Source organism: Phodopus roborovskii, unplaced genomic scaffold (assembly GCF_943737965.1).
Source record: "Phodopus roborovskii unplaced genomic scaffold, PHOROB, whole genome shotgun sequence".
NCBI lineage: Eukaryota > Metazoa > Chordata > Mammalia > Rodentia > Cricetidae > Phodopus > Phodopus roborovskii.
The window spans coordinates 31,391,250-31,463,338 of record NW_026126525.1 but is presented as its reverse complement, the minus strand read 5'-3'; the positions used below and the strand labels follow the sequence as shown (position 1 = coordinate 31,463,338).

Below are 72,089 nucleotides of genomic sequence, written 5' to 3'. Positions count from 1 at the left end.
CACTATCCTTGGGGAGTGGGTGAGGGATATGTTTGGGGGGGTCAGTGGGGGCCATGGGATGATGGGAGGGAGAAGGAACAGGGGGACTGGTATATAAAATATGACTGTCAATAAAAATAAAATTTTAACAAAGAAATAAAAATATTAATTGATCTACAAATTAATATTAATGACAATTAATTAGTTGATTATTGAATGGATACTTTTTAATAGGTGGTGGAAATATCATAACTGTTCATCAAAATATATTTGGCTTGCTGTATAAATAGAAATTAAGTAATAGCTATAGTTCTTTTTAGTATTTATATACAGCTTCATATATTGCAGATACTTATTTAGTAAAAATTTTCCTAAGTATACTTAAACATTGCAACTTGTCCTGAGAGCTCACTTCTGGTATCTTGAACACAATAGAATTACATAGAGTTAAAGAATATTTACTTAAGGGGAACTGAGGACAGTGTCATTTGTCAACCTGTCACAGGTGTGCACAGTGAAATTTACAGGAGTACTTAGAAGTGGCTAACATAGGAAATGCTTTAGATAAACATTGAAATGTCTGTTTATAAGATATGATTAAAACTCATCTGTTTTTCTAAAGGAATCACACACTGTGCAATCAGTTTAGTTCATAGGTAAAGAGCATTCCTTCTGATCTTGATTGCAGCAAATGTCTTGTGAGTTATTGACTTGTACTATTTCTGACTTTAACACTGAGAGCTCTGGTTGCCTTCGTTGTCCACAGTATCTTCAGGAAGAGGCTCTCTACCAGTAAGAAAGGGAGTCCAGTCCCAATAGATGCAGCTACAAAGCATTCTCATACATTGGACACTATGTAAACTGTGGAAGAGAGAATGCAAAAAAAAGAGAGAATGGAAAGATTTAAGAGGCAGAGAGTCAGGGAGTTTATGCTCAGACTGTGTCTCCTAGTCATCAGAAGCTATATCAGTAAAGACTCTCCAACATGAACATTTAAATGTGAGTTGAACAAGGATGAAGTGAACAAACATGCCAGGCTGATAACAGGAAAGTCCACAAGGACTAACCCTGCATAAAAGACTATAGGCAACTGAGGAAAGTTGGTTGTGGGAGAAACAATCTGCCACAGAGGAAGAGCACACCAATTAGTTGTTTAATGACAAAGAATAAGCCCTGATAACATATATACATATATAGGCTCAACAGTTTATATTTGTGAATATATATGTATATATAAATGCACATATAGATTGATATATATGTGTATATATATGTATATACATATGTACACAAATGCATATATGCATCTAATAAGAGATGATTAATAAAAGGCCATGAATTTGATGGAGAATGGGGAGGGACATATTGGATGGGTTGGGGGTAAGAAATGGAAGGAAGAAATGTTGTAATTAAAATACAATCTAAATAAGCAATGTCACATGAGCCAGGAGGTTATCAAACTATCTATGAGTAAGCCACAAAGTTCAGCTAATTGTGACAAAAGGTAGAACATCAGGAAGAAGTGGACAAAAATGTGGGAATTATTGTTGTAACATAGGGATCAAAATGACAGAACCAAGTTTAAACACAGAGAAAACATCAGCAATTGAAATCTTTCATTAATTAGCTCATATGCCTGTTCCTCTGTTCTTCACTTTTTGAACTCAGTCTATTCAGTAGACACTATTCAGCCATAGATTTTGGGATTTGCTCCTATTATACTCTATGCTATAAATTGAATGATTTTGATCTATAGTAAAAATGAAGTCAGCATTGACCAACATGGTATGTGTTAGGAATGGTATTTCATTATTATCTTGATGGAAGATTCTTATATTAGTGGTAGTACACCAGGACAGCAGTAGGTACATACTAAAAAAATATTGTACGGGCCCCTTCTTCAAGAAAGTGATTTTCCATGGGATCTTATTTAAAATGTTATTCTGGAAATAGGCCAGTAGTGTTTTATAAAGCAAATACTTTTATACTTGGAGAAATCAATCTTGAAAAGAAAGAAAAATGCACAAAAGAAACATGATTTGATTCAAAGCTGAGTTTTACTGCTGAGTCTCAGGTCAGTGGTTTTATACAGAACATGAAAAACCTTCATCACCTGTGTCCAGTGTAATCACAGAAACCTGACAAGGCTAGAGATGAAAAGACTCAAAGATGGGCTGTAATTCTAATTTGTTCAAACTCCAAGAGGAAAGCATTTTTAAAACATTGTATTCATATATGAAATTGGATTGTGCAATTGAATTCTACATGAATCCATCCTTTCCCTAAATGTTTCTGATCTCAATTGTCACTTCACAGTATAGGCAGACCAACAAGATGCTATTTGCTACTTATCTCTGGGTAGTCTGTCATTTGTATTTAATAGACAATCATTTAAAAAAGCACAAGGTTGTAGGAGGGGGAAAAGGAATATACATTTCTTATATTATGTACATCATTTTGTAGCCAAAGTTAATGAGTTAGTAAATAATAATGGGAAATGAATGAACATTGCAAAAAAATGCTTATGAAAATCTATTTCCCTAATAGTCACACAGAAACTTTTTGTGAGAATTCTTGAAAAGAACATAATTCAAAACATGTTTTGAAGGAATTTAATTGTCTGTGCTAAAATATAAATAATTTTAATGATATTATTATAAATTGCTGGTAGGTACTGAAAGTTATAAAGGTAAGTCTATTTATAACTAAAATATTATCATTAATAATTATTAGTTTTCATAATTTGACAATATTTAATAATTTTGGTTACTTTGAGTTTATTATTTCAAATTCTTACTCCCATTGTTGTTACAAGGGAGAAAGATATAAAGAGGTGATTTTTTTTTCTTATTTTGCATATCGATCCCAGGAAGAATTGCATTCAAAATGGCCATTTCATTTGTGTTTTGCAACTTCAGAGAAAGGACCATTGTTATGGAATTTCTAGCCCAATTTTGCAACCTTCTTGCCCAAAATGAACACACAGGCCCTATATTAGTTATAAAGTTGTTGGCTGGTGGTTAGGGCTTCTTATTAGCTAGTTCTGTCTTATTAACCCATTTTTATTAATCTACATTTTTCTATGTGGTCTATATTGCCGGGGGAATGCCAGGTGCATCCTATCATCCCAGTGGCTACATGCTGATGACTGCCTACATTTCCCAGAATTCTCCTCCTCTGGTAGCCCTGCCTATCCGCCGTGACTGGCCACTAGCCACAGGGTGTTTATATATCAACCAATAAGAGAAATACATACACAAAAGGACAAACCCATCATACTGTATTACCGGTTCTATTTTGGTGGGTCCAAAATATTGTACCTAAACAATGTCTATCATAACTTGCATTACCAACCTAAAAATACCATTTAGGACCTTGAAATATTTTCTTAAACAATGTAAGCTTTTATGTTTATTAATATAATGAACTTAATATTCTTCATGTATTTTTTTTTTCTGTATTTGATAACAAGGAAAAATGTAAAACCCTAATTATCTAGTTTTCAAACTCATCAGAAACTTCAGAAGGATAAAATATTCTCTGAGTAAACAGGAAGTGAAGAAAAAACAACTTTGGATGACTGTCGAAGGAGACAACTGTTTTTGTCATTTCTATAGTTTTGAAAGTTGTTTGTTCCTCTGTAATATTGGCGTACCCATCTTCAGCCTACACACCTAGAATATCTGACAGTTATTTTGTAAAGCAGGAATTTTAAAGAACTGACCTAACTTTTGGTGGCAAATTTCATCAGTCAAATTCTTTATGCCTTGTTTGTCCAATTTGAACAGCATACTGGTGTTAGTTGAGGCAAGGGTAGTTTCTTGGTCAGTAGTAAGTATTGACACATTTAAGCAAACTCAATATAAAGACCTTTGATGTCCATAATATTTTAAGAAGTAGATTGATGATGCCAGGTGCAGACATATCTTACTGTCACAAGCCTTATATTATTAAAATATTTTAAATGCCATATTCTGTAGATCTCTGAAGCATTTGAAGACCACCTATCTAAAATATATTTCTGTATAACCTTTTAAAACTACCTAAACTGCCTAAAGTTTGATTGTCATAGATGACTAACTACAAACCTGAATTCTTAATTATCATAAACAGCATGTAATATCTTTCAAGGACTAGAGCTTTATATTAAAATTTATATTTAAAATTTATATTTATATATAAATATATAAATATAAATTAAATTTATATTTAAAAATGATCTTCATAGGTTCAATAACTTGAACAAGGATTGAAACATGTGTACAGTATGTCATACAAAAATAATCTCAAATTTGTATCACTATAGAAAATTCCATATCAATTTAAAATATTTAGAGTAGTATTTGCTTTTCAGTTTAAAAGTAGATTCAATAATCTAATCTTTTACCCCTATCATTCCTATATCCTCCTCTTTTCATGTATAAACATATGAGAGAAAGAATAGAGGAAAAGAAAAATAGAAAGAAATCCCTTAATCTAATGTTTTTTTCTTTATTTTCTTCCCTGACCATGACCAATAGCAACATGCAATCTACCCCCTTAAACTACACCCATAACCCACAAAATAACCAAGAAATACCCATTCTACCACTTAGGAAATTCTTAAAATTACTTCCTGCTGTCTGGTGTCGATGGCATTTTTAGGGACTCTGAGAATTTTTGGTTAATGGTCAAATCCTGGAAGAGCTAGGTGAATCATTTGTTATTCTGTCTCTCTGTGATAAAAAGTTCAGGATTTTATGAAGTCCTGGCAGGAGTAGTCTGTGACACTGGATCTACTTAGACAAACACTTTGACATTGTTCTGGATATACAATTTTTAGGAAACTGCAAAAGAGAACTTGTCTACATTGATATCTGGTCCTTTTATTCTGAATGCACACTATCTTTTAAAGGTAACATATATATCAGCATTTACACAAGTTTAAATTTTGGTGTGCAAACATATGGTAAAGATGAATCTCTGTTCTATGTTTGAGCAGGTAAAAGGCATCTGTAAACTTTATAAGTCCATTTAGACTGCACTTAAATTTCCATCCATGCCATATGAAGGGTGACATGTACTAATATGTCATGAGTACTTTGCACCCAACAAGACTTACCATGTCTCATCCAGTCTCAAACTGTTCCCATGTAGAGGGATAAGCATATATATTACTTGCTGTTTTTCTTGTTTTTATTTGTTCTTTCATTTCTACAGCTAAGATTTTTCAGAATGTCTCCCCTGGCTAAATTTAATCTTTATTAATTTTGAGGAAATCTATACATTTTAATTACCCTTGGAAACAAAGGCATAATCTCTCCTCAATGTAACACATGTCTTGACTTTCATTCTGAAGTTCAGATATTCTTAAAGTACATTGTATAGTTTAATTCAGCAATTTTCCCATAATTCAATGTCACTCAGTAGCTATTCTTTTTCATTCATTAGCATTACAAGTATTAATGTTAATAAATCGCTATATAGGGTATATATTCCTGTTATAATATTTCCCATCCTTATATGGCTTGTCCTTTTTATATTACTTTATTCTTTCTTTAAAGACTTTATTATTTTAAACTATTTATTTCTTCTATGAATGTCTATACTCAATTTTTTCTTTCTTCATCATTTCAGCACATTTTAAAGCATACTCTACCTGTTCAGAGGTATTCACTGACTTGACCTGGTTTTCTACATACTGTGTCTCTGGGAAAATGTTGAAAAATATTACAAATCTATTCTGTGCATATTCAGGCTCCTTTTATGGCTCTACTTGGCACATGGTGCTGGTGGTTATCTTTGCACCCCTCAGATCAGTGGGAGTATAGCCTCATGACAGTTCCTGCTGAAAGACACTACAGTTGAATATATGTTCCTACATGTCCACCAAATGCAACAGGTCTTTCTTTTAAACTGTTTTATTGTTGTTGGTTGGTTTTTGGCTCTTTGGGGATCCACCCCTCAGCTCCCAAACAAATCACAAGCCACAGTTTGGCTTGTTTCATAACACTCATTCTCAACTTAAATCATCCTGTATATCCTTTATCCCTGGGACTTTTTTACCTTTTTCTCTTTCTATATCTTTATTTATTACTCCATGTCTGCCTGTGAGACTGGGTGGCTTGCCCCAGTGTCCACTTCCTTCATTTATTGCTCCTTCATCCTTTCCCCCCAGATTTTTCCTGCCTGACAGCCCTGCCTATCCGTTCTCCTGCCTGTCCATTGTCTGTTAAGCTCTTTATTAGATCAATCAGGTATTTTAGACAGGCATAGTAACACAGCTTCACAGAGTTATATAACTGCAATATAATGAATGTGACACATCTTTGAATCATTAAATAAATACGCCAACATAAACAAATTTAATGTATCTTTAATATTCTACATTTTATTAATTATAAAACTTGACCTTAGCTTAAGGTTGTTTTCAGCTATTTCTTAAAACATAAGTTAACCAGTTCGTATTAATCTACATTCTGCCACATGGCTCATTACCTCTCCTCTATGTGCATTGTTGGGCTACTTCAGTCTCTCACTGGTGAATCCCCCACCTAAAAGATTCTTCCCATGATTTCCTCTCTCTCTTCTGGTAAGTCCTGCCCATCGTCTTCTGCCTAGTTTTTTTTGTCATTCAGTTCTATATTAAACAAATCAGGAGGTGCCTTAGGTAGGTGAATTAAAACATTGATATCATCACACAGTATAATCAAATATCCTGCAACATTTTTGTAGTATTTATGAATATCTAAGGAATTGAAATAAGAAGATAAATACGTGTCTGAGTTCAGTTTGTGTGCATATGTGATTGTGTGTATATGTGTGCATGCTTGGTGTATATGTGTCAGATGATTTGATATATACACTTACCAACATAAACACATGATATAGAGGCTAGACAATCTCATTATCCCCTTTCTGCAACCTAGAGAACAAAAATCCCAATGCAATTCAGGCTAAAGGTAAAGAGAATAATGAAGAAAGTACTAAATTGAAACCGAAAACTGGAAAACTGAGACAGCAGATGTTGCAGAGGAGAAATAGATGTATTGTGAGCTGCTTGGGGCATTAAATTTCTCCCTACATAGATTTTTCCATTTCTCCCTTGCTGAACTGGGTGATATAAACCAGCATTGATCAGAATGATCTCTTTTTGTCATAATAATTTAACCTAGTCCAATGGGTAAATTAAAGCAATAATTTCATTGTTATATTTTCTAAACTATTGCATAGAATTAGAATTATTGCTTCCTTTACTAATGGAAAAAAATTTTCTAGTAGTACCATGCTAGCTGTAAGTATGTATGTAGTCATCCTCTTCATGTAGATTTTTTCTCCTTACAATGGTTCACTTCTTCAGAGCTCAGTTCTTTTTTTTTTTCCCTTTTGCTTTATTTAAATTTGAAAAAGAAAAACAAACTTGTTTTACATGTCAATCCCAGTTCCCTCCCCCTCTCCTCTTCCTTGGCCACCTACCTATCCCATACTCTTTCTTCTGCCCAGGGAGGGTGAGGCCTTTCGTGGGAGATCTTCAAAGTCTATCATATCACTTGAAGCAGGGCCTAGGCCCTCCGCCATATGTCTAGGCGGAGAGAGTATCCCTCTATGTGGAATGGGCTCCCCAAGTTCATTCATATACTAGGGATAAATAGTGATCCACTACTAGAGGCCCCAGAGTTTGCCCAGGCCTCCTTACTAACACCCATATTCAGAGAGTCTGGGTCCGTCTTATGCTGGTTTTCCAGCTATCAGACTGGGGCACATGAGATCTGCCTTGTTCAGATTAGTTGTTTCTGTGGGTTCCTCCAGCCTCATCTTGACCCATTTGCTCATCACTCCTCCCAGAACTTCAGTTCAGTGTTTAGCTGTGGGTGTCTGCTTTTGCTTCCATCAGCTACTGGATGAGGGCTCTAGGATGGCACAGAAGGTAGTCATCAATCTCATTATCATGGAAGGGCATTTAAGGTAGACTCTCCATTATTGCTTAGTTTGTTAGTTGGGGTCATCCCTGTGGATCTCTAGACATTTCCCTAGTGCCAGATTTCTCTTTAAAACTATAATGACTCCCTCAATTGTTGTATCTCTTTTCTTGTTCTTTATTCTGCACCCAATTCAATCTTCCTCTTCCCTCATGTCCTTCTCTCACCTCCTCTTCTCCCCTTCTCCTTCTCCTAACTCCCTCTCCCCTCCCCCACATTCTCCCAGTTTGCTCAGGAGATCTTTTCCCTTTTCCCTTCTGTAGGGGACCATTTATGTCTCTCTTAGGGTTCTCCTTGTATTCTAGTTTCTCTGGTGGTGTGTATTGTAGGTCAGCAATCCTTTGCTCTATGTCTAAAACCCATACCATGGTTGTCTTTTTGTGACTGGGTTACTCTGGGTTCTCCTTTAATGTGTTCCAAATGAATGCTTATTATATAAATATGTTATTTTTACAAATATACCAAGAAATCTAAAACATTTTGAATTTCTATTAAGTCAAGTTTCTCTAAATTAACAAAATCTTCATATTTATTTCTTATGCTTTCTTGAACTTCCACTAATTGTCCTGAATATTTTGTACTAATATTTTAGCATTATTGTAGAGTACAGAAGGTGAATCTTGAAACTTGTGATCATAGAACAGTTATTTGTAAACAAAAAAAATGAACTGAAAAAATTTTGGTAGGTTGTTCATCTATGCATATTAGTTTTGGATTTCTTAGCATTTTAGACTTTGTGCAGTTTTCATGAAGAGATGTGAATAAAATTAGTTTTCTTTCAACAATGTCTCTTCAAAGAACTGACTTATTTTTACTCTTTGGATGTTCAGGATTCATTTGTTTGAATTTAAGTGTACACAAAGCTTTAAAAATGACTGATTAGTAAACCCACAACAACAAAAAAAGTAATCTTTTCTATCACTTTTGTCACCTCAGTATTAGATGTCATAATAATACAGAATAGAAACTGATTTGAACATTCAAAGTATTAGAAAAGAAAAAATACCTTGTACTGATTTCCCCCTGTGTTTTTGTTTGTATTTTATGTACTTTTCTATAGGACATGGTTAACATTTTAGAATTTTCATGCTTTATACTTCTTTTGAGTACTTATTGTACTAAAAAAATGATACTTTTAGAATTTTCATGCTTTATACTTCTTTTGAGTACTTATTGTACTAAAAAAATGATACTTGTCTACTCTGAAATAATTTTACTAGCACAAGGTTGTGTCTTACTAACAAAACAAAGGATTTAACACTCATATTCTTTTTTTTATAATTATATTTTTAAAATCACATACTTCCATCTTCCTCTGATCTCTTATCCAGAAACATACAGGGCAAAGATGTTGTCTCTTTAAGATGGTTATATACAATAAGCCAATTTTAGATAATAGGAAAGTATATTAAATTTATTCAAAATAATACAAAATGACAAAACAGAAATAGCAATTTATATATACATATTTAATGGCTAGACCTTAGAATTAAATTTGTTTCAGAGTCAAAAGCAGCCGTTGGAGTCAGACTTTGTAGTATAGGCCGGTAAGTATATTTCATGGGAGGGTGAGGCAACAGGATTCAGAGACTAGCCTGAGCTACATTTGTTGTATCAGATGAGCCAGAGCTAAGAAGAAAGACATCATCTAAAAAGAACAATAGAAACTTCAAAACAGCCCTTTATTTTTAAATGTGTAACTGCCTTAGTAGAAAGTTACCACAGAGACAATGAAATAGTTTTTGCAAATGTGATTAGAAAATCATGGATGTCTAATATGTCTTAAAGTTGGATATATCAAGGGGATACTGGAAAGTTGATACCAAAACTTTGTAAAAACAAGGATTTTTTTTTAACATTTTAATGAAATCATAGAAACAAGGGAGACTTAGATGTGGCAAAAGGTACAATAAATATTTAATAGAACTGAAAACTGCCAAGTTTTGGAAGGGGATGACATGTGTAAGATAGATGTGAATTGATATGAAGTCATAGTGAATATAACCTCCAAATGTTTAAGTTTAGCTTTCCCAGGCCCACTGCAGTAACCTGTAATGAGGAGTCCTGTGAAGCCATTTAAGTTTTGTGTTCAATGGATGATTCCTATCTATGCTTTCTCTGGTTTAGTATAATAAAGACTACCATCTATAGTTACCAACTTGCAACAATAGATTTTTTTCTTAATGGAAGATCAATTTTCTGTGAGCATAAAGTGATCATCACCATCACATAACACAGATTTACACTGTGACCTCCAGTACATCCTGGCCCTGAGGTTATGACAAGGAAATAACCAAACACTGGTTATAGCCAGACCTGTGGTAATATGATTAGGGTCATTAACACACCTCATGTAAGGAAAGGCTTTGATCATCAGATTATTATCTGACTTTCCATCACTGCTTCCTCTGACCCCAGAATTTCTTGTATTCATTTTGGATACTAGAGTATTTAAAAATCAGGAGTTCTACTTGGGATTCAGAGATGCAGCTAGAATGAGTGACCACCTGTGGTTACAAGTTTCACTGTTCCTATAGATTATGCCGAACTCATTGTCCCAAGAGATATCTGAACTGAACAATTTCTTTAGACTGTGGTTAGTCTACCAGGTAAATAGACATTTCTCCAAATCTCATGACAAAATGTCATGCAATGATGTGCAAATGAACAATAGCATGTTGTGGCTCCATACCATGGCTTCCATTAATTAAAATATATAGGGTAGATAAAGATAGAAGTGCAGATACTACTCCAGTATAAACATTTATCTGCATTTTAATTTATGTTGTTAATGTTATGTTAACTCTTAAAAGTTACTTTTGTTCATGATTGTTGTCTATACACTCCCAGATGTTTTTCCATTTTTCTTTAATTATTAATGTATATCATTTCTTCCTTCCCTTCTTCCTGTTACTTAATACTATTACTTTCTATAGTTAAATTTGTCTCTTGGTTCTTTATTTATATAACGACATATTTTGTATTTTAGTCATAAACTAACCTTGTCCTTGTTCATTTTTCTTATTTTTTTAAGTCCTGCAGAGTAAGATATAAAGCCTTCTGCCACCTCTCCAGCGCCATGCCTCTCTGTTTCCTGCTATGATGATGACAGTGGACCAACTTTTTGAAACTGCAAGCAAGCCCATCATTAAATGTTTTCTTTTACAAAGGTTGGCTTGGCCATAGTAAAAGAAAATGTCAAAAGCAGGGCTCATGGGTGCTGAGAGGACTGATGACCTGAAGACTGTAGCCAGCAAGTTTACTAGTATCACAGCTCCTTATGCAACCCACAAATGTGGAAGCACAAAAATAATGAGTAAAGTTTATGAGGCAGAAGAATCACAAAGAACTCAGACATCTCTAGATCTCTTTTGGAAGGTACTTGTTGGTAAAATAAGCAAAGCATTAATATCTCAGTGTCTGGAACATGATCAGATTTTAATGGAAATTGTCAGACTCTGGACCTTGCTCCTTCCATTATCCACTTCTTTATTCCTGGCGTCTGTCCATTGCTCATCTTGCTAACTACGACTTTGTGCTTCTTTTTCTGTCAAGCACCTTGAAGGGTTTTGGTACCAGTAGGCCCTGGCAATTTATTATGAAAACATGCTTCATTTATTATGATAATCCACTCGTTTTCCAGGTTATATTAACTCATTTTATTATAATTGTTCATTATAATAACTACTCATGTTAGAGTCATTATGTTTTGATTATTGTTGATATGGAATATTTTTAATATGTAGAAAAGTATGTCTTCATTTATAATGACAGTATAATTTGTAGTTTATCTTACATATGTAATCTGCCAGATAAATTCTGGAACAAAATACATTTAGAATTGAGATGTCAGTAAATCGATTATTTTTTTAAATTAATACAGTTACAATATTACTTACCAAAATATGGCATTCTTCTATAATGTTTCCTTTTTTCCTAGCCATCATCAACATTTATTGTTTTCAACAAGTAGACACTGATTTTCTTACTGGACATTTTAAATATTGCTAATGTCACATTTTAAACCACATAACAGTGTGTTTGAATTGTATTGTCTATTTTTAACAGGAATATTATTTCTGCTCCAGTACCATGACATAAGGAAGCAAACTCTCCCAGTTTCCTTTTTCTAAGTTTTGACATTTCTCTGTAGCTCTTGTCACCTCGACTGTGCCCAGGGCACATCCTTATTGAGGAGGTCAGTCTGGGAGGAAGAACTCTCACCTTTGTTTGGAAACAGGAGGAGAAAAACACTCCACTGACAGAACACTCAGTTTTCAAAGTCAGATGGAGGTCGCTTTGAATTTTAGTTTAACTCAACAGACGGAGTAAGAATAAACTAGGATATGTATGTAGATTTCACTTGTATTTATGGACACAGCTGATGTGACTCCATGTGTTCTGACTTGTGAATATATGTAATAATTGACATATAGGAACAAATGCACCCTTGTTCTGGACGGCCTTCCTTAAAATTTTTGGGGGTTTTCATTAAATTAGTCCTTTCCCAACTCATTTAGTCACTCAATAATTTCTCTTTAAAAAATAAAAAGAATAACGTACTACCATGACTGAACATTTCTATTACAATGTCTTCAAGAATATACATTTGTGAATGGATTTTATAGTTTTCATGAAGAAAATGATTATAAAAAGTTGGGCATTTATTTATTGATCCTGTCCCTGTCTTTCTGTCTCTGTCTCCATATTTTAATTATTCATTAGTTACTTAAATGAATGAAATGCATATTTCATTGTAAAGGAAACTATATATATATATATATATATATGAGAATTTTATAAACACATGTAATGAACTTATAACCAAATTCACCCTCCATTTCCTCTCTTCCAATTACTCTTATACTTCCATCACTACCACTTTTCTGTCCCAAATTCAAGTATTCTGTTTTAAAATCCACCAGTTCCATTCAATACTGCTATATATGCTCACATGGAAGACTATATAGTGGACCACAGTGGCTTCTCAGGGGCCATGCCCCTGAAGAAAACTAATATTTCTACCCCTATAACCATACACATTCACTACACATTTGCTACATTTTTTAAAGATAGTGTCAAAGAGGAAGGAAAGGAAGACAGCTGTAGAGTTCTTACTTGAACCAGAAATTTACTTTGTTGACAGACATTCTAAACTTCAAAGGCCAATGCTATTGGTAGCTTTCATCAGACACTTTTTGGTGTTAAAAAAATACAAAATACAAAGGACACAGTTGACAAGACCAAACAGCAGCCCACAGACTGGGAAACGATTTTCACCAATCCAACATCTGGCAAAGGGCTGATCTCCAAAATATACAAAGAACTCAAACTAGTCAACAAAACACCAAATAAACATATTAAAAATGGGGTACAGAATTGAGGAAAGAATTTTCAATAGAGGAAATCAAAAAAGCTAAAAGACACTTAGGAAAGTGGGCAACATCCTTAGCTATCAGGGAAATGCAAAACCAAACAACTTTGAGATACAATTTTACTCCTGCCATGTTGGCTAAAATTAGAAACACCAATGACAACTTATGCTGGAGAGAATGTGGAAAAAGTGCAAGTGGTGGGAGTGCAAACTTGTACAGCCATTTTGGAGATCAGTATGGCAGTTCCTCAGGAAAATAGGAATCAGTTTACCACAGGACTGGGCAATTCCCCTCTTAGGCATATACCCAAATGATCCACATCCATGCAACAAAGACATATGCTCAACTGTGTTCGTAGCAGCACTATTTGTAATAGCAAGAACCTGGAAGCAACCTAGATGCCCCACAACTGTAGAATGGATAAAGAAGATATGGCACATCTACACAATGGAATACTACTCTGCGGGAAAAAAAAACAATGGAATCTTGAAATCTGTAGGCAAGTGGTTGGAACTCAAAGAAACCATCCTGAATGAGGTAATCCAGTCACAAAAAGAGGAACATGAAATGTACTGGTTCATACATGGATTTTAGACCTAGAGCAAAGGATCACCAGCCTATAATTCACACCGCCAGAGGAACTAGAATACAACATGTATTCTAAGAAATTCATATAAAGCCCCTCACAGAAGGGGAAAGGGACAAGTTCTCCAGAGCACATGGGGGGCAGTGAGTAGAGGGGGAACTAGGAGAAAGAGAAGGGGAGGAGAGGAAAGCACGTGGGAGTAGGAAGATTGAGTCAGGGGTGGAATAGAAGACAGAAAAGAGAGAGATGGAGGGAGGGGTACCATAAAAGAGGGAGACATGATAGGATTGAAGAGAAAACTGAACCTAAAGTAATGTCCAGAGTCCTACAAGACTGACTCCAACTAACAATTTGAGCAACAGTGGAAAGGCTACCATAAATGCCCATCCCTGATAATGAGTTCAACAACTAACTTATCCACCATCATGGAATCCTCATCTAGTACCAATTGGAAACAGAAGCATACACCCATAACTAAACAATGAGTCAAACTAGAATCCAGAAGCAGAGAGAGAGGATAAGGCCATTCTGCAGAAACACATAGAGACAACTGACCTAAACAAGTAGGAGCTAATGGGCCCCCAGACTGATAGCTGTGAATCCAGCATGGGACTGACTCAGACCCCCTGAACATGGGTCTCAGCTAGAAGGACTGAGCAGTCTAAGGGACCTCAGACAGTGGACCCAGGATGTATTCCTGATGCACAAAATGACCTTGCAGGCACATCCCCATGGAGGGATACTCCATTAACTTAGACATAGGATAGCAGTCCTAGTCCCTACTTTAAATAACTTGACAGATTGAGATGACCCCCCGGGATGATATCACCCTACATGTGGAGTGTGGGGGGATGGGAGGGGAGTGTGGTTGGGGTGCATGTGAGGTGGGGGGTGGAGGGAACTAGGATTGATATATAAAATAAAAAAATAGGAAAATAAAAATAATTAAAAATAAATAAATAAAACCTGCCATCAAAATTTTTGCATCCTAACCCCCCCCAAAAAAATACAGAATGGAGCTGGCAAGATAATTCCAGGGGCAAATGCAAGTTCCACTAAATCTGATGACTTGAGGTCAAGCCTAGGCAAACACACACAAACACTCCCATACACACCCACTCACATGCACATACACACATACACACACACACACACACACACACACACACTACTATATTTGTAAACCAGTAACTAGTAGTTACAGAGTGTTTAGAAGGCAAGCCTTACTTTACATAATCAATACGTTTGCTTTCAATGCTTTGGAAATTAACATAATTAGGTAAATACTTTCACTCCTAACCCCTGTGAAACAAAAATACACATGCACAAAGTTGGTTCGGAGTCTTCAGAAAGACTGTTTTTTGTATTAAATTGTGAAAAAAAAAGTCCTTTCTGGTAATTCCAATGCTGTCTTCAATGACACTTCTCTATGCAGTTGTGGATGCATTGGTTCATGCTGTGATAATTAGTATGAGCCTAATTTTAATTTCTAATTCTACTTTTTGTGTATTTGTCATTATTTCCTGTGACACGCCCTGCTGAGAAGTATATTCAGACTGAGTTAATCCTTTTCATTCCTGTCAACATCAAAGAAAGGCAGAAGAGTATATAATTTCATATAAGAGCTGCTAAAGCTTCCTGATTGAAAAACAATTAGCTTCCACTATCGTTTCCTATTGAATATTATGACCTTTTCTAGTATTGAGTCTTTTTTGATGAAATTGTTACCCAGTCTTTGACTTCTGTCTGGGCTCTCTCCTGCTATTAAATTAATATAAACTATTTGAAAATACATCATGGGAATTATAAAAGTGTGTCCATAGAAATCACATGTAATTTTTTTTTTTTACTTGAAACTGTTGTCTTTATTCAATGAGGCTGAACACAGGGGAGGGCAAGCATGAGGAGCACAGTTTTGGGGATCCTCTATCTGGAGTATAAGTTAAGAAAGTCGTTGAAGATGGAAAGATAGCAGGAAATGTCCCAACTCCTCCTGCCCATGGGGTTGTATTCACAGATGAGTCTCTTCCTGGAGGCTGATTATAAGGCTCTCCCATACCCAGACATACTCGTGTACACTCAAGCACGAGTGCACTCTTGTGCACAAGCACAGGCATGCACTCGTGCACCACACACACACACACACATACACACACACACACACACACACACACACACACACACACACACACACACACACACGGCTTCTAGGAGTAGAACCTGCTGTTGCTGACTCTCTTCTCTCTCAACCTCCGGTTGCACTTCTCCTAGTACAGCTGCAGCTGGTTCTCGTTGACATTGAACTCCTTCACTAGGGCATCTCGGTTGGCCCAGCGCAGGTTCTGGTGTGTGTCATATAGGAAGAGCTGATTATTGAGCTCTTCTTGCCGCCTCCTCAGTTGGCGACAGGAGGAGTAGAGTTCCTCTTCACACTCCAGGACAGGCCGCATCTCACAGAAAACCAGGAGGGACACCAACTCGATGTCTTCACTGTATCCATTCTTCAGAGGGACAGACCTAAACCTTGACTTGATCCCTTTAATGGGGTATGTGGCATGAGCCAGGAAGTGGAAATAACATGTAAGTTTAAAACATATGGAATCATTCAAATATTACTCAAATTAAATTAAGGAACACAGTATTCAGGATCATGGAACCTAAGGTGTCTAGAGCAGTATTTGTTTTCTGTCTGTCACACCAGCTGAAAGGTATATTCTCACATAAAATATCCTTAACTGCTAATGTTACCTTAAATAACATAGAAACAACTGTGAGTTTCCTTTACATAATAAAGAATGCCTGGATAAGATGAACTAAATTAAATCATTTTATATTATTTTTATGGTTTTCTGAGATCAAACAAACCAAGACTTGGCACGTTTAGAAACTATGCTTTTATAAACTTTGGTGGTTTTGATATCTACCATCATGATATCTAGATTTTTATTCACTTTTAGAAGTCTACCCTAAAGGGCACTTTATTTTATACAAGAATCCTTTTTCTGAGAAGAACATAGGTTCGGATTTAGATATTTTGTGCTTTAAAATGCTTCTGTAGAGCAATTGGCTGTCTTGTTTGTTTTCCTGGCTTTGTTTCCATAAATGATTTAATTATGTATGTATTGACAATCTGTAATTAAAACAATGTGATTTTATAATGCTAAGTCCCTCATTTAGAATTTTAGGAGCAAATATTTGACTGTGGTATGACACTATTAGATCTCTCAAGGGAACTGCTAATCTTTGGCAAGTGTAGCAGTTTCCAAATGTGCAGAATCGAATATCTGTGAAAATTTACCATTCAAAGTGTTTAAATTAAATATTGTCTTATTTCAGAAGTCATTAATTTTAAGCTCCTTAATGAATACATGTTCTAAATTGTCCTGTTCATTTCAGAAAAAAAAAAAAAAACCACTACCTCACTGTTTTCTTTAGAGGCAGGTAGGATCTTACCATGTAGCCCAGGAATATGTTAAATCTCCTGTCCTACTACCAAACCCAGATCTCTAATTGCTTTGTATTTTCAAAGAAATATTAATTAATATGTAATTGAATCATTTCCCACTTGTCTTTACTCCCTATAGACACTAGCATGTGCCCTCCTTCTAAAGCCTCCCATGCCCACACTCTCAAATTGAGCAAGATTTTTCTTTGATTATTACAAAGTTAAACCCATTTTTGTTATTTTTGTGCTTACACTTTGAATTAGATAACCAAATTGGGTTAGGGGGTGTCAAACCTAGGAGAGGTTAATTCTCTCTTTCTTACAATTCCCTGAAATTCTTTTATGATATGTTTTCATTTAGTTAAAATAGAGTTATATAATAACACACACTTTTATGCAAGTATATGTACATCCATTTGTGTGTGTATTTGTGTGTGTGGGAATCTGTGGCCTTCTGAGTCCATTTTTATTGTTTGTATATGTATGGTTTCAAAAGTGACTACTCAGCATTAGACAGCTAATAAGAGACTCATTCCTAAAATTGTTAGTCAGGGTAGTCCAAATGATCCAAAACAGTAAAGACATCCAGGTAATGTTTGGTTCTCTTTTGGGGGTTGAAGGATAACCCATATTGTATGACACAATGACCTGGATGGGACCTAAAAGTCTCTTTTCTACATTCTAAATTTCATAATTCCAGAAAATACTATGCAAACTTCCAAGAGAGGGAAGTAATTATACAGTGCTACTCAGCTGTAACAACTACAAACCAGGAAATTTTTCAGTATGTATAAAGGTACAATAAGTGGTTAGCACCCATATCAGTGAAAACAAACAGCTAATAGGACTTAAAGCCCACTCAGTGGGATCTCATCTTTAGATAAGAAACAATAGGCAACTGATTCAATGTTCTTGAAAACAAAATTTAATGCAAAACAAATCCATGATAAGAAAAATAGTAAAAACAAACACTAAACACTCCTGGAAACACAATAGGATATGCTACTTAGTCTTTGTCAACTTCAATGAAAACCTAGACTTCTATGGGGTGAGGAGTCTTGGTGGAGGAATTGCCTCCAGGAAGTTGTCTTCTGAGCATGTGTGTTAATTTTTTTTCTTGATCCATGATTGATGTAATAGGGTCCAGCTTACTGTAGGCAGTGAAAGTCATTGGGAACAAGCAAGAGCTGTTTTCTTACATAGTTCATGCTTGAGTTCCTGCAATGACATTGATCACTGATTGGCTATAATCTGGACATGTAAGCCAAATGAACCCTTTGTTCCCCAAGTTGTTTTTGGTCATGGTGTTTATCACAGCAATATGAAGGGCCCTAGGACCCTGACCATTAAGTTGCATGGTTTAATCAAAGTCTGATTTCATTCTCTTATATAAAGATAAATATTTATGCATGGTTTTAAGAAGTAAATAAAATTGATTCTGGAATATTGATTTCTAACCATTAAGTAATAGTGTCATGAAAATAAAATGATCATTTGTGACAGCCCAAAGGATACAGAGACAGGACGAAATGGATATCTCTGATAATTGTGTATAGATACTAAATTGGAGGTAGCTGCAACCACAGCGAGATGTTAATATTTTTTTACCTTATGGTATATACTTAGTATACCACATGGTGATTTAATACAATAATAGGTAACAAAATAGTTAATATCATCAAACAAATTAGCAAATTTAATACCTCCCATAGTCATTATCAATTTCTCTGTGTGCGCACCACAAGTACCTTAAATAAGTCACTAATTTAAAATTATTTAATTTATATTAATTATACAAAATAATGGCTTCATAATGTCAGTTGCACAAATGTATGTGGTTTATTTTGCACAAACACATTCTCTTTCAGATGCTGGGCTGCCTGCTGTTATGTTTGTTCTCTTCCAAATTTACTAATCCTTTCTTCCCAATGAGTCTCCCTGTCTCCCTTCAATTTATATACCTTTATTTATTTAGTTATATATTTGTTTATTTATTTATTTATTCATGAGATCCAGTGATCCATTAGCTATGCTTGCAAAGGCATGGGCACTTACTGGTAGTTCTAATACTCAAGCAAACCTCTTTTCTCAAATGTAATCTTTAGTAAAATTCCAAATTACAGTTTTAACTTCATCATTTTTTAATTAAAAACAGATTTTTATTGAAATTAAAAACAATCTTATTTTACATACCATTCCCAGTTCTTATCACTCCTTTCCTCCCATGCTTGCCCAACAATCTCCCATCCACGCACTATCCACACACTGGGGGAGGATGAGAAATGCCATGAGGGGTCATCAATGTCTGACACATAATTTGGGGCAAGAACTAGGCCCTCCCTCATATATATAGGCTGATTGAGTATGCCTCCATAGGGAATGGGCTCCCAAAGTCCATTTGTGACCTAAGGATAAATAATGGTTCTACTGTAAGAGGACATATAGACTGTCCAGGTCTCACAAATGACACCTATATTCAGGGAGCCTGATTCAGTCCTATGTTGGTTCCCCAACTTTCAGACTGGTATCTCTGTGTTCCTAATTGCTCAGGTTAGCTGTTTCTGTGGGTTTCTCCAGCATGGTCTTGGCCCCTTTGCTTGTCACTCCTCCCTCTCTATAGCTGGATTCCAAGAGTGCTTGATTGTGAATCTCTGCTTCTGTTTCCATCAGCTACTGGATGAAAGCTCTAGGATGGAATTTAAGGTAGTCGTAAATCTCATTATAGGGGATGGGCATTTAAGGTAACCTCTGCACTATTGCTTAGATTCTTAGTTGGAGTCATCCTTGTGGATCTCTGGATATTTCCCTAGTATCAGATTTCTCTTTAACCCACCAGCAGTGGAGGAGTGTTCCCCTTTCTCCACATCCTCTCCAGCATAAGTTGTCATTGGTGTTTCTAATTTTAACCATTCTGGCAGCAGTAAAATGGTATCTCAAAGTTGTTTTGATTTTCATTTTCCTGATACTTAAGGAAGTTGAGCTCTTTCTTAAGTGTCTTTCAGCCTTTTTGATTTCCTCTATTGAGAATTCTCTCTTCATTTCTGTACCCTATTTTTAAATAGGGTTATTAGATGTTTTGTTGACTAGTTTCTTGAGTCCTTTGTATATTTTGGAATTCATCCCTCATTCAGATATGGGGTTGGTGAAGAACTTTCACACTCTGTAGGCTGCCCTTTGGTCTTGTCAACTGTACCCTTTGCCTTACAGAAGATTTTCAGTTAGAGGAGATCCCATTTATTAATTGTCGATCTCAGTGTCTGTGGTACTGGAGTTATGTTCAGGAAGCAGTCTCCTGTACCAATTTGTTCAAGGATATCTCCCACTTTTTCTTCTAAGAGGTTCAGTGTGGCTGGATTGATGTTGAGGCCTTTGATCCATTTGGGCTTGAGTTTTGTGCATGGCAACAGACATGGGTCTATCTGCAGTCTTCTACACACCCTCATCCAGTTGCGCCAGCACCATTTGATGAAGATGCTTTCCTCAGTCCATTTTATAGTTTGAGATTTTTTGGCAAAAATCAGATATTTATAGGTGTGTGGCTTAATGTCAGGATGTTCGATTCAATTCTATTGGTTTACCTCTCTATTATTGTGTTAATCCCAAGCTGTTTTCAGGACTATAGCTCTACAGTAGAGCTTGAAGTCAGAGATGGTGATTCCTCCTGAAGTTCCTTTATTGGACAGGGTTGTTTTGGCTATCCTGAGTATTTTGTTTTTACATATAATGTTGATTATTAACCTTTCAAGGTCAGGGAAGAATTGTGCTGGGATTTTGATGGGGATTGCATTGAATCTGTAGATTGCTTTCAGCAAGATTGCCATTTTTACTGTTTATCCTACCTATCCAAAGCATGGGAGATCTTTCCATTTTCTGCTATATTTTTTACTTTCTTTCTTTAAGGAGACAATGTTCTTGCTATATAGGTCTTTCACTTGTTTGGTAGGTGTTACATCAAGATACTTTGTTGTTTGTTGTTATTGTAAAGGATGATGTTTCTCTCATTTCATTTCCCTTTGTTTTCTGTATGTAGTGTATAGGGGCTACTGATTCTTTTGAGTTTGTTTTGTATCCTGCTAATTTACTGAAGGTGTTTATCAGCTGTAGGAGTTCCCTGGTAGAGGTTTTCTGAGTCGCTTATGTAAATTATCTTATCATCTGCAAATAGTGACCTTTTGACTTCTTCCTTTCCAATTTATATCCTCTTGATATCCTTTTGTTGTCTTACTGCTTTAACTAGAACTTCAAATACAATACTGAAGAGATGGAGAGAGAGGGCAGCCTTGTCTTGTTCCTGATTTTAGAGGAATCACCTTAAGCTTCTCTCCATTCAGTTTGATGTTGGCTGTTGGTTTACTGTATAATGCTTTTATTATGTTTAGGTATGTTTTTGCTATCCCTGATCTCTTGAAGACCTTTATCATGAAAGTATGTTGAATTTTCTCAAAGGCTTTTTCAGCATCTAGGGAGATGATCATGTGTTTTTTTCTTTTTCAGCTTGTTTATATGGTGGATCATGTTGATGGATTTTTATATGTTAAACCATCCCTGCAACCCAGGGATGAAGCCTACTTGGTCATGGTGGATGATTTCTCTGATGTGTTCCTGGAATCGATTTAACAGTATTTTATTGAGTATATTTGTATCGATGTTCATCAGGGATATTGGTCTTTCTTAGTTGTAATTTTGTGTGACTTCTGTAACAAGGTAATTTTGGCCTTGTAAAAAGTGTTTGGTAATGAACTTTCTGCTTCTTCTATATGTGGAAAAATTTGAGGAGTATTGGTATTAGCTCTTTTTTGAATTTCTGGTAGAATTCTGCACCGAAGTCGTCTGCCCCTGCCAATTTTGGTTGAGAGGCTTTTGAGAACTGCTTCTATTTCATTAGGAGTTATAGGTCTATTTAAGTTGCTTATCTGTGCTTGATTTATTTTGGTAAGTGATAGTTGTCCAGAAATTTGTTCATTTCCTTTGTGGTTTTAAATCTTGTGGAGTACAGGTTTTCAAAATATGACCTGAATATTGTCTGAATTTCCCAAGTGTCCATTGTTATATCCCCATTTTCATTTCTAATTTTGTTGATTTCTGTGTTCTCTCTCTGCATTTTGGTGTTTTTGGATAAAGGTTTGGCAGATTGTTGATTTTCTCGAGAAACAAACTTAGTTACATTGATTTTTTTTTTTTTGTATTGTTTTCTTTGTTTCTTCTTTATTGATTTCAGCCCTCAAATTGATTATTTCCTGGTGTCTACTCCTCTGAGGGTGTGTTTGCTTTTTTTTTTTGTTCTAAGGTTTTCTTTTTGTGTTGTTAATTCTCTAATGTGACTATCCTCTGTTTTCTTCATTTGGCACTTAGTGCAATGAATATTCTTTGTAGCACTGACTTCAGAGTGTCCCAGTAGTTCGGGTATGTTGTGTCTTCTTTCTGGTTGAATTCTAGGAAGTCTTTAATTTCTTTCTTTATTTCTTCCTTGACCCAGGAAATTTGCCTGCAATTTTCATTGTTTTTGTTTGTTTGGTTTTTTTTTTTGCTTGTTTGTTTGTTTTTTATGCTGTGTAATACTCCATTGTGTAAATTTTCCACATTTTATCTACCCATATTTTGGTTGAGGAACATCTATGTTGCTTCCAGTTTCTGGCTATTACAAATAGTGTTGCTATGAACATAGTTGAACAGAGGTCCTTGTGGTAGTAATGTGCATCCTTTGGGTATATGCCCAAGAGTGTAATTGTCAGATCTTGAGGTAGACTGATTCCCATTTTCCTGAGAAACAGCCATATTGGTTTCTAAAGTGGCTGTACAAGTTTGAACTACCACCAGCAATGGAGGTATGTTCCCCTTTCTCCACATCCTCTCCAGCATAATCTGTCATTGGTATATTTGATTTTAGCAATTCTGATGAATGTAAGATGGTATCCCAGAGTTTTTTTGAGTTGCATTTCCCTAAAGGCCAAAGATGCTGTGCAATTTTAAAGTGCCTTTCAGCTATTTGAGATCCCTCTATTGAGAATTCTTTATTTAGTTCTGTACCCCACTTTTTAATGCCATCACAATTTGTTGAAGATGCTTTCTTTTGTTCATTGTATAATTTTATTTTCTTTGTCAAAAATTGAGTGTTTATAGGTGTGTGGCACATTCTTGCTTTATTTTTATTATTTTAATATTCATTTAACATTCCAAGCAAAGTTCTTACTCCCACTCTTCTTCAGCCCCCTATTGCCTCACCCTAGCCCACTCCCATCCACTCTTTCCAAAGGGTAAGAGCTCCCATGCAAAGTCAACAAAGTCTGGCCCATTATGTTGAGGCAGGATCCAGGCCCACCCTCACATTAAGCCCACCATAGGGAATGGGCTTCTAAGTGCTAGCTCATGTACCAGGGATAGATCCTGGTCCTACTGACAGTTATCTCTCAGACAGCCCAAGCTTCACAACTGTCTCCCACATGCACAGCACCTAGTTTATTCCCAAGGAGGCTTCACAGCTGTCATTCCAGAGTTCATGAGTTCCAACAAACTTGACTCAGCTGTCTATAGATAATTACCTCCATGATCTTGACCTCCCTTATTTACATATTCCCTCCTCCTTCTCTTAGATTTGATTACCAAAGCTCGGTCTGATGCTTGGTTATAAAACTCTGCATCTGGTTCAATCAATCACTGGATGACAGTTCTATGATGACAGTTGGTGTATTCACCAATATGATTACAGGGCAAGGCAAGTTTGAGCACCCTCTCCTGTAACGAGTACTGTTTTTCCTCCCGCCGACTGGTCTTGTCCTGCTGCCACGCCAGCCCCAAATAACACACAGAAACTCTGTATTTGATATTATCCTGTTGGCCAGTTACTAGTTTCTTATCGGCTAGCTCTATCTTAATTATTAACCCATTTCTGCTGATCTATGTATTTCTCTTACCGGGGAGCCGGCGGCATACTGTTTTTTTCAGACTTTTCATTTTGTTTTTTTCTTACTATTTTTTATTTTTTTTTTTTGTCTCCTAGTCCCTTCTATCTTTTTTTTCTATTGGCCAACAGTGTTTTATTATTAACCAGTATGAGAAACATGTATACATAATGGCATCTCCCATCATCTCCTCTTTTCTGTCTAAATAAAAAGAAGGGTTTTAACATTAACATAGCAAAATATATTATACAACAGTTATTAAGTAAGAATTACAGTTAACAATATTTAGTCCATTAACATTTAGTAAGATATGAAGAAAATATTTCATCATCTATTTTATCTTTGTGTGTCTAAAGTCTAAGTAACTTATCTTTAATCCTAACTAATGAAAACTATAACCATAACTTTTGTCTTTAACTCCTTTAAAGACCACAGAAGGATAATATATAAGCTCTAGAAATGACAGAGACATCTTGCCTTTTCAGTCACCCGAAGTTTTTTTGTAATCTTTCATCTTCAGCCCATAGGCCATAGTGTGTCTGACAGACTCTCCAGTAAAGCAGAAAACTTTAAACTGTCTTCTTGTATTGGCAGTTTGTCAGTCACTTTTCTCTGTGTCCTGCATACTGTCTCGAAGACTCTTCCATGAAGCAGGATCTCTGTAGCAATGTCCATCTTGAATCAGGAGTCACTTTCCTGTGGGTCCTGCATGTCCAGTTTATACATCACAAAGTCAAACAGTCCAGACAAGAACAGTATCTTGTGCAAATGGCTAGTCTTGCCATATTGGAGGCAAACTCCATAATGAATTTCTTTAATGTCCATCTTTCTTTCTGGTGCAGATGGTATTGCCAAGAGCAATTATGACTCACTGTCAAGAAAAACCCTAAGCCATTTTAAATGCCATATTCTGTAGGTCTTTGAAAGGTTTGAAGAATGCCTATCTATCTCAAATACATCTCTGTGTATCTTGAAAAACCTAACTAACTTAACTCTAAGCTTTGACTATCATAGGTAATTATCTATAATCTGTACTAAGTTATACACTACATTTCTAACTGAGCTATATAAACACAATCCCTAAGCAAAAGGAGAAATATAAACATCACAAAATTGACCTTAAATTGTATCAATAAATGAAAATCCATTCCAAAACAAACTATGCATATCTATACCATACTCTCCACTATTTCTAGGAGTCTCATTTGGGGTCATCCTTTGGATTCCTGGGTATTTCCTTAGCATCAGATTTCTACCTAACCACATCGTGGCTGTGTCTTCCAAGATATCTCTTTCTTTGCTCTCCCTCTCTATCCCTTCCCCCTACTCAACCATCCAGTTCCTTCATGTTCTTATACCCCATCCCCTCCCCTTTACCAAACTGATGACACTGACATTAATCCACACATCATTGAACACCTAATTTTTAACAAAGAAACCAAAATGGTAAATGGAAAAGGAAGACATCATTAACAAATGATGCTGACATAACTGGATGTCAACATGTAAAAGTTTGCAAATAGATTCATATCTATCACCATGCACAAGACTCAACTAAGACCTCAACTTAAGACCTCAACTTAAGTTCAGTTACATTGAAACTGATCAAAGAGAAAGTGGGAAGTACCCTTGAATGCATTGGCACAGGAGACCACTTCCTAAATATAAAGCCTGTAGCACAGGCACTGAGAGCAACAACCAATAAATGGGACCTCCTGAAACTGAAAAGCTTCTGAAAGGCAAAGGTCAATAAAACAAAGTGACAGCCTACAAAATAGGAAAAGATCTTCACCATCCCCACATTTGACAAAAGGATGATCTCCAAAATTTATAAAGAACTCAAGAAACTAGACATCAGAATAATAATCCATTTAAAAATGGGATACAGAGCTAAACAGAATTTTCAACAGAAGAATCTCAAATATGGGAAAGGTATTTAATGAATTGCTCAACATCCTTAATAATCAGGAAAATGCAAATCAAAATGACTCTGTGGTACTATCTTACACCTATCAGAATGGCTAAGATTAAAAAAAAAATACTTAAGGCAACTTATATGGAACAAGTGGCAGTTGGTAGCAATACAAACTTGTACAGCCTTTTTTTTTTTTTTTTTTGATTTTCCAGTTGCTTAGAGTACATATTTTTGAAGTATGACCTAATGATTGTAACTCTTGTTTTGTGATTTCCAAACATTATGATATTTTTCCCTTTTTCAAAGATCTTCAACCCACAAGTATCCAAAAATATCTAGTAATATTGTTTAAAAATATGGCCAATGATATTCTTTATAAGGATGGTATAAGTTAAAGGACTGAATATAAAGGAAACTAATTCAGGTACATTTTTGAAAGTGCTCATTTTTTAAAACATTAGCTGGCTTTAGTTTTCAATTAAGTTTTTAACTATTTTTGCATCATTTCATAGTGCTTTGATCTTTGTACAAAATTGTGTTGTTTGAAATCTTAAGTTACTGGGATAAAATTGTAATTTAAATTGTCTGAAATAAGAAACCAACAGATTTAGAAAAAAGAAGCCTCAGGTTGAGCATGTTAATTATGGAAGATTTTTTTAGTGAAAAAAAAAAGTAGTAATGTAGATTCTTTAATGGAAATCAGAGATAGTAGAAACATCTGAACAGAATACAGTCAGTTGGCATAGTAACAAGAATCATTCACACTGGTACTGAAAGGAACAACTTCAGAAATCAAATAGCCCAGGATGAGGGAAATCTTTGGGAATCTTTCTTTTGTTCAACTTTTCATCCTAGTTAGAGATGAAGAGTTTGAAGGTCATGCATCCAAGAAGATTTCACAATTGAGAAAATTCTTCTTGAGATTCACTCTATTAACAGATTGCAATGTGGAAACAATGTAGAATCCATGAAGGGCAGAAGCTTAATCAAACATTTGACGTTGACCCAGGATTGTGAACAGGTTTCTGATTAAGTGGTACCTTTAAACAGTTAATATTCAACACATAACCTGGCAGCAAAATCAGCATATTATGAGTGGTTGAGAAACAAGTCATGGCGAGACCAGATGAACACTGGAGGGCACGCGGGGGTTGGGGGGAGGGAGGCACAGTCCTGGAGAAATCTGCCTTGCTCCAGAAATGTTAGGAGATTTACTTGTCTCCCTAAGAGTGATCGCATGGCCCATATGTGTTCCCTTGCTGCTGTGAGTAAGCCTCGAACGAGATTGCTGTGGCAGGCTATAGTGCTGCTTGATACCCCTCGGCTATGACCAGGGGCTGAGGCAGTAGCTCCCAGGTGTTGCTGCCTGATGGTGCTCTTACCCCACCCCCAGCTTGTCGCTGCTATCTAAGGCAATACTCCGCCACCAATGTCTCTGCTAAAATGGGTCTGTTGTGGTTTCTGTTCTATGAGGAGCCTGGGTGGCTTGTTGAGCCGGTGTCCATGTCAGTTGGTGGACGATGAGAACACAACCTTTTGGGGTCTGTCATCCAGCCCCAAGCCCCTGAGGAATGCACACTGGTGCATTCTTACCAGCCCAACAGAGACCTTGGGAATCAACATGCAGCACATCAGCGACCAGGAGAACATTTCTACGACCAGAATCCTACATACTCAGTGTTCGTTTTATATTTGGGAAAACTCAGCACTGCATTTGACTGTAGCAGCAGCTTTTGGTAGCAGAACTGTGTGTATAAATTCCACACTCGACATGAAAGCTGTCTGGATTGAATGGGTCTGAGAAGACAAAAGAAGCCAAAAATTCATGCAGACTCTGATTCCATCTTCACCAAGAGTTCCCAGGACTACTTCAAACATCAGTTCAACAGTCTCTCTGGGTCTTCAGCTACATGCCTTCAATCCTGCTTCTGATACCTGTATGATTTCTCTCTAAGTGAAGAGAAGCCCCTCTGCTTTCCTGATGTGGTTTACCCTTCTGGTACACACGATGAGAGATCCCTGGTAGCCTAGCAGGAAGCAAGTACTTTTGGATGTCATAATTTACAGGTTTATATGGCTCCCTTCCGGCTGCCATCACAGCTCCTGAGCTCAGTATCACTGCCTGGAGACTAGGAACCTAGAAGAAACCAGAGTCACTGTCCTCACATGAGCAAGTACCATTCTTTCCTGTGGTTTATTCTTAACTTTGAATAGCTTGATTTGACAGCCCCCTAGGCTTGAAAGAAATAATCTCTAAGCATTTTCTTAGATGCCAGTCATATATACAAAAACAATCTAGGCAGGGTGGGGGACTTGTGTAAATATCCAGTGACACTATTCAGCTTACATAGTGGCTAGAAAATGGCAGGCTTATTTTCTGGAATAACTAAAGGATCTTTAAAAGCAACATTGTTTTCCCCACCAGAGTCTACAGTTAAAGCCAAGTGGGTGCCAATCTAGCACCAACTGCTCAAGGGGCTATGAGATAGCAATTCTGGAAGGTGATCTCTTGTGTACTTTCTGTTAGCTACAGACCCTGCAGACCCTGAAGATCCCGCACAGGAATAATAAGAAAATGCTTTATCTAGATAGGAAAGCACTACTCTTTGCCACTCCCTTCCAAGGAATACTATGAAAAGTGATATTCTTTAAAGAAACATTGTAAGTCAGTGTTCAAGGACAACAGAAGAGGAGAAAGCAAAAACCACCCTACACAATGACCCATCAGATTCTGACAAGACAAAAATGACTAGAACACACACATGTGCAGGTACAAATTCACAGGCACATGTGTACATGTATACACACAAGAATACATGAGTGCCTCCCACTCCCCACACATATATACACACTGGAGATGACTGGGAAGCCACCAAAACACTCACTTTTCTTCCATCTGTGGCATACAGTTTGGCTACATGACACTGCATGACCTGTGTCAGGTACTGCAGAAAGGCCTCAAAGGTCGGAGTAACCCTTCAGCTGAGAAGGACCACAAGACTGGTCTTTAGGTCACCATTACAGTAGACCACAAACCTAGCATGTCAGGAGCAATGGTGGGCACAACGGCAGTAGCGGAACGGAGGTACACATATGTGCTTATAGAGCAGCTACTGAACCAGGGCTGCGGGTACTGCGAGCCTTGTTCAGGTCAACTGGCAGCACCTTTCTATTGTGGAAACACAGGTAGGACTCTCCATCCTCCAGCTCCTCCAGCCTGGTGATGCTGTGCCTCCCACGGGGCATGCTGATATTACTTACCCCAAAGGGCAGGGGCAGCTTCCTGGATAAATTGTTCAGTAGAGCATCAAAGGTCTTAAAGGAATGAAGATTAACCACCACCTTCACACTGCCAAACTGGGGGTCTTAGCTCTTGTAGAAGCTGATGTGTTTAGCCACTGCAGGATGAGTGACATTTGCATGTCGAGGGGAAGGAACTTGACATTCAGAAGAAATCAGATGAATCATGGAGAAAATAATAAACTATGTCTCACTCATTTTGGATGAGACCTAAAGATGGAGGGAAGGAAAATGGCTGCTTTCCACAATGTTCTGGACCTGTACCACTGTGACTATTATAATGCTAACACTTGCTTGTTTGCCCACTCCACTTTGTGGTTTTAGATTATAAAAGAATACAAACTGGGGGTTGGAGAGATGGCTCAGCAATTAAGAACATTGACTGATCTTCCAAGAGTCGGTTTTCATTCCCAGAACCCATATGGCAGTTCACAACTGTCTGTAATTCCAACATCTGACAACCTCACACAGATGTGCATGCAGGAAATACACCAATGCACATAAAATTAATAATAAAAGAACACAAACTGGACTGGAGATAAATGCTTGTAACAATCTCAAGCAGGGACCTAAGACCTTGCTGACACAAAAACAGGGGTCCTGCCCATTTGGACATTAGAAGTAGACTTTATTGGCATTCAACCCAGCAGAAGGCATTGATTCTTGGTGGTTATGGTGTGCACAATCCAGGCTGGGTAGAAGTGATACTTATTTGAACAGACAATTAACGTGGAGCTTGCACACATGACACCACCCTTAATCTTCAGGCCAAGCTGAGAAAATGAGTAAAACTTTTAAATGGTACTGGCCAAACATTGCCAAGAAACAGACCTCCTTCACAAGAAATTTTGCTACTTGTTCAGTTTTGGTTGCATTACACATGCTGTAAGTGATCTCCTCAGATCCTGTTTGGTCACCCATTTCCATTGCTTCTCAAGGACTCAAGGACCTCCATGTGTCTGGGATACACACCTACCTCCAGCAGTTCTTGGCACTCCACAGAAAGTTGCTCAAAGTTAAAGGTATTGATCCAGAGATACACCACACCCACACTAAGGATACTATGGATCCCAGCAAGGAACCAACTATGAGAGCCAACAAAGTTTGACCTGAAATTGAATGGCTCAGAATGTTCTCAGAATGGGAATGAAAGCTGATGGTAGGTACCACAGGTTTGATGGGAGATGTCCTTCTGTTATATGAGTGATAAATAAAAAAGTGATTTGCCAATAGCCAAGCAGGAAAGTAGGCGGGGTACCAAACCAGGAGAAGTTTGGAGAGAGGAAGGCAGAGAGAAGCAGCAAAGCTATTTTGCTGAAGGAGTAACATACTGGAATGTTGGTAAGCCATGGCCTCAAGGCAATATATAGAGTAATAGAAATAGGTTAATAACTAAGATAGAACTAGCCAATAAGAAGCATAAGCTATCGGCCCAACAGTTTATAAATTAATATGTATTTGTGTGTTTATTTGGGGCTAATCAGCTGTGGGACCAGGGTGGAAAGAAACTCAAGCAATACAAGATGGTAACCAGTGGTTGAAATTGGTGGTATTGTTTCATTTCCAGTTTGTTTTTCAATATTAGTAATCTAAGCCAGGGCCACTTAGATATTAAACAACTGAACATCATCCTCGGCCCCATTTTTAAATGTTATTAAACTATGTAAATCTTTAAAGTTAAGAAATATTGTAGGATTTCAAAAATTCACAAAAGACACACAAATCAGAGGCCCCCCAAGAAGAAAATTAAGAGTTTAGCAATTCATGCATTTAATCCTTTAAGGCCTGGCAATGGGTTTGGACAGGGGAAAGGAACAGCTTAAAGATAAGACTGACTTTTGGATAGAAGGGAATGAGTAAGTATATTTAGAGGGATATGTGTCATTAAGTAAAGAATGTATCATGGAGAGCTGCAATGGGTATGTTAAAATAGAATCAGATGCTTCCTTGGAAAATTAGGAAATGTAGTAAGTAAACCATCTGTCATGAAGCTTATGTTGAGAACCATTCACTGAGAACTGATTAAATTACTATGAACTGATAAAAATGTTGCCACTGTGTGCACCACCAGTTCTAAGGCAAAAATGTCAGGAGGAATGGAAGAAGATCCACTTTTAGTAAGCCACAGAGCAATTCCTTGACCTCAGAATCTCACTGACAAAATTAGCAGCTTTGGGAGGACTTCAGCTGGCTGTGTCTTCCTTTATAGTATATTATGGGTATTCCTGTTGTTTTAATTAATTTTAATTATTAGTGCCTTTAAAAGCATAAGACAGCCCTCAGGCCTTGAAGACAAATTGAATAAAATAGATTTACTTGGTAGTATAGAGATAGTAAAAAAAGGCATGTTTGCACTATAAATCTAGTCCAAATCATCTACATATTCGGAAGTAATTGTCTAAGACTATTTGTACATCTCCCAAGTGATTTGCAAATCTTATTGTGGAATTCAGTAAAAAAAAAAATTCTGTAATCAATATAGATATTAGTTGCCTCCCCTTTTCAATTCCCTAGGGACTTAAAGTGATTATAATCTTTCAGATAATAAGGGTAACCCTAGCCAGCATGTGTCAGTAGTCTTTTCAATAGTCAGTAAAACTGAAGAAGCCTCTTCTCATCCCCTTACAATAACTGGCCTGACCTTGGGAAGTCTTCTTAATCTCTTTTCCCTTCTCTGGCAGTGGAACCAGTATTTATCCCTAGTGCATGAATGGGCATTGGGGGTCCATTCCCTAAGGAGGGATACTTTCTCAGTCTAGATACACAGATTGAGTTGATCCCATCAGTAGATTGCATATTGCCAGTAGATATTGGGAAAGGATAAAAAGAGATAAGCCAATGCTGAATACTTCTCCTATATTGCATATAATTGTTCAAAATAATCCAACTCAAGAGTATCTGAGTGCATGAAATCAGCTGTGAAAATAATGAATTTTTTTTGTTTGCTTTTTTAAAATCTCATTGTCTTCCATCCCTAAATTCTTCAAACCTAAGTGGAAGGGGGCAAGGAAGCTGTTATTATCTAGGTCACTATTAGATGACTTCTCAGAACATGGTAAGAGGGAAAAGGATGGTAGAAAATTAATGGACGGTAAAAAATATCCCACAAAATTGCTAAATTGTAAGATGTCACACTCAAATATTTTTTTACTTGTGATATCATTTTATATAATACTTCAGTGACAGCTACAATAACATACTCTGAAAATAAACTGCTTCCAAAATCTTCTTTTACTCATTATACTTTCATTTACATAACATACTGAGTTAACTATCATACATTTACTGGCACTGTGAATTGCCACAACAACTCTGCATTTTCAAACACATCTCTGTGTTCTTTTGAAAATTCTACCTATAATACCCACTTCATTCAGATATGTTCATGACATCTTACCTTCCACAGTCCATAACTAACTCTGTTCTCTTGAATGACATTTTGTTTATAGCTTTGATTAATTGTGTCATTTTTGTTACAAATTGTATTTTATCCCTTTGGAGTCACATATAAAGTAAACAGACAAAAACCAACCTAACATATTTCAAGACAGTATTTTTATCAAACTAATTTCTATCAAATGACATAGTTGAAATAAATAACACTAAAACTATCTGAAAAAGCTATATGAAAATCTATTATTTCTATTTCTCTCTCTATATATATGTATATAAATATATACATAAATATATATATATTTAAATTTTGTTTAATTCAAATTACCACACAAAGAGAGATGATGTTTCTCTTAGAGATCATATAATATTAAATAAACAGGCCAATACCAGATGTGTGATAAGTTCCTTAGGGTTATTGGTAAGGGGTTGTCCAAGAAAGTCTTCACACAGAGCAAGCTATTGCCATTTCTCTTGTTTGCTCACCAGAATTTTAGGTAAAACATGATGGGTTAAAATACCTCACACTTTACCATAGGACTTTCAGACACCAAGCAGTCACCAGAAGTTCCCTGATGGCGAGCTTTCTCATTGCTATAAGTTGCTAGGATGGTTGTTTAGAGATGAAAAGTGAAGAGTCTTACCTGGATGAGAAATAGGCAGACTTTAACTATTCTGCCTACTTATGCAAGATGACATAAATGTCTTGGGGAGTAACCATTTAACCATTCTGATTAACAGGAAGGAATCCATACTAGGGCTCTAATCCTGTCCCAAAGTAAAGGCTAGAGATTATACACCCTGGGTGGGAAACTACTTCTACAACTTGGCTAATCAAATACAGTGTCCAAATACCTTATACATTCTTACTGCTAAACACATAAATTAATCCAGCTGTCCCTCCTAATTAGGCTCTTTCTACAGTGTATTGAAGTTAACACAAAAACATCTCAAATGATAGAAGTATGGAGCATAGGTGAATTTGTACTGCTCATCCCCAAATCTGTGTCACATTCCAAGGGAACACTGTGGGAAATGGGGGCAAAGAGATTATAAGAGCCAGAGGTCAAGAAGGAATACTACAAAATGCTATGGGCTAATCCTCTTGTACATGGTAAAGATTTGTTACCCTAATTGGTTTAATAAAATGTTGATTGGCCAGTAGCCAGGCAAGATGTATAGGCAGGGGGGAGACCAAACTAAGAGATGGGGACGAAAAGGGCAGAGGTGGGAGTCACCAGCCAGATGCAGGGGGAACAGGAGATGAACTTGCCATGTTAATAAATGTCCTCCTATGTAGCAGAGGGTAACTAAGTAATATGGGTTAACTTAAAGTGTAAGAGCTAACTAGTAATAAGATTCAGTTATTGGTCAAGCATTTAGAATTAATATGCCTCTGGATGATTATTTAAGAGTGTCTTTGGGGCACAGAATCTACTGTTTACATATGGCATCCAAAAATCCTGAGGAAGCTTTAAAAATGGATTCTAAACAAACAAACAAAAACAGAGTCACATGGAGGGAGACTTCCTTAACCTAGAGGCAGGAAGGAGGGCCTAGTCCCTATTCCAAATGGCTTGACAGATTTAGATGACCCCTCCAGGAAGGCATTGCCCTACATGTGGAGTGCTAGAGGTGAGGGGAGTGGGATGGGAGGGTGGTGGTGGAGCATGGAAGGGTGGAAGAGATGGAGGGAGGTATGGAGAGGTAACTGGGATCGATATGTAAAATAAGAAAAATAAACAAATATAAACAAACAAACAAAAAAGAGTCCAGTGCAGCTTCTTGGTAGTAGAATTTTCTTGTGTGGTCTCTGTTTCCTCTAGGTGAGCAGGTGTCTTTCAATTGAGAAGCAGCTTCCTGGATCATGCTGATAACACTGATGGCTCTTTTGGGAAGTCTTGCTGCCAAACACTTAAATGCAGTTTGTGAGCAATGGGTGGCACACAACCTGGTGGTAGCATGGACCCAGAATGGCTGTGAGACACAAAAATCTGTTTACATTTAAAGGCTTTATTTGCCTAGTCAGTATTTCAGCATGGATAACGAGTTTCCCTCAAAGCCTTATTCTTAATTACGAAGCTGCAGACAGTCCTTTGCTGCTTGAGGAACATCAGTTTTTTCAGGGATGGTGTCCCTGGTAGATTGTTTATATGTTAACCCAATGAGTTTAATAAACATACAAATGCACACATACTGTGTGTGTGTGTGTGTGTGTGTGTGTGTGTGTGTGTGTGTGTGTGTGTGTGTGTGTGAACATGAAGTTTGGAGAGTAATTGGGGAAGGGACCCAAGAGTTGGCAAGTGGATTATGTTTACTTGATATTCTATTATTTCATTATACTTTTTAGTTTTTCAAAAATATGTAAAAGCTCATGTAGACAAAATAATACATTTTTATGTAACTTCAATGTGTTTCTCTACAACCAGCTGCCAATTAAAATATACCATGTAGACACTAAAGTAATAACATGCCATAGCCTGGTGACAATATATAGTTTAAGAGAAGTGGGTTTATATTTAAGAGAGAGCTAGCCAATATGAAGCCTGAGTCATCAACCAAACAATTTATGATTAATATAAGCCTCAGTATGCTTATTTGGGACTGAATGGTAGTGGGACTAGGCAGAACATGTCAACAGATTAATATATCTTCTATGAAGTTTTCATGTGTTTCTCTACATTTAGCATCCTAAAATTATGTATTATCATGTGATGATATTTTGCACAGGAAGAATGTAAGGTCTAGAAATTCTAATATATTGACAAAGATTGTCATATACTAAGTTAGAAAATAATGATTTCATCCTGATTTACTGGCTCCAGAGTTGGCTCACACTTCATTATTATCAGTATATACAGTTTGTTTGCACACTCTTCAAATTTTACTGTTAGAGATAAATGTATTAGCAATTCTTCATATTAGTGTGATAAGACAATACTAAGCTTTTAAATATTTGTTAAAAGGAAAAACTGCTCCTGGAAAGAAATATAGCAAGCATGCATTTACCTTATCAGTCTTTTACAAGAAAATAATTGTACAGAAAAGAGAGATACAGTGGGTCACCTCAGAAAAGGACAGTGTTTACAAGGCATGATAAGAAGAGTAGTATTATTATGATCTGGCAACCACCATCCATCATATTTAGAATATAAATAAGGATGATATTTGGAAAATGGATATGTCTTGGCAGTACTGGTTTACATGGGAAGAGTTTGCAAATGCTTTTCACTGAGATTTTCTCTAGGATCATTTTTTTTTCTCATTAAAAGCAATTAAACTGTCAGAAGCACAGGTAAGGCAGATGCAAATGACTCCATATCTAGCATCAGAGGATAGACATTTCTGTAATCAAAGTGTAGTCTTGGGATCATTGTGAACATAGAGCAGCTGCCTTTGCATTCTGTCAAAGAGGCAAATTAAGGTTTTGATGTGTCCCCTCTTGGTGCTGCTGCTGAACTCTCATAGGGAATAGTTGCCTGGCCATTCCACTTAAAGTTCATATTTCATTCATAGCTATATTTCACTCATACCATTGAAACTTCTTTCATTTGGCATGTGTTCACATTAGTCTTTTACCAGTAGCTCCATTCCATGTGAATAAGGACAAAGTAAGAAAAATACAACACAGGTTTCAGTGCTGGCATCCTTCCCTTCAAACCCACTTATGTTACTTTCCTCTAGCTTAGCATGAATAAAGGACAAAGATTTCAGTCTTACATTTGAAAAGGTCATTATTTATACCTGTGATTCCTAGGTTTAAATATGAAGTGTTATGACATGACTTTAATAAAGATTCTGTGTGGTTTGTGTTTATTCATTTAGCTATCACTGCACTTACTAGGATGGGTTAATTTGGGATAAAGAATTCAGAGACTAATTCTGGTACCATCATAACTGGTCAATATTATTCTGTGATATGGTATTTATTTTGAAATGAAAATTTGATCATGGATAATTTCTCAGTGTATATCATAAATAAGCTACACAACCCCATAATATTAAAACAAAGAATATAATTTTTAAAAAATACATGTATTTGTTTGTTAATCTATGTTTTGTCATATGTGTGTTGACATACCCATACACTGCATGCATTTGGGGTTTACAGTACAAGTTGTGGAAGTCTATTTTCTCTTTCTCACCTGTGTCACTGGGATTAAACTCAGATTATCAGGGTGTGTTGCAATTACTGAGTAATGTCAAAAGAATATTAAAATTTAAGTGTTTACATATTTTATAAAGACCATACTTATTTCAATAAAATTTGATATCTAGATAATTTCTTACTAATAATACTCAGTTTTGCTTTACATTTTCATTTTATCTTAATTTCTAATTAACTATGTTACCTATTGACTCAGACTTCTAAATATCATAAGTAGGCAATATATTATATTCCACAAAGAATCCCCTATTTCAAAAAAGCAGAATAGAGAGGATTATCCTCAACTTTCAACTTAATGAGAACAAGAATCCCAAGATAGACTGGCCTCTGGATACACTGTGTGATATGCTCTTGATTATATGATGTGTGGTAGAAAATCCTGGCAAACATGAGGGGCTCATTACCTGGGATGAGATCCAGACTGAGTTGAGCAATGATTCATCTGAGTCCTGGTTTTGGATGCAATGTGACTAGCCAACTCAAACTCTTGCTACCTGAACTTTCTGACATGAGGTACTTTATCTCTGATCATGATCCACAATAAGACCTTCTTCCTTGAGTTATTTGATCACAGAAATTTAACATAGCAACAAGAAAAATAAGTGAAGCTCCAATTTCTTTACCAAATGTATATACCAAATGAAAATAGAAATCTGCTTTTTTAAAAAAAAAAAAGAACACAAAATTTCTTTTATACAACATAGTTGAACAGATACAAAAATGAATATAATATAGATTTTACTTTTTATCTACTAAGAAAACTCATATAAGATGAATGAAACATCACAATACAATAGTGTCATGATAAACGCTTGAGTAAAACTGAAAAAAATGCTGAAATTAATAGGAAAAATGAGAAGAAATTATACTTCACATCATTTAGAGACTTGAATGAGATCTAAAATGAAATTCTCCAAGAGAACATGGCCCAATGACTCAAGTAAGCAAGGCTTATATAAGCTCACAGAGACTGAAGTGGCAAGAGACTGCAAGGGTATGTACCATATCTGATGGGGGAATGTCCTTCTGGCCAGGCAGAAAGTGTCATAGCATGTCAAATACTGTCACTAGCTAACCATAGAGGTCTGGAGGTTTGTACAGACAGGCAGGAAGTGACATAGCTGGGTAGAATCAGAATATAAACAGTGACAAACAGGAAATCACTCTCTTATCTGCAGAGATGTAGCAGGCAAAGGAGATAAAACTAGACCATGTGAAAATACTTAGATTAATAGGAAAATATGTTAAGTCAGAGATAGTAAGAAACCATAGCCAATAGCCAATAGTTTCATAATTTATCCAGCATCTCTGTATGTTATTTGGGGCTGATGTAGATGTCGAACCAGGCTGTCAGGAAAGCACTCATAACACACATCCTCCATGTATATATTATGCCTGTTAGCCTGGTGTTTTTGTTGCACTACTAACGGGTAGAGCAGGTGTCCCTGTCATTTTAACCTGCTCTTGAGACCCTTTTCCTCTTATTGGGTTGTCTTGTCCAGTCTCAGTGAGAGGGCTTTTGCTTTGTCTTGTATCTTGTTTTGTCGTGTTTGGTTGGAGGCCCACTCTTTTCTGAAGAGTATTGGAGTGAGACTGGATCTAGGGGAGAGGAGACATAAGGGATTTTAAAGAGAGCAGAGATGGACAATGTGGTTGAGATACATGAGAGAAGAGTCTATTTTCAATAAAAAATTTATAGTAATCATTAAAGAAAACTAACAGAAATCTCAACTATTCTTTAAAACATAAAGTAATAAGAAAACACATTTTATCATATCCAGTTTAGTGCCTATACTTAATAAACAAAAGCTCAGTTGTAGTTAATTTCAATACAACTTAATGAAAATGGGGGGGTATGTTACAACTGGCAAATTACGGTCATGCAAATACACACACACACATATGTGTGTATATATATATATATATATATATATACATATATATATATATATGTAAAAGGCATAATAGTCAACAGGAAGTTATATGGAAATACATAATAGATAAATGCTAAAATGAAAGACTCACACTATGTGAAAAGATATCAAGGCTCTCTTAGTGAGGAAATCAATAACATGCCATATCAAATAGAAAGGAATTTGGGTTATGTCAAGTATTAGATAAAATAAGGAAATAAAAATATAGCCCAAAAGGCTATGTAAAATGTAAAGAGCAAATAAAATTAATAAAATTACTAAGAAATGTGAGAATCAAAGATATATGTGCCCCCAAACTTACCCTTAAAGACAAATCTCTTCAGTACATTTACCCAATAGGTAAGGATTATCTTTCCGTACGAGAGAGGACTTTGAAATTTTAGCAAGGGTCTTACTACTGTGTATCTTCATATCATTAAATAAATATAGACCAAAGAAGAAAAAGAGTATGTGACAGTGTGAACATAAAAGACAGGATGTGTAAACAAAATACCTAAGTCCTTTGAAGGAAACACTGTATTATCTGGGCAAACAAAATGTTTTACTTTGGCTTTTGCATTGAACTTATTCCCATTATTATTAGGTTTCACTTGCTGAATACATGTAGTGTATAGGACATCTTCCCAAGGCTTGATGATTTATTATACCTTTTATGGTGACTATTACTGTTTGGAAATAACAACTAACCTAAGCCTAAAAAAAAAAGCAAGGACATTTAAAATTCTTCTTTGGAAGTTATTGATAATCTTGATTTTGAATATTGGCTTAATTTTCTAAAAAAAATCTCTTAAGGTTCTATTATCATTTAAAATATAAATATTTTAACCAAAGAAAATAAAACACTACTAACATTACTGTGAAGTGTTTACTACTTGAACTTTCCCAAGAAAATGCCATGTTGTGTTTACAAAATAGTACTGTGCATATATAACAACATTTATTCACATAGCCACCAGAACACACACTTTCATAAAATATCATTCTTATGTCATAATACCTTTCATAGATTCCTAACTTTGTAGCCATTTAGAGGGTGACAATCTTGTTTTCTTTTCATTTTTTAATCAGTGTGGATGTGTATGTACACACATGAGCTGCACTCATGCCAATTCTTGACTTGTGTGTAGAAGTCAGAGGAAAGACTTGATTGTCAGTCCACAGACATCTCACTCCTTTTGTGTGAATTCATGTCTCTAATTGTCCAGAATTTAATCACATGCACCAGGGTAGCTGGCCTATGACCCCCTAGGGTCTTCCATCTTGTTATCACTGATATTAACAATGATCTGGGCAAGCTTTACATGGATGTAGGGGCCCCAGTATTACAACCTCACATTTAAAAGATATCTGATCTGCCAATGGAGCTATCTCTCTGGCCTTAAATATATTTTTTCCTGTTTCTTTTATGCTATTGAAAATCAGGCTCATCCTAGTTTAAATTTTCTTATAGCTGTGAGTTATGAAATACTGTTTAGTTATTCTAGATTGTAGTAACTACAAATCAAATATTTTTTGTGTCCTCCAAGACCAAGATATTTGGAAACATCATGCTTTTAGTTTTTAAGTTGTACCTGCTATATAGCTATTGCACAACACAAGTTCATGTTAAATTCTAATGTTTTCATGAAAACCAGCAAGGCAGATAAACAATTGAAAAGAAAGATTTTTTTGGAGGATCTTTATCTATAACTTATATCTCCAACCTTTCTGTTTCTCCATTTCTGTTTCTCTTGCAACCATGGATTCTATTCTATTATCTTAAAAGTATCATAGATGAAGGTAAATTTAGGATATGGCTCAACAAGAGTCAAAGATTGAGAGAATTAAATCAAGGCAAATAATGAGAAGAAAAGATGAATCAGAAATAAGCATCCAGATGAAAAGGGAGTATGAAGTCTTGAATGAAATATATCTTGGAACATGAATGAATGTTTTCATGGAGTCTTGCAGCTTCTGAATTACATCTTCACAGCAAAAGATGTTTAGTGCGCATAGAACTCACAGAAAGCCAATAAAATAGACTTGCTTTTTTGTTAGTAGGTGGTACTTCATTTGACATTTCCAGCATTCCAACAGTTAATTCTAATCTATGTTATGTTTTACATATCCTTTATTTGCTCTTTAGTGATTTTGATAGATACCAAGTATTGTAGTTGTAAAAATATTTTACATATGTTAGAGTACGTATGAGTATTTCACATGTGCTGTATAGTTGTTCAGATGAGATTTGAGTGGATTCAGAGTAGTATTGCCTTAAACATGACTTATGAATTTCAATGCTACCTCTCATTTTCTGAGAAAGAAAAAATACTTACCTTCCAAAATATTGAAGCTTATGATAGTTCTATGACTGGCAATATAATTTTTTTCCTAATAAAATTCAGGACCAATATGTAGTAAAGCATCATTAATTTACAGTACCAAGTCTTTTGAAGGCAGACCATATTAGAACAAATAAAAACGTGGATTTCAAAAGACATTTAATAGCTAACTTTATGGAATTTTCATTATTTTTAAGGAAATTGCTATTAAACTAAGAAACTAGAGCAAATAGTAATACAGGAAATCTTTCATAACCTGAAATTAAATATGCTATACAGTTTGAAAATTAATCAGGATGGGAAGCTATGATAAATAAAGCCAAACAGATGGTAATGAAGGCAGTATTCACAGTCTTCAGTGAATAGTGACACATAAAATTATTCAGAGACTAGGTAGGCAATAGAAATAACAATTATACGTAATAGCAGACAGTAGTGTGGGAGTGAGCTTCCATGTCCTAAGCAGAGAAGCAGATTGCTATTTAAATTTTGTATTTTTTTTTTTTAAATATTACAGTATGTCAAATAAGGAGAAGAGAACTATGGAATTCATCTTTGATTTACTTGAGTGAAAAATGTATTGTTCAACTCAAAATATTGTCAAATATAGGTAATTGTTAAATCTAGAAACTATTTGAAATGTTCTCCATAATGAGTGCATTTTCATACGAATTTGAATATCTATCATTACAATGTGCATTAATAACAAAGAGATGATGTTTGTAACTGGTGAGTTTGCCCTTAGCCGTACCTACTGTCTTAATTAGGGTTTTTATTACTGTGACAAAAATCTGTCACCAAAAGCAAGTTGGAGAGGAAAGGTTTTATTTTATCTTACAGCTTGTAGTCCACCATCCAGAGACATCAGGGCAGAAATGCAGGGTGAGACTGAAACAGAGTCTGTTAAAGAATGTCCCTTTCATGGTTTACTCAGTCTGCTTTTTTTGCAGCACCCAGTATTGTCATCCCAGGAGTAGCACTGTCTGCAGTGAGCTGGGCATTCCCACATCAATAAAGAGAAAGTACCAGAGTGGTATCCCCAGTCAAATATAGGGAGGGCATTTTCTCAACTGAGGTTCCCTCTTCTAAAATGATTCTAGCTTGTTTCAATTTGACATTAAATAAATAAATAACACTTTACAGCATACTCACATAAAAAAGAACAGGGGGTACAAGGAAAAAATTGTTTGGTTTTTGTATTGTTTTTATAATGTTTTGGTAAATTGGCAAAATAAAACAATTTAAAAATAAATTTTATTGTCATTGGTGTCAGTTTCCATGTGGGAAGTGCCCTGTCGGATGCCCACTCTGTCTTTGATATGGGGACAGAAATTGGTTTCAGCATGTTTCTGCTTAATTTTGGTGGTGCCTTTCCTGGATCCGAGGATGTGATGCTTAAAGTTGAAGAGGTCACTGGTGTTATCAACCCAGCTCTGGACAAGTACTTCCTGCCAGACTCTGGAGTGAGAGTTATAGCAGATACTATGTAGCCTCAGCTTTCACACTGGCAGTCAATATCATTGCCAAAAAAAAAGTTATATGGAATATATGGAAGGAGCAGAGGGGCTCTGACAATCAATGGAGATGAGTCCAGTGAACAAATCTTCATTTATTATGAGAATGACAGAGTATATGGGTCATCTAACTGCATGCTTTATGATAACGCTCATGCGAAGCGCCTGCTGCCCAAGAGACACAAGCCAGATGAGAAGTATTACTCATCCAGCATGTGGGGACCAATGTGTGATGGCCTGGACAGGAACATTGAATGCTATAATCTGCCTGAAATACGTGTAGGTGATTGGATGCTCTTTGAGAAAATGACTGCATATACTGTTGCTACTGCATCAACTTTCAATGTGTTCCATAGGTCTTCTATGTACTATGTGATGTTTAGGCCAATGTGGCAGCTCATGAAGCAGATCCAGAACCATGGCTTCCCACCAGAAGTGGAGGAGCAGGATGTTAGCACTCTGCCCATGTCTTGTGCCCAGGAGAGAGATTTGAACCCTCACCAGGCAGTCTGTGCTTCTGCTATTATCAATGTGTAGATACCCTTCTTGTAGCTCTTACCTGCAAGTTTAGCTTGTATTAAGGGACTTGGGGGGGACCATTTAACTTAATATTGCTAGTTTTGGAATGTCTTTGTAAGAGTAGATGTTGGCACAGATGCAATATGGAAGGCTAGGAGATGGGCCACACTTACCTGTGTTTCTATGGAAACTTTGAATATTTGTTTTATACGGATTTTTATCATTTTTCAGACAGACTAACATGTGTCCCTTAGCTGCTGAGCAAGCATTTTTAGCTTGTACATTTGGCAGAATGGGTCAAAAGCCAATGTTCTGCCCATTTTGAAAATAAGCTATCTTGAAATAAAAAATAAAATTAAATTTATGCTAATGATTTTAATGTGTATTTTCTGAAAACTTTGTTTCACAAATATACATACATACATACATACATACATACATACATACATACATACATTTACTTAGGTGGGTAGTGATGGCTCATGCCTTTAATCCCAACATCCAGGAAGCAGAGGCAAGTGAATCTCTGCAATCTTGAGGCCATCCTGATCTATAGAGTGAGTTTCAGGACAACCAGGACTGTTACACAGAGAAACCCTGTCTAGAAAAACAAAGCAAAAGTAAGAATAATACTTGCTACTGCTTCACATCTTTCTTCTGCAAGTTGAACAAAGTGTAAACTACCATTTACAGAAGAACTGCATTGTTCTTATTTTTCATGGGACCTGTTTCTTCCTGTTTTCACTTAGTCAAGGCAGTATTTATTGCTTCCAAAATCATCTTTAGTAAAACAACTTCACTAGGGACTTCCTAAAATCCCACCTTCTCTATACACAATTTACCTGTTTTTGATTTCCAAAATTGATTTTGTAATACAACATAAACTTTGAGTTTCCTTATGGACTTTTCATACAATATCATTAAACATTGTTCTACTTTCTTTATTTAATGATATTGCTACTATGATAATGATCACAATATAAAGGTTACATGAATTTATAGTAATAATATATTAGGATGACTAATTATGAAAGTGATTCAAATGTGGTAATTTCATAATGATACAAGCTAAATTTATAAAATTTAATATGAAGGAATGCAACTCATATACCATGTTTTACTGAAAGTATTGATATGTGGGATAAAATTCATGTGTCTAAAATTCATCTCTTGTATGCTTTTACTTTTGAAAACTAACAGTAATAGGAAACTGAATATGTATCTCTCATTATCTTTATGTTAGGGAATGGTGACAAAATTGGAAGGTTGGAACTCAAAATTGTTTACAAAGTAGTCTTGTGTTATCTGGAATTTCTTATATTGTGTTCATGTCTTAATTGCATACATCACTTAAAAAGCTTACACATTATGTTTTTTATAAGCCCACTTATTGAACAAATGTTATCGTGCTGCTTATTGAATATGTATTTATGTGTTGTTTAGTAATGAGTAACTGACATTTACATTTTAATTTATTCCATCTTGTTTATTTGTACAGATATTTAAACATTTACTTAGAGATACATTCTATGTCAGTTGATTTTTTTAAAGCCTCTCTCATATTATGTTAGGGATGTTGATCTTTGACATAACAAATAACCATTTCATACATATTTTTGCACAGGCAGTAATTATTATTAGTTATTTATCCTCAGAAAAGTTTTATGATTTTACGGTCATGGAATCTGTACAGTGGCTTGGAGGACTTACTCATTTTTTTTCTTTTATATTTTCACTTTATGGTTGTGCGTATTAACATCTGTTGGCTGCTAATATCTGTTTGTTTTTCATTATTATTATTTAATATTTTTTATTTCACATATCTATCCCAGTTTCCTCTCCCTTCCATCCTTGAAGGCCCTCCCCAACTCCCCATACCATCCCCCATCCACTCCCCAGGGAGGGTGAGACCTTCCAGGAGACTTTCCAGGAGAGATCACCAAAATCTGTCAAGTCATTTGGGGTAGGGCCTAGGCCCTCGCTCACGTCTCTAGGCTAAGGAAAGATCCCTCTTTGGAGAATGTGCTCCTAAAGTCTTTTTGTGAACTAGGGATGCATCCTGGTTCCACTCACAGAGGTCCCATAGATTTCCCATGCCTTCTAACTGAGAACCATGTTCAGGGGGTCTGGGTCAGTCCTGTGCTGGTATCCTAGCTATCAGACTGGGGTCAGGTCAGCTGTCTTTGTGGGTTTATGTATCCTGGTCTTGACCCCTTTGCTTATCACTACTCCCTGGATTCTAGAAGTTGGGCTCAGTGTTTAGCTGGGGGGTTATCGCCTCTGTTTCTATTACTGGATGAAGGCTCTAGGATGGCATATAAAGTAGTCATCAATCTCATTATGAGGGAAGGTCATTTAAGGTAGCCTCTCCACTGTTGTTCAGATTGTTAGTTGGGGGTCATCCTTGTAGGTCTCTGGACAATTCCCTAGTAGCATACTTCTTTTTAAACCCATTATGGCTCCCTCTATCATGATATATCTTTTCTTGCTCTTCTCTATTCTTCCCCTGCCTCAATCTTCCTGCTCCCTCATGTTCTCTCCTCCCTTCCTCTTTCCCCTTCTGCTCCCAGTTTGCTCAGGAAATCTTGTCCCTTTCCCCTTCTGTGTGGGACCATGTATATCTCTCTTAGGGTCTTTCATTCTTTTCTTTATTTGTTATTTTTAAAGGGCACAGCAGGGAAATCAGCATTTATACCATATAAAAGGAGCTAGTTTTATTATTATTATCATTACTCTTCTCTTTGGATGGAAATATTGAAATGTATCTGACACCATCCTTGCTGTCCACTGGGAAAAGCAGATCTGTGATGATGCAGAGTGCTTTTCTGAATGTAGCTACCCTGGGAGACTTGAGGTTGCATGAGCATCTGCTTGGGAATTATGGCAGCGGCATATTTCAAACTCTTTTTTTCCATTTCCCTATTTCTCAAAACAGACATTGCAAAATACATAAACAAATGTTTTAAAGTGTTTTTCCCAGGGCACTTGAATCAAGAGAGCAATGGATTTAGAATGGGAGACCTAGTTTCTATTCTAGGCTAGGCCACTAATGAGTTCTGTGACTTTGGGAGAGCCACTTAAGCCTGAAAGAGAACCAAATACTTTAGAACAACTATTTCAAATATAATTGCCTAAAAATATTTCATCATTTCACAAATACAAATGTTATTTATTGCTCTTCCAAAATCTTCTTGAAATCAACTTATTTTGTGTAATAGGTATTCTTGAATACAATCAGAAAATAGCTGATGATCCATTTTAATATAATTTGATGTTTTAGGGAAACAATAGTACATAAATACTATAATCCTGTGGATCTTGCATTCATGGCAAGAGGGATAAATATGAATAAAATCATTTATATTCTAATCTCTACAAAAATACATATAGTTAATCTTGTGACAAATGCAGTGAAGTCACAGTAGTAAGTGATACACAAATAATGAAAGTCTGTGGGAAATAAGATAATATACACAGATGCGTGACAGTATTATTTATTTTCAATATTTCAATATACATAAATACATGATTTAAGGAATTAAATAACATAATCATAAAGCATTAGTGTTTATTAAGTTAGGTATCTTACTGATTTCTGGACCTTACTGTCACACTTATGAATTTTGTGGTGATAAATAAAACTGAGCTTTGTTTTATTAACAGCCCTCCCACTCTGTGAAAAGATAAAAGCACAAGGGTTTTTTTGTTTGTTTGTTTGGTTGGTTGGTTGGTTTTGATCTGTTCGAAGATGGTATCCACAGATAATCAAGGGACCTGAATCTCTGAGTATGAAAAGTTTTTCCTTTGAGAAAAGGGACAAAGAACTGTTCCTTTTTTTTTTTTTTTTTTTTTTTTTTTTTTTTTAATCAGAACATAGCACATCTGGGAGAAACTATGGAAATTATCTGTGAAAATGTCATCAATCTGGCAGATGTTTAAAGTTTCTATGCAAGGTATAAAAGGTTTACTTATCTACATCTAGTGCAAGCCCAGTAAATCTCTTATTTGTAACCTGCAATGCTGAAAACCAGAAAGAAGTCACCTTAGGGAGGGGCTGGTTCATCCTTCTCTCTATCCCAATCTTCCAGATAAAGCCCACATTAATTTCAAGGCCAATAGAAGAAAACAGAGCCTGTTTTATATAAAATAAATAAACCCAAATGTTTGTGCTGCCTGACCACCCTATTGTGATAGTATTTGTAAATGGGAACTTAGGGAGATGATTCACTTATAATCAATTGAATCCAACTAATAATAATCATATTTGAAAAAGAATCCTATGAGCTCGCTTTCTCCTTTTGCTGCTTGAGGATCCTTATGAAAATCATCATTGAATCTGTGTGCAAGCCTTCAATATATATCAAATTTCTCCATGCTTTGTTTTTGGACTCCAAGAATATGAAAAATAATTTTTTTGGTTGTTTTATGAGACAAGGTTTCTCTGTATTGCTTTGGTGCTTTGGAACCTGTCCTGGAACTAGCTCTGTAGACCAGGCTGGCCTCTGCCATCCAATGGCTGGGACTAAAGGCCTACACCACCAATGCCCAGCTGAGAAATACTTTTAAAGTTGTCTAGGAAAAAAGGCTAATTTGTTATAGCAGTCTTAATGTACTGATACAGTAGACTAAGAAAAAAACTAAACCAGATGTACGATAAAAATATGTAAATCATTCTTTTGTTTCTTCTAGTGTTTAGAGTCAAGCGGTAGGATGCTCATAAAAGCTCTTGGTGATGACATTACAGTAATCCTGTATCACACTGGAAAGGGCTTGTACCTGGTCATGTGGAAGTGATAAAATAATAAGCTCAATATTAACCACAATATGACATATTATGACTGATGTTTCCAGGGAGCCTGTCCAATTGACACATTTGCAAGGGAAAAAGAGTCTATGTCATCAGATGTTCCAGCTTCACTTCAAAACCATTTTGATACACTTGTAGTTTTGTACACAACTTCCTTGGATTTTTTTCAGTATGCTTCCCTATAAGTAGTTCAAGCCTGCCATGATTTTGAGAGGTTCAGGATCATCCCACATCATGAATAAGCCAACCATTTCATACAAATGACTTAAAGGTGTTTAGTTCATGGAACAAAGCACTGCTTCATGATCCTTTCTGAGTCATCCATGACCAGTATTTTTCTAGTTATGCATTGTTCTGCTAAAGAAACCTTTACTTAATTGCCCATGATTCTGATAAAATTATGTCTTCCTAGAATACAAGAATGTCATCCAGCAATAGCCTTCTGAGTGGTCTATAATTTTTTTAAGACTTGAACCACTGTGTTGTTTTTTTTTTCTTATACACTTGGATAGATGTTTCTCTTTGTTCTTCTACCCAGATGTTTTCCTTCTTCCCATTTGTCCTCCTTCTACATCTTATCTGATCTTTTCCTTCCACCTGTCTTATTTTTCTCACATCCCTTTTATGCATCCAACACAAAAATTTCTACCCAAGTAAAGATTTCTTAACATGTAATCTTTGGAACCACAAGTTACGTATTTTCCAAAAAACAAATTAAAATCTTTACATAGGGAGAAATCACATTATAATCACAAGTTACATACTTTTCTTAAAAGTTCGCAAGTAGTTTAACATTTTCCTCTGTGTTAACTTTCCAACCAAAATATTTCATTCTTTTATACCTGATTAACAAAACTTAAGCAAGGAAGCTATTCTCCCTAAGCAACTTGTTACAGATTGACAAACTGTCAGTAAGCAAGGCATTCTTCTCAGTCAGATTTGTCACAGGCAGGCTTCATTTTGAAGTTACAAAGAAAAGATAATCATTTTATTTTTTATTTCAAAAGATAGTCTTATAAAATAGTAAGAGTCACAAATCTAAACTTTTACACATGAAACAATGTGACATTTCTCATTTATGTCCTTAGAGTAAATACCTTCTCATCAAAAAGTTTTTATTAAATCGTTCCAAGGATTTGAAGGCTTCCTGATACAAGAATGGGTACAAGAAATTAATATTCACCTTTGGTCACCAACCTATTTTTAACAAGAAAGGCATGTAAAGTATTAATAACTGGGATGCTTTTTTTTTCTTTTTATTTGACATCAACAAGCCCCTTACTTTAAAAATAAAAGTACCTTTCTAAACTTTAAATTGTTCCTCAAATATTTTCTACATTCATGCCATTAACCAAAGCATCCTAACCTAATTTTACCTACAACCTATATCTCTAAATTCTTTCTAAGGTTGAATCATTAATCTGCTCCAGCAACAATGCTGAGAAAAAAGTAAAAAACTATTATTCTAAGTACCAGTGACACTGCCCAACGATGACCTAGAAACCCCATTAGAGTTTGCATACAACTCATAGATTAAGAGGAACATGTCAACATTGAAGACAATAAGCACAGCCATGCTCAATATCAACATGAGGTCCCCAGGACATGTAGTCCTTGGAGATCTGCCTCTTCAATGTGCATCCATTGTGTCTATGCTGACCAGTGAGCCAATGTTTTTCATGATTTCCAGAGCTGTTTGCCATTGCTCTCACATGGCCTCCAACACCAAGAATGGCTGAGAGTTTGAGAATCATTTATGAGAAAGATTATATTGAAGATAGGTGTTCAAAAAAAAAGAAATGAAGGGCATTTAGAAGAGAAAATGCGAAAAGCATAATCAGTGCCGATAAATGTTATAGGTGCTACATATGAGAGTAGCCAGTCAGTGTAAAATGATACCCTAGTGTCTCCCTAAGATTGAGAAGGAGCCCTGTTTGAAAACTAGAGAGCAAAATTAAGAAAGTTTTAAGGAAGTTTTTGGAGTGGACAGATGTGATTCATAGGGAATTGTGTGATGAATCCATGAGAGTCTGGTAAAGGTGTTCAATAATTTATTTAAGTATAAAATAGGAGTAAACACTCACTGATACAGAACAGGATAAATGCTGCTGCTGACTCACCTGCCCTCCTCCAGTCCTTCTGCCCGGTGGTGAGAAGTCCCTCATGGTGAGAAGTCCCTGGAGTACCCGCACAAACAGAAGAGCACAAGACCTTCTTACTAAGCTGTTAATTTGTCACATAGTTAGGCATGACAATGCTTTAGGGCTTGATACCTCCAAATTTAATAGCTAAACAGATCGAAATCTATAGGGGACATGCAGAATATTAATTTTAACTCAATTGATCAGTGTTACATGGGGAAAATTGAGAGGTAGATAATGTTGGTAAACAGCATGCAGGGCCAAATAGAAACTGAAAAGAGATGGCTCCGGGCACTGGAGTAAAGACATTTGGTGGTGGGGAAGCACTGAGGACACGGAGGATTGGGCTGAGATTTCCACAGGCAGGGGCTACCTTTTAGAAATGTGGGAGGCAGGCCGCGATCGGGGAGAATACTGTGCCTGCCACCTTTAATCAGTCTCGCCTGAATTATTACAGTCATGTACTCTTCATTAATATAGAAACAATAGATGCCTTATTGGCTAAACTCAATGACAGGTTCAGGCCATCTAATGATCTTATGATAGTGCCTAAGAAATTGATATCAAGGACCTGCTACTCCTGTCTTCAGTCCCCATCGAGAGCACCCTTGGAGCTCTGATACACCCCAACCAATCCCCACCACCAGCATACCCCCCCTACCCTGTGCCCTACCCCACCCACGGTCCTGCCACTCTGGTTGAGCACTGGGACAGAGGGTGGAGCCAACAGTCCACCCTACTTCGGAGACATCTTGGAGCAAGTCTGAACAAAGGAGACCTGACTATCCACGCTGGACCACCTGTAATTTCCACCAGCTTGTGAACCCGCCTCCAGTCCTCTGCTGAGTCCTGGGCCCCTCCCAGAGATCCGCCTATCTCCACAGGTCCACTCAGAGTTCCTGCAGGCAAGATCCTTGACCCCCAAATCCTGGCCTCTGCCAAAAACAAGGTCTCAGCTGGAGAGCACCAGTTTCCAGTGAGATCCCACTACCTTGCAAAACCTTCTCAAGTTCCAGCTCAGCCCTCGTCCTCTTCTGCTATTGGCCACAGCTATTGGCCAGAGGACCACTGTGAGTACCTGCTGGCATCTTCTTCTGGATCCTCATCCTTGACCCCATCACTGGATCCCTGTCTGCGGAGAAAACTCCTAGAGAGCTTGGACCACACAGAGCTACAGATATTGAATCTCAGACCCACATAAGCCCATCGGGGAAGTACCATAGAGAGAGGGGGGAGACACCACCAACACCTATGAGAAGAAGGCAATACAAGAGAACACCTAACAACAGAAAGACAAACATGACACCACCAGAATCTAGGGAATCTACACCAACTAGAATGGAACACAACAACAAAGCAGAGGAAGCAGAAGGGTACGATTTAAAAATTACCATCATAAAAATGATAGAGGCCCTCAAAGAAGATGTGAGAAAATCCCTTAAAGAAATGGAGGGAAAAAAAAGTGGGAGAAATGAACAAATTCCTTAAGGAAAGTACAGAAAGCCAAGAAAAAACAATTAACCAGGTGAAGGAAACGGTTCAAGATCTGAAAACTGAAATTGAGAAAATAAAGGCAACACAAACCGAAGGAATGCTGGAAATTGAAAAGCTGGGCAAAAAATCGGCAACTACGGACACAAGCATAACCAATAGAATTCAAGTGATGGAAGAAAGAATCTGAGGTGCAGAAGATAAACTAGAAGAAATAGATTCATTGACCAAAGAAAATCATAAATCCAACAAATCCTTAACACAAAACATCCAGGAAATGTGGGACACCATGAAAAGGCCAAAACTAAGAATAATAGGCATAGACGAAGGTGAGGAAGCCCAGCTCAAAGGTGCCGAAAACATATTCAACAAAATCATGGAGGAAAACTTTCCAAATCAGAAGAAGGACATGCCCATGAAAGTACAAGAAGCATACCGAACCCCAAATAGGCTGGACCAAAGAAAAAAGACCCCTCGACATATAATAATTAAAACACCTAGCATACAGAATAAAGAAATAATATTAAGAGCAGCGAAGGAAAAAGGACAGGTAACATATAAAGGCAAACCTATCAAAATTACACCTGACTTCTCCATGGAAACCCTCAAGGACAGAAGGTCCTGGAAAGATGTTCTAAAAGTATTAAGAGAACATGGATGCCAGCCTAGGTTACTATATCCAGCAAAACTCTCAATCAATATAGATGGAGAGAACAAGATATTTAATGATAAACCAGATTTTCCCAATATGTATCTACAAATCCAGCCCTACAGAAAGTATTGGAAGGAAAACTCCAACCCAAGGAAGGCAACTACGCCCACAAAAATGTAGGCAACAGATAATCCAACTACACCAGAAACCAAGGGTGAAGCAGAACAAATATATTCACAATACCACTGCCAACAACAAACCTAAATCAAACAAGCATCAACAATCAATGGTCCTTACTCACCCTCAACATTAATGGTCTTAACTCACCTATAAAAAGACACAGGATAACAGAATGGATACGAAGACAGAATCCATCCTTCTGCTGCATACAAGAAACACATCTAAGCTTCAAAGATAGACATTACCTCAGGGTAAAGGGTTGGGAAAAGATTTTCCAATCAAATGGAAATAAGAAGCAAGCAGGCATAGCTATCCTAATATCTAACAAGTTAGGCTTCAAACCAAAATTAGTCAAAAGAGATGAAGACGATCATTTCATATTCATCGCAGGAGAAATCCATCAACACAAAGTCTCAGTTCTGAACATATATGCCCCTAATACAAAGTCACCCACATTCGTAAAAGAAACACTACTAAAACTCAAACTCATTTAAACCTCACACACTTAGAGTGGGAGACTTTAATACACCACTCTCAACACTAGACAGGACCACAAATCAGAAACTCAACAAAGAAACAAAAGAATTAACAGAAGTTATGTCTCAACTGGGGTTAACAGACATCTATAGAACATTCCATCCAAAGACAAAAGAATATACCTTCTTCTCTGCTCCACATGGAACCTTCTCTAAATCAACCACATACTAGGTGACATAACAAACCTCAACAGATACAAGCGAATAGGAATAGTCCCCTGTATCTTATCAGACCACCATGCTTTAAAATTGGAATTCAACAACAACACAAATAGCAGAAAACCTGCAAACTCATGGAAACTGAACAATGTGCAATTTCACCACTCCTGGGTCAAAGAAGAAATAAAGAAAGAAATAAAGGACTTTCTAATATTCAATGAGAATGAGGATACCCGAACTTATGGGACACCTTGAAAGCAGTGATACGAGGGAAGTTCATTGCACTAAGTACCCATATGAAGAAAACAGAGGATAGTCACATAAGACAATTAACAGCACAACTGAAAGCCTTAGAACAGAGAGAAGCGAACTCACCCCGTAGGAGTAGATGCCAGGAAATAATCAACTTGAGGGCTGAAATCAACAAAATAGAAACCAGGAAAACAATAGAAGAAATCAATGTAACAAAGAGTTGATTTTTTGAGAAAATCAACGAGATAGACAAACCTTTATCCAAACTAATGAAAAAGCAGAGACAGATCATGCAAATTAACAAAATCAGAAACGAATTGGGGAACATAACAACAAATACAGAGAAAATCCAGACAATTTTCAGGTCATACTTTGAAAATCTGTATTACACAAAAATTGAAAATTCAAAGGAAATGGACAAGTTTCTGGATAACTATCACTTACCAAAACTAAATCAAGTACAGACAAACAACTTAAATATACCTATAACCCGCAATGAAATAGAAGCACTCATGGAAAGCCTTCCAACCAAAAAAAGTCCAGGGCCAGATGGATTCACTGCAGAATTCTACCAGACATTCAAGGAAGAACTAATACCAATAATCCTCAAACTGTTCCACAAAATAGAAACAGAAGGTTCATTGCCAAACTCTTTTTATGAGGCCACAATAACCTTGGTACCCAAGCCTCACAAAGACACAACTAAGAAAGAACATCGATGCAGAAATAGTCAATAAAATACCGGCAAACCGAATTCAAGAATACATCTTAAAGCCTTAAAACAGAGAGAAGGAAACTCACCCCTTATGAGTAGACGCCAGGAAATAATCAACTTGAGGGCTGAAATCAACAAAATAGAAATCAGGAAATCAATACAAAAAATCATCCAACATGACCAAGTAGGCTTCATCCCTGGATTGCAGGGATGGTTTAACATATGAATATCTATCAAAGTGATCAAACATATAAACAATCTGAAAAAGAAAAACCATATGATCATCTCTCTAGATACTGAAAAAGCCTTCAACAAAATTCAACACCCTTTCATGATAAAGGTCTTGGAGAGATCAGGGATAACAGGAACATACCTAAACATAATAAGAACAATATATAGCAAACCAGCTGCCAAGATCAAACTGAGTGGAGAGAAACTTAAGCCAATTCCTCTAAAATCAGGAACAAGAGAAGGCTGCCCTCTCTCTCTCCATATCTCTTCAATATCATACTAGAAGTTCTAGCTAATGCTATAAGACAACAAAAGGAGATCAAGGGGATCCAAATTGGAAAGGAAGAAGTCAAACTGTCTCTATTTGCAGATGATATGATAGCTTACATAAGAGACCCAATAAACTCTACCAGGAAACTCCTACAGCTGATAAGCACCTTCAGTAAACTAGCAGGATACAAGATAAACTCAAAAAAATCAGTAGCCCTACTTTTTTCAGATGAAAAAGAGCTAGAGAAAGAAATCAGAGAAACATCACCCTTTACAATAGCCACAAGCAACATAAAGTATCTTGGTGTAACGCTTACCAAACAAGTAAAAGACCTATATAATAAGAACTTTGTGACTCTAAAGAAAGAAATTAAAGAAGATAGCAGAAAATGGAAAGATTTCCCATGCTCTTGGTTAGGTAGGATTAACATAGTAAAAATGGCAATCTTACCAAAAGCAATCTACAGATTCAATGCAATCCCCATTAAAATCCCACCACAATTCTTCACCGACCTTGAAAGGATAATAATCAACTTTATATGGAAAAACAAAAGACCCAGGATAGCCAAAACAACCCTATACAATAAAAGAACTTCAGGAGGCATCACCATTTATTACTAATGATGTTTGTTAACCTAGCTTAATAAACACAATTCATTTGGGGCAAGAAAATATGCTCTTCAGAACAAAGAGTATGTGTAAAGAATTCCATGTTGTTATTTAAAATCATTTTACCACAGAAGACAAGAGAGGCAGTGCATTGTCTGTAGACTTTCCTACTATTTCTATTACCCTAGACCCAATTATCAAGATCACCCCAGCACAGCATCAGAATAACCTGTGCACTAGGGATAAATAATGGTTATACTGCCAGAGCTCCATAGAATGCCCAAGCCCAGAATTTATTTCTGATAGAGAAATGGGCTTTGGGAGCCCATTCCCTATGAGGGATACTCTCTCAGTGTAGATACACAGGAGATGGGTTGGGGGCTAAGTCCTGCCCCCAAAATATGTGACATACTTTAATGATTCCCCCATGGTAGGATTCACTGTCCCTGAGGAGTGGATGAGGGGTGGGATGTGATAGTGGGGGTGGGGGAAATGGTGGAAGAGGAGGTGTAGGGAATTGTGATTGTCATGTAAAATAAGGTTGTTTTTAATTTAAATAAAAATCAATTAAAAATAACAGTTGCAGCTCTCTGCCTCTTGTAGATCCCTTAGACAATCCACCCCAGTCTCTCTGGCTTTCCCTCCCAGTCTAGTTACTGTCACAGAGACCAAACTTGGGTGGAAATTCCCTACACAATCACAGTCCACACCAACCATATGATAGAAGAAATGAACACATAGGTCAAAGAAATTGTTGAACCCAAACATCCAGGAAATCTCGCAAATTATGATAAGACAAAATGTATATATAATAAGGATGAGGAGAATATAAACCCAAGGCCCAGACAAAATTAACAATGAAATCATAAAAGAAAATTTTCCCAACCTAAAGGGGATGCCTATAAGGGTACAAGAATCATACAGAAAACCAAATACACTGGGCCAGAGAAAAAATATCCTTACTGCATAATGATCAAAACATTAAATTACAGAACATAGAAAGAATTTTAAAAGCTGCAAAGGAAATAGACAAAATATATAAAGGCAAACCTACTAGAATTACACTTGACTTCTCAATAATGTAACACAAAACCATCAACAACCACCATTACTATCACCACACAAAAATAAAAGAGAATAAACAAACCATCATTGGTCATTAATATCTCTCAATATCAGTGGCCTCAATTTCCCAATAAAAAAGACACAGAGTAAGAGATTGAATGTGAAAACAGGACTTATCATCCTGCTGCATACAAGAAACATAACTCACATTCAGGATAGACATTACCTCAGGGAAAAAGTTCAAAAGAAATATTTCAACTTAGTGGAATTAAGCTAACATGGCCATTTTAGTATCTTGAAATAAACTTCAAATCAAATTAATTATAAGAGATTAGGAAGGCTAGTACATACTCATCAAAGGAAAAATCCCCCACATATTTCAATTTTTTACATCTATACCCCAAGTAAAAGGGCATCCACTTTTGTAAAAGAAACACTACTACAGCGTAAAGCAAGTATTGACCTTCATACCGATAGTGAGAAACTTTACTATCCCACTCTCACCAGCAGACAGGTCACCCAGACAAAACCTAGAAAAAGAAATGTTGGACCTAACCTCCTTTATAAACCAAATGAACAAAACAATTATTTACAGAACACTTCATCCAATTACCATGTTCATGCACACACAAACAGATGTATGTTGGGTGGAATATTCCATAAATGTGTATGTGTATGTGTGTGTATCTTCTCAGCACTTTATGGAACTTTCCTCAAAACTGACCACATACGTGGACACAAAGCAAGTCCAACATGCATTAAAGTTGGATATCAACAGCAGAACTATAAAAAGGTTACAATCTCATCGATACTGAATAGCTCTCTGTGAGTAAATATAGATATGAAGAAACAAATTAATGACTTTAGAAAACTCAATGAAAATGAATGCACACATATCCAAACTTATGTAACACAATAAACTGTGCTAAGAGTAAAGTGCAAATCACAAAGAGCCTACAGTTAAAAATAAAGGAGAAATCTCATGCAGCAACTTAATAAAACACCTAAAAGTTCTAGAATGAAAAGAAATAAGCACACCTAGCGAATTAATGACAGAAACAATCAAACTAAGACTGATGACTAAAGATATCCTGCTATACTCATCTATATTCATAAATCAGTGACTTATCCAGTCTTCATCAGAAAAGCTTTTTCCTGCAGCAGATTGGAGCTGGTGCAGAGACTCACAAGCAGACTTTTTTCATGAGAAAGTGCCTAAAGTCTTCATTGGATCCTTAGAGCTTGGGGAATCCTACATAAGATAGGGAGGAAAGGTTGTAAGAATCAGATCAGAGGGGATGGATGCAGGACACCAGGAGAGCATGGCACACAAAATCAACTAAGCAGGACTCAGATGGACTCACACAGACTGAAGCAGGAAGCAGGGGTCCTACATGTGTCTGGAGCAGGTCCTTTAGGTACATGTTATTGCTGTTAGCTAGGTGTTTTAAGAGACTGACTTGCAACAGAGGGATTGGGTGTTTCTCTGATTCTTCTGCCTGTTCTTGTAAATTTTTCCTTCTACTAGGATCTTTTGTCCAGCCTTGACATAAGGGCTTTTGCCTTGTTTTATTATATCTTCTTCTATAATATTTGGAGGTCATCTCTTGGATGGCCTTACTTTTCTGAAGAGGAAATGCAGGGGAGTACATTTTGAGGGGGAAATGGGAGGTGGTGGGAGCTGGAAGGAATGCAATGAGGGGAAAATGTGGTTGGGATGTATTGTATGAGAGAATAATCTGTCTTCAATAAAACTAAAAACAAACAATGAAAAAGAAAATTATTTTAGTTGCATTAATCAAATAAACATTAAATTATAAATACTCTAAAACAAATTTTTAACGAAACTTTATAACATATTATTATTGAGAAACTAAAGAACTACCATATTCCTCTGGAAGTCACATGTTTTAAGTGAAAAAGTGGAAAGCACAAGCAACCTGTTTTCTGAAGTATGAGTACTTCCACTGTCACAAAAGTACAGGTAGCCAGGATTCCGCACATATGAAGTTTGGTTAAAATCTGGCTAAACTCGTGAGCAATACTTTCCAGGATTCCAGGATTCCAAAATTTTGAAACCACCAAAATACATGAAAATATAAAATATTTTTTGTGTAAATTCCAATAAATCACCAAATTGGAATGAATGAAATGCAATTTTAACTTTATTTTATTTAACATTAAGTTAATTTGTCTTTCCTACTGAAGTCAGATATACTATGTAATTCTATGTGTCAAAATTACAGTGTTACAATTGTGAACCTGTGTTGAAATAGCAACTCTAAAACAATGACAGTGTGCAGCTGTTCCTGATTTACTTTATGTGTGGGTTTTCAATGCACAATATGAACATATGGTTAGAAATGTATTTTCTTCCCTTACTAAATGACTAAATTCTAGGTGGAACTTATGTAGGTTTGTCTCTGTGCCCTCTGCTTTAGTAGAGATTTGCTCTCTGTCATGTAATCCATGAATACCTCCTATGGTATTAACTTCACATTATGCAAATGGAAATGCTTCTTAAAATGCTTGAACCAATCTTTGCTCGGAAAATTGCTTCCTTCAAATGTTGTGCTGGTATCTTTAGCACCTGTGGTTATGTGGAAATAGTTTTTAATGGCTTCTGGCTTCTAAAATTATATTTCCATCCAGAATCACGTTTCCTATGCGCATCTTCACACAATGCATTCAATAACTTTTCAAATGTCATAAATAATTCTCTTTCCAGCTATGAAAAGTTCTGGTACTGACTCTAAAACATTTAAAAAAATAAATCTTTATTTCCATATGGAGAACACAGGAAACTTTACATCCTACCTTAGCTTTGTAATTATCATTTCTTCTTCAGATATTTCAATATGTGCCTGATATGGCATATCATTGTTTTGTTTATTTTAAATCTCATTTATTAGAGTATGAGTAATAAACTGTTATAGAAAAGGCATAATGAATCATTGGTTTTATACATGTTTATTTATTAGATGAAATAATATGATCCTGTGTCAGTCTTAAATATTCCGCGAAAAATTCAAATATGGACCTACATGGCTATATGTACATACACATAAATCATAGACGTTTTTGGTCCTTGCTGTTTAGAAAACCACTTTTTAGTTTCTCTAAATATGAGGAGTTTATATTACTGTATTTAACACAGCCCTTTCACATATGCTGGGAAGATTTTCAAAGTATCACCAAACATTCTAACAAAACAGGATAAATGGCTTAGAAATGTTCTCTGTTCCCAACACACATAGAATTACCTAGTGATGGAATATACTGTAGCAAATTAGTAAGCTTCCACCAATGTTTAGTTCATTATTGTTTACTTTTGCTTAAAAAAGAACTACTCTTTGCAAAGAAAGAAAAACCTCACTCCAATGAGGTAATAGAATTTTTAACTGGCTTAATATACTCATTTACAGTTTTGTTCAAACTTCTTTTATTCTCCAAATCAAGAGGACCAGACTCCAAGCATCTTACAATAACAAAAACATCAGCTATGCTTTTAATTATATACTGTTTTTCATAACTTGTTTTTAATAAAAGCTGAACTGTGGCAGTTTTAGAGCTGTTATCATGTATTCAACTATTTTTAAATACATTTGTTTAGCAACAATTTGATGGAATATTAACAAATCTACACCAAGTAACTAATCCTCTAGTTTTGTTACTTAATTCAGATAAGACAGTGAGATCATACTGATACATAGGATGCTGGAATTCCATTCTGATATTTGATATGCTATCAAACCCATTTACCATGAGCAATAACAGGATTTCTAGGTGTCCATGGATACATACTTTAGTGGACTCTTTTGTTGCTTATATCAAAAATGTTTCTGGGTTTATTTTGACAACTTCTTGACAATATGTGTCATTCTCTAATAATAGACAGTGGTTCTCAAATATAAACTGCTTAAGGAGTTATAAGCCCCTGATTAATTGCATAATATCAATTGAAATAAATTACTCAAAATGAATTATAACTCTATGAGTAATATATCTGGAATCAGAATGACTATGTATGAGCAATTATCTTGTCTCCAAAAATGCACTTCATGTTCCACACATTCCCCATGATGGCACTACATTATGTTTTCAAGAGGTAGATAAAACAGTGGGAAAATAAACTCATTTATCTATTCAGTGATTAAATACTCATTATTTCTGATTTTTGTCTTTATCCTTAAAGAAGATACTTTTCACTGTCTTATTTAACTTTTTATAATAGAGAAAATAATAATCTTCACAAGTTAGATCTAATGTGTTTAAAATCACAAGTCATAAAAATTATATTCTAAATATTTTTTTCATAATTCTTGTGATGGAAGTGTAGAAATGAGATGAAATTTAAAGATATGTCCCAATACTTAGAGAAACATCTCAGACACATGAAAATGCATGAAATTTATTTTTATGTATTTAGTCAAGAGCCTTCACTCCAGCCTTTATATTGGAGCCTGTCTTAACGTCAGATCAAAAACATTTCCCCAAAGCAGAACAACCTTTTAGATGTGATATTTGCATTCCATAGGAGATTAGTGCTGAAGCCTTGGGATTTTCTGAGCATTTTGTAAAGACTGTTTTGAAGGGCCCACTGTACATCAGTGTATTCCAGGTGACATATTTCACACTCTCTCATGAATTAAATATCACATTATTCCCACATAATTAAATATCACAAATATTCCCATATTATAATGATGCAGTCACTGAACCCACTTGGACAGTTCACCATGTGGTCAAAAACAACACAGGAGGAATGTGTAATGATATCAAAATTAATGCTGCCATTTACATCCCCAGAGAGAATAATGATGATTTCCCTCCCCAAAATATTAGAAAGCATCCATTATTAATCCTGTCAGCATTATTCATTAAATAGTAATGGATAAATAGTAATGAAATAGTAATTAACTCTAGCTCAGTGACAATGGATATACTGAATCAATGGAAACACGAGTTGAAAAATGTATTCATCACTTTTGCTCAAGTTTGTAAGGCAAGCAAGGCAGATTATACAAAACGAAGCACAAAATTAGTTTAAATTGAATGTTTGAATTTTGGATTATTTTATTATATTAATATTAAGACTATAATAAATAAAAACAATTTGATCTTAGTTTAATGTATTATTTTGTTCTTAGGTTTCCATGGAATATAAATTTCGCTGGTGCAACATTCAGTTGTGCTTATTCAAACACATATCAAAAAGAAAAATAAAAATGTTTTAGATGAGTTAATCTCTGTGTCCACTTTTCTTTGTTTCAGGACCAGCACTATATCAATCATCAAAAAACATTGATATAACTAACATTTAGCAAAGAAAATTAAGTGAGGGCAAATATAGAGAATTGCAAGTTTTGAGTTTATTTATTTTTCCATTTCCTTTCGGTAGTGTTGTACTGTTTGCTAATCACATGCAAATACACTACTTTGTTATTCATTTAAATATAAACAGATGGTAGGATCATGAGCTACATATTTAATCATATTAATTGTTTCTTATATATCAAACTTTTTCTTAAAATGAAATATGAAATGAAAATGTTTCTCTGCCAATGAAGACTGACTTAAAGTGGAGATAATCTACATGATGTATTTACCTGATATTATACTCATTTATAATATGCACTTATAAATTGAGTGCCTGAGCAAGAATCTGATAAGAACAAGAGTGAAACCATCTCTGAGATTTGAATTTGAACAAACAAGTCTCTATTTTAGGCACAAAACTCTTTGTTTCTTTCATAGAATAACTACCCAAAAATAGAATAGCTGTTTTATGTTCCACTGTCATTCCCAGTAACTACAATATGGGAGAGTTTTGTAGATACTTTATTCATACAAACTGCTTTTCTATCATGTCAAGATTTATGTGTGTTTCAGAAATCTGAACCAAGGTCTGCATGCTTTCATGGAAAGTCCCTTACCCACTGAACCACTTCAGAAGTCTGAGCAAAAGTATTTGAACACAGCATTAAGAAAGAAGTAGAGGAAATATCCCCTCAAGCACAGTCCTCAGAAGTTTGTATCACTGAATTTTACCCATTTATCTGTTTTATACAACAATCATGTGAACTTTTGTTTCATTTATTCTTTCTTTTTTCAATATATCCACGTATCATTACCTTTTTGATAGCTTAACCAATATTCACCATTATTTTCACTTTTCTATGCAGACCTGTCTTCATATTTGAGATCTTGAGTTATCAAACATCAATCATTTTTATTGGATGGTTTGCTACTAGTTTTGCTTGATCTTATACTGTAGGTGTCTGGTTGTATCCAGATTAGGTAATAATGCATAGTTTTGGTCAAATAGTTAATAGCTACCCAAACATTCTCAAAGTATGGTAACATTCCAAGGAGTGCTCTTCAAATGAATGATATCCATTACAATGCCATGATGAACATCTTTTAGTATTTTACCAGAAATCTTTATTTACCTTTCTCATGGTGGCATACAAAGACAATTGTCTTTTCTAATAAAACCTGGGGATATTGGTGTTTTTGTCCCACTTTCTTCAGGCTCCACACAATACTTTGGAAGTAATGTAACAATAATCATCCTTAAAGTTCCACATATGCTTCAGAAGGAAGTATCTGAAGTAAAGGAAGCATTATCTGATATTAAATTCCTCTTTCATAATTCCCATATACTAATTGTGTATGCAACCAGGAAAAGATAACACTCAAAGTTGGGGGTTATAAATCAAATTTGAATCAATATCTTTTGTATTAACACAGGTTCATTTTTAAAATACCCAACAATGGAAAAAAATAAAGTCATATAGTAAGGTGAAAATATTTAACAATTAGATAATCAAAATACTTTAATAAAAATGCAGGAAAACATCATAGCATAGCACACATTAGTAATTTGACCAAAACTTTTTAAGATAATATAAAGTTTCTAAACAAGATGTAATCCTTTTGTATTAGGATTCTCTAGAGAAACAGAACTGTCTGAATGTGTGTATATATAAAAATAAAATTAAAATAGCTAATAGATTATAGTCTAGCCAGTCCAACAATAGGTGTATTCCAGTGGAAAAGGAAAGAATTTGGTAGTTGTTTAATTCATGAGGCTGGTTGTGTCAGCAGTTACAATCTGCTTCTGAAATCCTGAAGGATTTCCAGACAGATGCTGGTCTTTGGTCAACATCAGAATCTCAAAGAAGGAAGTACTCGTGCTTATGTAGGGATGCCTCATCAGCAGAGCAGATGAATGTGGCTGTGAGAATAAGAAGGTAAAAAAAAAAAAAAAGAAATCTTCCTTCTTCCATGTTTTCTAAAAAATCAATATGAGATTGCAATATAATTACATAATTTCCTCTTCCCTATCCTTCATCTAAATTCTTCTCTTTTAAACTCATGACCTATTTTTCATTAATTATTGTTACATGCATACATCATTCCTAAATACATAGATGCAATTATCAGTCACTGCAATGTTTTTAAGTGTGTGTGTGTGTGTGTGTGTGTGTGTGTGTGTGTGTGTGTGTGTGTGTTTTAATGTGGGAAGCCACTAGATAGTATAGCCCATCTTTAATGGGCCACCTGAAATGATTCAATGATGAAATTCCTTCACAGTCTTGACCACCCACTTGACGTTTTGTCAATTACATATATAGTCAAGGTAATACCAAGATTAAACATGACACCCTTATATGCATACTAAAATCACATTTCAATAAAAGGATTACATATCAAAACCTTGATGTGAGATGCGATTCTGTAAATATGTTTATCATACTGGTTTAATGAATAAAGCACTGTTGGCCAATAGGAAAGCAAGATAGGCAGGACTAGAATATGAGAAGGAAAGAGGAAGTAGGGAGGAGTCAGCATGGACAGACAAGGAGACCAGACACCTGCCCCACTCCCTGGTAGGTGAAACCACGTGGAAATACATAGAAATGGGTTAATACTTAAAATAGAGCTAGCCGATAAGAAAATAGTACCTGGCTAACAGAATTATATCTAATACAGAGTCTCTGTGTGATAATTGGGGCTGGGGCGGCATCGGGACAAGACCAGGTGGTGGGAGGAAAAACCTACTCCTTACAAAACCTATTTTTAGAACATGTGACCTAATGCTGGTTTTAGAGTAGCAAGGTTAGCCTCCTGGCTAAAGATGCATTCAAAGAAGATATATCTTAAAGTCTCAATATAAATTATTTTATATCTAGTAGATATATGAAGTGACATGGAGATGTCAGTCAAGGATTTATGTAGATAGACAGTATTTCCATTAAGAGAAATAGGAGCTAAAATGAACTTAAAAAAATTTCATTAGTGTCTAAGAAAAAAAAGAAAGGGGTAAAATCCAGAACTTAATGACTACAATATAGGATGACTGAGTAATCAGATAAAGGGTTAACATTGCATATAGAAACCTTGAGACACAACACAAAAACAATGAATGAAATTAGATCGTTACTAATCAATTCAGTATTCTTCAAATGTTAAAATCTTTGAGGGTCTTCACAACACTTGTAGAACTGAAGAGTTAGGAGACATAAGAAGAATATCAGGGAGAAAAGGGAACATGAATATCATGTATTATATTTTAATTAAAAATGAAAATAAAAAAATTAATCATAAATTATACTGCAAATATCCAAGTTGCAAAAGATTTCATTATATTCCTTTAGATGTATAATATGGATATAAAACATCTATACAAGAGCAGGTACTTAGTTAATTCCTTTATGGCAGTATTCATTTATTTTTATTGTAAGTATACAGTCAAATTATTAATAAAATCAGAAACACTTCCTTTGAATGTTACAGTGTAGTTTAGATTTATTTTCATTTAATTGTGTTTGTGTTTGTGTGTGTGTGTGCATATGATACATGCAGATAAGTGCCTATGTCTACAGATGCTGCAAGATATCAGATACCCTGAAGCTCAAGTCATAGATGATCGTGAACTGACCAACATGGGTGATGGGAAGAAATTTGGATCCTTTCTAAAGCCAGCAAGTATTCTTAATCATCAAGTCATATCTTCTGCCCGTACAATGTATAGTAACTTACAGAACTGTCATCCTTCAATATTTGAACATGTAAAATGACAAAACACTTGTTTTGATGCTTTTGAGAGAGGGTCTCTCCTTGTAGTTATGGCTGTCCTGGAACTCACTATGTAGACCAAACTCACAGCTGTCTGCCTATGTGAAGTTCCTCATAAATAAGTTACTTGAAGTTCTTAATTTATTTTGTATTGTCATCCAAAAAAAACTGATTTAATTTGTTCATGATTTTCTTTTACATCACCACATTATTTATTTGGAAATATTCAATTTGCAAAGTTAAAAGTAATAAAGGAAAGTATGAAATTTTATTAGAAAATTACCCAAATACACAGGGATCCTAAACTAAATCATGAAAAAGTCTTCATTACTAACATATGAATATCAATTAACTTGAAGTAAGAACTGGTACCTGATTTTTTGTTGTTGTTTTATTTCATTAGGTAGGTATTTACATTTCATGTCACAAGCTAATGATATATAAAGTAGCAACCTGTGTTTGACACAGAGACTTTTGTTTAATAACCCATGTCCTCTGGTAGCAGCTTTGTTTTTACAGGTGTATTATTTCTTTCAAAACTCCTATTTTTCTTGATATTTTAATTAGTTTACATACTACTGGAGATATTATAAAGACCTTTCATGTACCTTTAATTTTGGAAGTCATTATCTCTCTTTTTCTTCTCCTTCCTGTCTGCAATTAGTCTTTATTTTACAAAGAAGAAATTCCATGCATTTTACTATAAACATAATCTATGTCCAAGAGCATGTTGATGTTTTGTTATTGTTGTTTAATGATATTGGTGTCAAACTGTCTTCTGTCTTGTTCAACCTTGGACAGAGAAACTTTATTGGAAGACATAGTGGTTGTTGCACTCTTTGAATTGCTGATAGTAAGTGACTGTGTTTAGCTGTAGGTAGAACATTTATATTATCATTTATAAATTCATGGGAAAAAGAGGAGCAAAAATAAGAGCTGGAGGATGGGGGCAAGTCTGGTAAATGCTGCCCTCTAGCCACAGCGACTGTTGTATACATGAACTTATAGCAATTATTCATTGCAGAGGACCTGCACACGTCAGACTTGTTAAACATTCCTATATGGGATTTAGTGGACTATTACATTGGCTCTAATTTGATCTGTAAATGTTTCTAAGACACAAACAAATAAATATGTAAAAACAGCATGAAAGAGGTTTGGGGCAATTGCTAGCATGTGGAAATCATGAGAATTCTAGGGAAAGAGAAATCTCTTTTTTTTTTTTTTGGAGGGATAGTCACTTTTATGTTTCTCAGTCCCTCCCTGGTACATGATCTCCTGTTATCCATGTTCATATAGGGTAGCAATAATTTGAGTCTGTGGTAATTGTATGTGTGTGGGGGGACATGTATGTGTGTATATTTGAAGCAGTATTTGAAGTATATTATGGGGAGGGAGAGTTGGAGGGAAAGGGAGGGGATTTGATTAAAATATATTCCATACATTTAAGAAAACATTTAGGAATAAAAAAAAAACACAAACTATGTCAACTTAACATGGATGATGTGCAATGAACAGAGTAAATGTACAATAATTTTTGTATATATACCACAATATTTTGAAATATATGAACAATCATATATATATATATATATATATATATATATATATATCACAAATGTATTTGTAGTAGTGGGAAAGGTATGCGTTTAGGTTTGATGCTAACATCTCTTTAAATAAAGATGGAACATTTTATACTTCAGAAAATTTTCACTTCCCTTGATGTACCAACACACACAAATTTGGCAGAGTGTGAGTTTACATATTTTTAGCTGAGATATGATAGTATTAACATCTCTGAAACTACATATACTGGTTGTCATTACTCCCTTTCTTGGTAGGAAACCTTTCAAGGGTGAAAAGTATGGATGAACATGTAAGGGTAGCAACATGGCTTTCTAGATAGGTTTAAAAATATCCAATGATAGTGACTAGAGCCAGAAACATGAATTATAAAACATATCCTGAAAAGCACACTCTGGTGTACATTTTCCAAAAGACTAGTTTTGAGGGTTATTTGGATTAATATGCCTTATATTACTGCACAGATTAAGCTAAGCCACTTGGGATATGGATGGCCATGAGCCACCTTATCTGTACTCTGCAGGTACCCTGAATAGTTTTCTGCCTGCAACATAATTGTCATTCTAGTCTGGTGTAGGTAATGCTGCAGGAGCTAACACCATTGTCTCTTCTTGCCATAATTTTCCACTGAGAAATGCAAGGCAGTATAGCCTGCTTTGAAAACAATATTGTTTCCTTGTCTTTAGATTCACTTGTAATTCAGAGCTGGCTAGTGTATCCTTCACCAGAAAATGGAACAATTATTGCCTACAGGGAGTGACAAGAGCAAAATTAAATGTAGATACCAAGTGATACCTTTTCTACTTTGGTAATTAGATTTTTGGTGCCTTTCTGAATCACAATCATTCATTCAACATTATGATCACTCCTTAAAATATACTATTATCTTTTTCTACACAATGACTAAACAAAATAGCTGAAAAACCAGAGAGAAGATAGGAAAATATTTTGAATCAGTGTTTACATATTTGAAGAAAACACATATAAGTGTGTGTGTGTGTGTGTGTGTGTGTGTGTGTGTAAGGAGTATGGTTTTTCCTCCTGCTGCTGGTCTTGTCCTGCCACCGTAACAGCGCCAATTAACACACCAAGACTCTGCATTTGATATACTGTTGTGGGCCTGTTACTTGTTTCTTTTTTGGCTAGCTCTGTCTTAAGTATTAATCCATTTCTATTAATTTTAGTGTTTCCACTTGGTCTTCTTACCGGGGAGTGGAGCTGGCATCTGGTCTCTCCATCTCTCCATCTTTACTCCTCCTTCTGCTTCCTCTTTCCTCCTCGTCTCCTAGTCCTGCCTATCTTGCTTTCCTATTGACCAACAGTGCTTTATTCATTAACCAGTATGAGAAACATATTTACAGATGACATCTCCCATCATCTGTGTGTGTGTGTGTGTGTGTGTGTGTGTGTGTGTGTGTATAGGTGTGTGTGTTTGAAGATGAAAGAGATATAATGTAGGAAGGGATATATATGAAAATATTTTTTGTATATTTTCTGTATACTTGTTAAGGCATACTATGCACATTTTATATATATGACTAGATCACAAACGAGGTCTATAAAAAATACCACTATGTCATAAAATTCTTTTAATGAGAGACAGAAAGCAAATGGACCCATATAGGAGATGGGGAGGTATTGTTAGGAATAGGGAGGGGAAACTGTATTCATGACACATTGTTCAAGAAACAAATTTGTTTTCAATAGAATGGGTGGTGGCTCTTCTGAAGAAGAAGAAGAAGAAGAAGAAGAAGAAGAAGAAATATCTTAAATGGTAAGTGGAAGAAGATCATAAAGTTGTGTTTCAGGACATTTCAAATAGAAAGTTGATGCTAGAAATAGACTTGCTTTTATAAAATCATAAAATACATCATAACAAAAGTTGAAATGTAACTATTACATAAGGACCCTATTAGTAAATATGTGATATCTAGATGATGATTAGGAATCCTCTATAGATCATGATTAGGAATCCATGTGTAGTGATGTGATAGAATTTGTTAACACCTTATGGGAGGCGTTGCCCTCTCCGAGGAGTGGATGTGGGGCTGGGACAGGGATGGCATGAGGAGTAGGAGGAAAGAAGAAGGGGTATGAAAAAGAAATTACAAAAAAAAAAAAAAGGAAAAGGATTATTTTTTCCTTAAAAAAATTAATGTTAATAAAGAAATTTTCTGAGTCCTATGGATTTGGTAGAGAATAGCAAGTATGACCATGTCTATTTTAACCAGACGAAAAGAAAACACATGAATATAAAAAGGAAGTGCTCATGAGCAAGAACAATGATGCAAGCAAAATAAGAAAGCCAAAATAAAAGATGCACTAGGATTCACAAAGCTTTGAACAATTTACAAACCCCTTTTAAAAAAATGATGAAAAGGCACACTAGACTCAACTATTCACTTGGGACCAAAATGAGTCCCCACCTGCCTGATCTTTGACCCCCATCTGCCAGGCCTCTGTTGGAGGTGAGTCTGGGACAAAGTTCAGGTCGAATCCACCCCAAACATTTTCCTGGAAACTCCCTGGGTTAGCCTGGAATCTTGCTCCCCCCTATATCATGTCCCCAGAGAGAACATTCCTAGTACTCTGATCCACAAGCCCCTTCACCCAGAACCTGCCCTCCCCCCCCCACCCTGTGCCCTACTGAACCTACTGCCTCAATGCTCTGGTTAAGCACTGGAAAAGAGGGCGGTTCTAACAATCCTTCCACCTCTGGGGAACTTCCTGGATCTGCTCTGAGGACACCAGACCCACCTATCCATGAGGGCCCACTCTGAGTCCCAGCATGCCTGATCTTTGACCCCCCACTGCTGGGCCTCTGCCAGTGTCCACCATCACTGGGCCTCAGCCTGATCTGTGGGCCTCTGCAAGAGATCTGCCTGTCCCAGCTGGACCACCCTGAGTCCCCACCTACCTGAACTTTGATGCCCCTATCACCAGACCCCTGCCTGAGGGATACCTCCTAGAGAGCTTGGACTGCCCAGAGCTACAGATATCAAACTCCTGACCCAACTGAGCCCACTGGGAGAGTAACACAGAGAGAAAGAAACTGCACCCTCACCCACTGAAAGAAGCGATGGGAAGATGGCAATGGAAGAAAACACCTAACAATAGAAACAAGCATGATACCACAAGAATCTAGACCTGAACATACCAAAGCAGATGAAGCAGAAGAAAATGACTTCAAAAAAATAACTTCATACAAATGATAGAACCCATCAAAGACAATATGAAAAAAAATCTCTTCGAGAAATGGAAGAAAATAAACAAACAAAAATTGGAAGAAATGAACAAATCGCTTAAAGAATGTAAGGAAAGCCAAGAAAAAACAATTAAACAGGTGAAGGAAACAGTTCAAGACTTAAAACCTGAAATAGAGAAAATAAAGAAAACACAAACTAAGGGAATGCTGGAAATGGAAAAACTGGGCCAATCATCTGGAACTACAGACACAAGTATAACCAACAGAGTACAAGAGATAGAAGAGAGAATCTCAGGTGCTGAAGATAAACTAGAGGAAATAGATTCATTGACCAAAGAAAATCTTAAATCCAACAACTCCTTAACAACAACAACAACAAAATCCAGGATATGTGGGACACAGTGAAAAGGCCAAACCTAAGAATAATAGGCATAGAAGAAGGCTAAGAAGCACACCTCAAAGGGGCAGATCACATATTCAACAAAATCCTTGAAAAAAAATCTTTCTCAATCTGAAGAAGATTATGCCCATGAAAGTACAAGAAAAATACTGAACACAAAATAGACTGGACCAAAGAAAAAAGACCCTCAACACATAATAATAAAACACATAACATACAGAGCAAACAAAAAATATTAAGAGCATCAAAGGATAAAGGTGTGGTAACATATAAATGCAGACCTATCAAAATTACACCTGACTTCTCCATGGAACTCTCAAGGCCAGAAGGTCCTGGATAGATGTTCTACAAGTACTTAGAGTCTGTGGATGCCAGGCTAGGTTACTATAACCAGAAAAACTATCAATTACTATAGACAGAGAAAATAAGATATTTAATGACAAAGCCAGGTTTTCACAATACATATCTACAAATGCAGCCCTACAGAAAGTTCGGGAAGAAAAGTTCCAACCCAATGAAGTTGAATTCTCTCACAAAGACATAGGGAATAGATAATCCCACTTCACCAGAACTCAAAGGTTAAAGCACGGCAAATATTTATTCACAACACCACCAACAACAACAAATCTAAAACAAACAAGAATTAACAATGGTCCTTACATTGCCTCAACATTAATGGACTTAACTCACCTATAAAAAGACACAGGCTAACAGAATGGATATGAAGACAGAATTCATCCTTCTGATGCATACAAGAAACACTTCAAACATTTGAAGATAGGCATTACCTCATGGTAAAGGGTTGTAAAAAGATCTTACAATCAAATGGACCCAAAAAAAGCAAGCAGGTGTGGGTATCCTAATATCTAACAAGTTAGTCTTCAAACCAAAATCAATCAAAAAAATAATAAATAAATGAAGACGGTCACATCTTATTCATCACAGGAGAAATCCAACAGCAAAAAGTCTCAATTCTGAACATCTATGCCCCAAATAAAAAAGGCACCCACATTAGTAAAAGAAATGCTAATAAAACTCAAAGCTCACATAAATTCTCACATACTCATCGTGGGAGAATTCAACACACCACTCTCACTGCTAGATAGGACCAACAGACCGAAACATCACAAAGTAACAAAAGAACTAACAGAAGTTATATCTCAATGAGGTTTAACAGACAATGATAGAATATTCCATTCAAACACAAAAGAATATACTTTCTAATCAGCTCTATATGGAACCTTCTCTAAAATTGACCACATACTAGTCTACAAAACAAACATCAAAAGATGAAAAATAAAAAAAAAAAAAATGGAGAAGTCCCTGCATCTTATCAGATCACCAAGCTTGAAAGTTGGAATTCAATCACACAAATTGCAGAAACCCCAAAAACTCACAAAAA

General features: G+C 35.9%; 2 pseudogenes; one reads left to right on the top strand and one right to left on the bottom strand.

The window, feature by feature from the left end:
* Nucleotides 1–16,165: 16,165 nt before the first annotated feature.
* LOC127232134 (oxygen-regulated protein 1-like) lies at nucleotides 16,166–30,378 on the bottom strand (annotated as a pseudogene).
* Nucleotides 30,379–37,451: 7,073 nt separating this feature from the next.
* On the top strand, nucleotides 37,452–43,324 carry LOC127232133 (ornithine decarboxylase-like; annotated as a pseudogene).
* The last annotated feature ends 28,765 nt before the right edge of the window (nucleotides 43,325–72,089 follow it).